Source organism: Miscanthus floridulus, chromosome 1, assembly GCF_019320115.1.
Source record: "Miscanthus floridulus cultivar M001 chromosome 1, ASM1932011v1, whole genome shotgun sequence".
NCBI classification, from domain to species: Eukaryota; Viridiplantae; Streptophyta; class Magnoliopsida; order Poales; family Poaceae; genus Miscanthus; species Miscanthus floridulus.
Window position 1 is genome coordinate 37,512,429 of NC_089580.1, and position 60,948 is coordinate 37,573,376.

The following is a 60,948-nucleotide window of genomic DNA, read 5'->3' on the forward strand; positions in this document are numbered from 1 at the left end:
ATGGTATTCCTTGGTGGAAGGCATCGAGCCCTCGAGACCGGTCGGACGGCCCCGGGAACTATATGAATCGGCCATTGGGAAGTTGGAGTGCATCACCAGCTTGACCACTAGCCGGCGCCCAATGGATGGGTCCGAGGCTCCACTCAAACCTACCCGCTAATAGCTCATTGAGCGCCATGGTTCGTCCATCGAGGATACCATGATCTGGCTCACCCCCTTCGTTCTGCGGAGGAACGCGCGAGGGGCTGAACCAAAGACGAGAGGCCTCCCGATCGGACCCCTACAACGAGCAGGGGCTCGGGGGCTACGCTCGCACCACGACCCGACGAACGGTCACACATCATTAAAAACACACGGTAACTCACGCTAACAAAAGGCACAATTCGTTAAGAGATGATAGGTCTTTTTTACAATATTTCTGCTGATGCAAAATACGAGAGTCTATCCTAGGCAGGGATCAAGGTGGCCTTGGCATCGACGTCCTTGGGGCTAGGCAAAGGAGCACCGGTCAGCAGGGCTCAACCTTGATGTTGGCGTCCGCTCAAGGCCCCAGGCCCCTGGTGGCCTCCTCGACGATCCCCTCGGCGAGAACCAGATCGACGACGGCGTCCGCTGCCTCCTCAAAGTCCTCCCGAGACCCGTCATGGTTGGCTAGCTCCTGGCCCTCCGGGAGCCCCACCAGGTGGTGGAGCACGTGCCCCGACCACACATGCGCCACCGTCAGGGCCACCGCTGCCCCACGGTGGACACCAAACTCCACCGCGTCCCGCACGCGGTTGGGGATGTCAAGGAGGTGCTCCTCCCGGCTCCCGCCGCGGGCATGAACGTACCCCGCTGCGGCATCCGTGGCCTCCTGGATCCCCAGTAGCTCTACCTCCAGCTCTACCCAACACACAAACGGGACAAGTAAGAAAATGAAAAGAAGCAGTCGAATTAGAACAACGGGCGGAGAACTCACCAGCCACCCGGCCGTCCGTGGCAACCTGTTGGTCGCGAACGGCCTACATCTCCCGTTCCACCGCCTCGAGCATGGCCTGGGAAACCTCCAGGTACCCCCTAAGTCTTTCCAGCTCCGTCTCCGTCGCCGCCACCGGCGCAGCGTCCAGCGGTTGCGCCGGTTCCGAAGACACGGCCAGAGGCAGGCGCCCCCACGCCCGGCATGGGATGACGCTCCCTGTCAATGTTTTCAACTAATTCCAATAGGCCTATACCAAAAAAAAGAAACAAAGGATATGTTTTTGAAAATCACTATAATGCTAAACTGAGCCTAAGAGTTCCACTGATAGAAGATATGTTGCTAGCAGAAAAGATCTATTGAAAGAAGCAGATTACTGCAAGCAGGAAAAACATTGCCCACCCTACATGTGAGTTTGACTTCCCAGCAGTAAACTTTGAGGCCATAGTGACATTATCACGTAGAGAACGATAATCATCAAGAACATAAATAAATTTATAGACAGAACAGTTTGGGAAATTACCTACTGCTTGCCCGAAACGGGGTCTATCATGAGGCGGTATGCTGGAGCATGCAAGTCCGAGACGAATTACTAAACAAGGCTGAAGCATCGTGTCAAATCCATGCCAAAAGACTAAGTGAGACCATTTATCAAGTTCTTGCAATGTAAGTACGTGAAACGTCTCCCTCCAACGAATTGTCTTCTTAACCGAAGAGAGTAAACTTGAAAAGTCACCATTTGCAGCGACATAAAATCTGCGTAACTCATCTTCAGTAAACCTGAAACATCCATCTAGATTCTCAGACCCTGTTTAGTTCCAAAAACTTTTCGCGAAAAACTACAGTAACGAATCTTACGGCACATGCATGGAGTATTAAATATATACGCAATAAAAAACTAATTGCACAGTTTGCGTGTAAATTGCGAGACGAACGTTTTGAGCCTAATTAGTCAGTGATTCGACACTAAAGTGCTACAGTAACAAATGTGCTAATGACGGATTAATTAGGCTTAATAAATTCGTCTCGTAGTTTCCAGGCGAGTTATGTAATTAGTTTTTTAATTAGTATCCGAAAATCCCTTCCGACATCCCATAAAACATTCGGTGTGACACCTAAAAACTTTTCGCGTTGTGTGGAACTAGATGCTCATTTCAGACATGTGCTACCTTCCTAATAAAGGCAGCTTGATTAAAAGACTACTGTGTACTGTGGCAATAGCATTCATAAATGAAATGATATTATATGTCTTCTTTATTTTTAGATAATAGCATTGCAAGCAAGATCAAAAGATTACCAACATAATATAACAACTAGTGTGTAGAATTCATTAAATTGAGAACTTAGAAGCTGTGTCTATCCTCACACAGATAACATAGACAGTAACATATTTCTGCACTTCTATCAAAGTTCTCTTCTTAAGGATAAACTGATGTCCCCATATTCAGAAGTACAGTAAAAAAGCGCTGCAAAATGTACAATGAACTTGTTTGCCTGCTGCATAGTGTTTTAGATCCTAACTCAAGGACAAATACTCCAATAGTTCCAAATATGATGCACATGAATAGCAAAGAACATAGCAGAAAGTTTGTGAAAAGAAAATTTTTAGGTGTCACATCGGATGTTTTATGGGGTGTCGGAAGGGGTTTTCGGATACTAATAAAAAAACTAATTACATAGCTCGTCTGAAAACTGCGAGGCGAATTTATTAAGCCTAATTAATTTGTCATTAGCGCACGTGGGTTACTGTAGCACTTAAGGCTAATCATGAACTAATTAGGCTTAAAAGATTCATCTCGCGATTTCCAACCAAACTATGCAATTAGTTTTTTTTATTTACATTTAATGCTCCATGCATACGTCAAACATTCGATGGGATGGATGAAAAGTTTTTGGTTGGAAACTAAATAGGGCCCTCTCGGGCAAAGCGATTCCTTGCTTGTCAAGCTCCCTGAAAAGTAACACAAGCCAGTTCTCTTGCACGATTTCCTTTGTGCCGTCAGCAGCATCGCTAAAACAAGTCAAACCCACTGTGTTATTAAACAAGGCAGGCTTTTGTTAAGAGTATATTTGGTAGTTAGGATTGTAAATGAGGTATCGACGTAAGTATCCAGGGAGGTGTCTTGCCCCCCAAGTCTATGTACTCTATATATACTGCCCGAGAGGGCCCATCCACGTATTGGCCCCGTTCGCTTGGAGGAATTTGTGAGAGAAAAACATTGTTCTGGATGAAAAAAGATGCGGATCAAGTCGGGTTTAAGGCCATTATTCGCAATCCTTCCGGCTTCACTTTTCATACCACTATCTAATTGCTGTGATAGGATGCCAGAAGAACTAGAATAGTATGATATCATAATTCAATGACAACAAACCAGCAAAGTACTGTATAAACTAACAGATATTTATTGGCTTATTTCTCAAGTTTTAACCAACCTTGTGCCACTTCATTTGTTTCAGAAGGTGTCTCAGAATGTTCTGTATTGTTATCTGGTTCATCGTCACGCTTGGAAGATAGCTCACTTACTGTTGTTATGACTGACAGAACAACAGTGGCATGGATAGTTTCTGCAGTAGAGAACAAATCATCAGTTACTTGGAGCTCTTTTTTTTTGGGGGGGGGGGGGGGGGGGGGGGGATAAAATGCTGTTTTGGAATGTGTTATGCAACCCATTCAAGTATCCAACAATGTATTGAATAAGGGAAAAGATACAAATGAGATTTGATTGACATCTACAGCGCATTCATCACATGAATTTACTTGGGATGTTCCACAGTAAGTATAGGTTATCTTGTGAAGTGCTGCAATGTACATTAAATAAGACATGTCCATTTTTTGTCACTGTCATAAACGTTAGCTGCATCCGAGCCACCTCGCGTAGCGCTCACCACATTTTAGGAAAATGTTTTTGATTTCATAATCTGTCTAGAAGCCCAGATGATGTTGCAAGAAGCCCATTGTGCAAAACACCCAATGCCCCAAACCAAACTTCTAGTCTTATGCCATTGCGAGCTATAAGCTGAGTAGAATTCTTCATATATTAAAGGGTTAATTGCATAGGTGCCATTGCAACTGTCACAATTTAGAAAAAATACCATTACTATTCATGATATTGGATGAGTGCCGTTACAATTCGTTGTGCATCTGAGATACGCCATTCTGTACACTCTAGACAGCATTGGACCCATATGCAGGATGGTCCAAAATGTCCCTGCCACTCCCCAACTCTCTATCTCAATGATTGAGGACTGTACCTCCCTTCTCCTTCCTCCAGCTCTGCCTAATCTCCGCAAGGCAATGGCCGCCGAGGGGTGCAGGACCGGTGGCTGGCTCGCGCGGCACCAGAGAGATATGCCTCACGCCCCTCCCGTGCGCTGGCTCGTGCGACGCGAGAGATATGGACAGCTGCGGCTGCAAGCACTGGAAGCACAAGTGCCGGTGATCCAATCTCTGTTCCTCGTGCTCTCCGCTCTCGTGTCAGGATAGGACTGTACAGTCCGCAATCAAGTGGGCAAAATCAAGTAGCAGCAGGTGCAGGTCCAGAATTCGTGGAGTAGCAACCAGATGTCTCCGATGTTGGTAATGGCCATGCTTCGGGGCCGGCGAGCAGAGCGCCGCCGCACTGTGCACCCTCCTGCGCTTGCCGGTGCAGCAGCTGTACGTTCCCTCTCGCAGCTAGCGCTCGTCGGCAACGAATAGCCTGCTCGAGCTGCCCCTCCTCTTCACCTTCCAAGACCTCGCCGCACCATCCCGTACGACCCGCAGCTCACCAGCCAGCCAGGCAGCCACCATGGCCGCGCCAGAGCGCCGACCCGCACCAGCCTGCTCGCCGGCCCGCCCACCATGTCCTCTGCTCTCGCTGCTATCCATGTCCGTTGGGTACCTCGCCGCACCGCCGCTCGTCGGGCCCCTCGCCGGCTTTTGGCCCGGTGGAGGTTTGGCCGAGCTGGTGGAAGGAGAAGAGAGGAAGGGGATGACGTGTAGGGCCCTCGTGTCATTGAGATAGAGAGTGGGGAGTAGCAGAGATATTATGGACCATACAAAAACACGGACATATGCATGTGGGTCCGATGCTGTCCAGAGCGTATAGAATGGCGTACGTCAGATGCACAAACAATTGTAATGGCATCAATCCAATATGATGAATAGTAATGGCAGTTTTTCAATCCGCGATAGTCATAATGACACATATCCAATTAACCCATTATTAAACAAGAGGGTGAAACATTTCACTACAGATTAACTCTGGACCAGTCATGGTTTGACTCGGCATGGGCTCAAAGGACGTATAAAAATGTTTGTCAAGGCTAAAAAAAGTAAAACATGCAATTGAGCAAACGCCTAAAACAGTGCTCTTGTTGCTGTAGTGTTGAAACTAAAAAAAGGCTGCTAAAAAATATGCCAGAATGGAAAGAAAATTTGAGCATCCTAAGAACCTATTGACAAGATAATGCTGCTGGATCTATGTTAATTTCTAGAGAAAATTGTTCCAGGTCACCATGTTCGAAACACAAATAAACTATATAACTTACATCAGAACCGAACATGTTATTAAGATTGTGAGTAAATGAGACAATGTTGATGTACTACAGTACTATGATCAACTCAGTAGAAAGAAGGTTGTAATGTATAATAAAACTAGCCGGAACCCCGCGCATTGCCGCGGTCACAAATCAAGCTGAAAAGGGATATGGCATAATTGCAAATTAGGACACATAGGCTAACAAAAATTCGATTGAAATGACGACAGTGATGTCCAAAAGGTATTTATAAAAAAGCAAGATTGGCCATTACATACTGAAATGGAGCCTATAAGTTTTGAACCAAAAAAATATTTCTGAAAGTTCAGACCATTTCAAGGAGTGTCCTGAAAGCATGCACAGAGAGAGTGAGCTCGAGAGTAGTCTATTAAACTAAACACTGTAACCTGAGCGACAAATGACATTAAGCTACCAGGTAATTCTCTCATGTTTTTTGGCTACCTGTTATTAGTAAAAAAAATTTCTCGAAAATGCAGAAGAGCTACACTTCATTGTATTAAGAAGAAGAAAGTTGGGCAAGAGCCCTGTTACAACTCTTATTAGTAATTTCATTTAAAAAAAGGTAGCATGGGTCATTAAGTTTTAGATTTATACAATTAGGATAGATCTAATAACTTGGATTCGACAGAAGACATTAAGCTATCAGATTGAAAAGGAACGCCATGATATTTATGTGGACCTTTCTCTATATCATCTAGTTGACAAAGTTTGCCAAGTGAACTAACACCATGTAGGATCTATATCTGTATAACAAAATGATGATAAGAATTGATAGTGCGCTCTTAGCCTGACCAACATCGGCTAAATATTAAAGAAAAATTACTGAAAATTTCGAACAATAAATGTTGCATATTCTATCAGTCAATCTTTTAAAATTCTTTAGAAAAATATTGTACCTTCTACAGAAGGTTGGCAGATGTTTGGAATGTGCTCGTGCTGCTGCCTTCTTTTCTGCAAAAAGAATGACAGTAAGCAATAAATGTTAGATATTTAGAAACAATCCTTGTGCACAGATAAATGTTCTACTACAGTGAAGCAAAACAAACCCAAAGGCAATGCTTGTTCTTTGCTCGGCAAGCATTCAGCATTGTGAGTTACCATAAGAAAGTATCGTTGACCAATTACTAAGGCTATTTCTTTTTTGCACTATCCTCCGAGATTATATATTTACATCGCTGAATCTGAATCGCTTGTAAGAACTCTATTTGCTGAGGGTAAGTCCTCTAATAAGGCTATCCTGTAAGCACATACATTGACTATTAAAAACACAGTTGTAAACCTGGTGCCCACACATTTTTGTGGTATGATATGATCATGTAAGAGAACAACTAAGTACACTCAACGCATTGGCATAATTAAGAAACTACGGATTGACATTGCACATCGGGCTCTCAGTTTCAATATACTAACAGGCTATCAGAAGAGTAAACAGGAGCCATAAAGCTAACATGTGAATTCTGTATACAAACTTAAATGAATAAGCTCTAATTTTTAGTGTAAGCTAATTACTTGACATTGCACAGAATCGTTGTTTGATGAACCTAGTAAGGAGGTCCAAAGATTTGCACATACCACCATTTCTTCTTATTAAGGCCCTGTTTAGTTCCAAAAACTTTTCGCGAAAAACTACAGTAACGAATCTTACGGCACATGCATGTAGTATTAAATATAGATGAAATAAAAAACTAATTGCACAGTTTGCGTGTAAATTGCGAGACAGACGTTTTGAACCTAACTAGTCCGTGATTTGACACTAAAGTGCTACAGTAACAATATGCTAATGACGGATTAATTAGGCTTAATAAATTCGTCTCGTAGTTTCCAGACGAGTTATGTAATTAGTTTTTTAATTAGTATCCAAAAATCCTTCCGACATCCCATAAAACATCCGATATGACACCGACTTTTCGGGAGAGAACTAACGGGGCCTAAGACCGCAAGGATCGGCAGCCGCTCAGCCCATCCACGACAGTAAAATTAATTTACTCCGTCAGATCTTCTTTCTATGGTCTGAGTTAACCCCACTTTTTGTCACCGTACATGGCCCGTGTGTCATCATTTAGGCCCTATTCAGTTTCAAAAAAATTTCACGAAAAACTACGGTAAGAAATCTTACGGCATATGCATAAAGTATTAAATATAGACGAAATAAAAAACTAATTGCACAGTTTAGATGTAAATTGCGAGACGAACGTTCTTGTCCATCAGCAGCTTGCTGCTCTGTTGCGTTGTTCCCTGCAGCAACGCCGATTTTACTGAACGAAACAGCATCATGATCGATTCTATTTCTTTTTCTGCATCTTCAGGCCACAAGTACGTACAGCTAGCTATCCGCCATGATTTCTTCCAACACGGAATAAAAAGTACAGTGAGCTCCACGAATAGTTCACCTAATCTGCACGACCTATGGACAAATGCAACAGCACTACGGCATGTGAAATCGGAATTGCGTACTCCAGCTCTTTTTTTTCTTTTTTATTTGTAGCAAAGTGAGCGAGGAAGCCCGTCAAAAGAAAAAAATACTAGGAACCGAGGATAAGGTCTAAACTAGAGACGCAATAACACGCAAGGGGCTAAAATTCAGAAAAGCAAACTAAAAGCAAACTAAATTTTAAAAAGTAGTAGTCGCACAACGGGTGATAGCACAGAAAAAAACAGATTAACATAAAAATAGCAGTCGCACAACGGATGAAGATTAACACAAACACTTGGAACATGCATTTCCAGTATATCCAAGGAAGCTACTCAACTTAAACCATCAAATAAACACTGGATCCCTTTTAGGGTTTAGCACAGATCAACATCAAAGGCCAGATCAACATCAAAGGCCCACCCTTCCTTTGCTATCATCTCCTGACCTCCCTGATTTTTGCAGTGGCGGCCTCCATACTGTTCCGTCAGGTAGAGCCTAAAAGTAGAGTTATACAGGCTATGTTAGAATCCCCCGGGTAGTCTGGTCTTGTTGAATAATAAGCATGTAATCTGACATGATTCTTAACAAAATTTACATACTTGTGTGGGGGCTGGAGCGTATCAAACCCATTTTGTCTGCAATATCCAACTTGTTTTTGGCATATTCATAATAGGTCTTGAGCCTTAGAACCTGCAAATGAATTTAGCTTCCAGATAAGCGAAGTCAAGCAAATATTTGGAACACATTAAAAACCAGAATAAAGGTACATCTAAAATCTCAAAAGAAAAAAAGAATCAACTAACAAGTTTTCTGACAGCCTCGAAGATCAACCAATAAGCTTCACCTTCTTCAAGCTACATACAGACAAGAATTGCTTTAGTGCAAAGAAAATTTCCAGTTGGACACTGATCTCCAAGAAAAAAATAGCTTACATTTTTATCTATGCCATCCACACATGTTTTATACTGGAGAGAAAAATATGAAAGAATTAGGCACTGGGGATAGGACAGAGAATAAATTTCAATATATAAGCGAATGACGCCTGTGAACAAGGGCGACTTAGACTTACATTATCACTTTCTAGCTCAGCATTCACTTCAGGCCACTGGAAGGGCCACATGGCTTTGTCCTTCACTTCATCCAAAGCATCTTTGAAATTCATCTAAACAATGTTCAAGGGGAAAAAATGACCCTGTGATTAATAAACATATAAAGCCAGAACAAATTGAAAAAAAAAAAGCACTGTAAATTTCTTAGTTCTGCATATTCAGACAAAAATCCAAACCTTCTGCTTAGCAACCCGTTTCCAGATCTCAAAATAGAGACGAGCATAAAAATGATCACTCCTAACACTATCCAAAAATTCCTGAAAAGAAAAGAGATATGTAATTGTCGAATACTATCACTTGCAATATCCAACACATTAATATGTTGAGGAGCTAGGATCGTTACCAATAAGAAAGGACCAAGTAACCTCGAATAAATTTGGGGGTAATCTGCTTTAATCTTCGCTGCGTGATAGTAGGTCACACGGCCCATTTTCCTCCGCTAAACAAAAAATAAATGAAACCACTTTAGGGTGTGAAGACTGAGATAGCATCGAACACATTCAACAAGCCTATTAACCACAAGAGAATTTTAGGGGCTGTGTACCTCTTGCGGTGTGAGTTTGTGGTAATGTTGAAGCCACTGCATGTGACAAAAAGGTTATCAAAACAAAATTGGCATATGACCAGAAGTGCATAATCAATAACATCGCTTATACCTTGGTTTTATCTAATAGCTTTTCCCACAAGCGGACAAATTGTTGATCACTCTCAAGTGTACTAAAGGCATTGTAATAATAAGACCAGTCTTGGTAACGCTGCACGAAGAAAAAAAAATAACAATTACACATTTTGTTTCGTCACTACTGATAGCACAAGTGGTGGGCACCAAAGACATGGGGAAAAGAAGTAAATCCGGTGCCAACTTATAACTGCTGGGTGTAATTTATTTATGGATGTCCCACTCCCACTGCATTAGCTCTGTCAATTCTGCATTGACAGGGAGACAACTTACGACAACAGCCCTTGCAAAGAGCCACATAGACAAGGCACCACTCCATTTCAAAGCCTTGAGCGAATATAGATGATCCAGAGCAACACAGACTGTTTAATGTGGCTCAAAACAGAATGCATCTCGAACTAAAAATGCGATGACGTGGGCTTAGCAGCAAGAATGGATCTGAGAAATAGTAGTGCCTAAGTGTTACATACATGATCATTAAGGAGAATGAGACGCTGGTAGTCCTGGAATCCAGCAATCTTGGAGCGTTCGACGTCGAAGGTCCACTTGGGATAACGCTCGTAAGGTCGGAAAGGCCCATCTTGTTCGAGTATGGACAACAACTGTGCATCGTTCAGCCCAGCACCCTTTGATATATCGGCAAAAGCAAAAGCAAGGCAAGGCATAAGGGGTATATTAAACAGATGCAAGTGCGGAAAGCAGAATTGTACACATCCGATGTACTATATGGTTACCTTGTGAGCTCTGATGTGAGCTATGGCGAGGCGTTTTTGGACTTGTTCAGTCTGTTGGTCATCGTTTAAAACCCAAAAGTCATCATCTAAGTCAGGAAGGCCGAAGTAATTAAAAAAGGAATCGACTTCCACATTGACATCAGCATCGGTCCAATCATAGCCTTCGACCTGCTTCCAATCAAAGCCTTCAACTCGCCCCGCTCCTTGTTCTGGTCCGGGTTCAGTGCTGATCATAGGAGCAGTCATGTCGACACCCTCAGAAGTAGGTGCGCTTTGGACCTTTGCCTTCTTCTTACCCGTCCATGCGCTTGTTTTCTCACCCACCATGGCATCTCCTGTTTTCTCCCCCACCATGGCATCTCCCCCGATGGTCAGAGGGCGAACGCGGAGTCGAACGCTCTGTCGCCTCTCTCCATCAGCCTCACCACCAGCAGCTCCGGATCCGGATTCACGCAAGCCGCTAGCTCCGCGCGCAGGACCCCGTGCCGACATCAGATCCTAATCCAAGTAGAATCAGGAAACCCTAACCTCGGGACTTCTCCGCGCTTCGAGTAAAAGCGTGGACGGGTAAGGGATTGGCTTGGAGGAGAGCGTGGGGAGAGTCGGCGGGCCGGGAGGCGGCGTCTGGTTTGGCCGGCGAGGATGTCGGGATTGATTTTGGGGATCCGCCGGGCAGGATGAGAAAACAAAAGAGGCCGCCGCCGCCGCCGCAATGTGACTCGCAAACTCCGACTTCCCCCTTATATGTATGGGCTGATGAGGCGGTGCGCTCACCCAACGGGCCACTCACATAGCCCGCGTTCCTCTCAACTGGCTGGGATCGTGGGCCGCTCTTCTTTTCTATTTTGTTGGCCCATCTCTTGTTGTTTCTTTTTTTTCTTAACAAACCTGCGTGTCATCGTTCAGTTGGCTTGGAAAGAAATATCTCCCCACGTCCCTCAATAAAAAAAAGAAATATCTCCCCACGCAAAATTAATGTGCACCGTATGATCTACATTTTACGGTCTGGGTTAACCCACCGTTTATTTCTGTAGATGTTCCACTTGTCATCATCCAATTGGCTCGGGAAGAAATATCTCTCCCGCATGATGGACCCCCCCCCCTGTCGATGCCACCCCATACACACCTCTGCCACTAAGGACACCCTTCACGCTCCCATCATCGCCGACGCCCCTTTGCCTCTCCCTCGCCATTAAGCTTGATGTCGGTGGTCCCGCCATCAAGCTCGTCGTTGTAGACGCCCTCCATGCTCCCACATCTCTTCCTAGCCCATGACTTGAACATCATACTAGTGCTTCATCGCATCTCGCTAGAGTACGACCCGCTCTTCACCTTTCGCTTGCTCTCCATGGCTTTCGGCGTTGTGTTCACTAGCGGCCACCTACACTTGGTGTAAGGTAGGAGTGGAAATGGCACGGGAAAGGTGGTGGTAAGCTGGGAGTGGAAAAGGAAGGGAAAGGCAAAAGCAAAGCAGGGCGCCAAGCTTCCCACATGGAAGGAAAGGGCAACCATGGTTTTGGATGATGAGGTTGGCGAGGGAGGAGGAAAAGTTGGTCTAGCCTCTAGAACTCTAGATGGGGAGGGGCCGGCGCAGAGAGCACTCCGCTCTCTCGAGAAAAATGCTAGTCGGTGCGCCCAATGCAAAGGATTATCATAGCGCAACGTATGAACTATGTAAGGAGCTGAAACCATTCAAGTCAGTGTGTTGTGGCCTTGTGGTTGACAACTTTAACTTACACTAATGAGAAATCACATTGCCCTACTACAGCAAACCAGTTAAGAAAGACATCGAAGGGGCTCAAATTGAACTGTGAACCAACATTGCCACACACAAGATTATTGTCGGGTACCGATAGTAGCCATACCCAACTAAAGGCATTAATAGCCTATGATCCATCAAATCGCCTAAGGTTTAGGGCCGGTTTCTGTGGCAGAACCGACCAATTCATACAGGCTTAAGTAAGAAAATCACCTACCGACACAGATAAATTAACATACTTAAGTCCATATGAACCCGGTAGTCCGTGAAATCACGAAGGATTTCAAACCATCCAACATACAAGCCAAGATCGTACAAGTTTAGCAGCACTATTCATATGTTACATAAAGTTCGCAACTTCATTCGAATATATCAGAGTTTAGAACATAAAGTTATTACAAACCAAGTTCATCATAAGTAGCGGAAGCAATTAGTTCTCGAACCACACAAGCACACTTAGTTCAGATACAGTGTCATATAGTGATCAAGTCCCACAAAAGCAGTAGATAAGACGTAAGGAATGAGCACGCCCTTGGTCCTAGTTGTCGTCCATAGCTAGGTAGAGACAGTGGATGCAGTAACCATAGTACATTTGACCATCTGCAACAACAATGGAAACAAAGCCCTGAGTACGAGAATATACTCAGCCAGACTTACTCGACTTAAACAGAAATAAAGCGACACCAAGGAGTATGCAAGGCTTTCTTTTGGTGGGCTAGCTTGACTCATTTGCGGAAAGCATAAGTTATCATGAATAAACCATTTTAAGTACTTTTGCAGCATCTTTATTATAACCTATTAGTCTAGGTAAGCACCTATGCTAAAGCAATCACTTGATTAACCATTAACATCCAAGTTACCATCTCAGATTTAGCACTTCCAACTTAATCCACATAACCATCCATGTTCCATCATCATTACTATGATGCCCTAGCTCGAGTCAAGTGCTCACTGTCCAGGAGCAATGACGATTCGAATCGATTCCTAACCAGCTGGCGATTTATTCCATACACAAACCACGCTTCCCTCGTCAGGGTCGCTTAGATCACAAATGGCACTATTCCGATAAAGTCATGGGACAAATAGGGACCACAATACCCAGGGACCGCCTGACTGCTAGGAATCAGGACACACCTACCCTTGGGCTCACTCTTCGTACCCCTGTCGTCCCCTATCCAGCTCCAATACGCGTGCCCATCAGGTCGATCTTGGCTCGAATAGTGCCACTAGCTTCGCGGTCAGAATGACTTATCCGGCCAGCTAAGTGTGAGGCATGTGTTCAACATGACAAGAGGGACGAGCAATGATCGGTCCTTAACCGACACAGGCAGAAACTACGAACACCCTAGAACCCTGTCTGGTTGCCCACTACACATTCTGCTCAGTCTCTATTTATCCATCAACACTTGGTTATTTCCATGATAGTATCCATAGTTGAGTATCTAGGTAACCACCTATAATTGTCGGTGACCAGAAATCACCGACTGCTACCGGTCTAGGCAGGGCTAAGCAATTAATGCGGTCCTAGACCTAACAGGGTAAGATATATTAAGGTAGACAAGGATAGGGCGGGCAGATTCTAGCTGCCTCGGGGGCTCACCTACCCCCACTAGATCCCTCGCTTCCTTCGCCTCAGGGCGGGCCAACCCTGACTACCTCGGGGGCTCACCTCCCCCAAAATGCTCCTTTTCCTCCTCCTCCTTGGCCAGGGAGTCCAGCCAGTCATAGGACTGGGCCCCCTCCTCTTCTTCACCCTCCTCATCATCGTCGTCATCCTCCTCCGCCTCGTCGGTGGCCCACTGCCTCCTTCGGTGCTGGTCGCGCTCCATCTTCTTCTTGGCCTTGATGTTTCTCTTTCGCGTCTTCTTATCCTTTTGCTTCTTCACCCCCTCAGCATGGGTCCAGTTCGCCGCATGTCGGGCCACGTCCTTAGGAAGAGGAGGGTGGCTGTTAGGGACAATGCAGAGGTTCCCCTACAATTCCCAAATTGCAGGTCAGGGGAAGAAGAAGAAGAAGGAGCAATGCCAATCCAAGGAGAGGAAAAAGGGGGAAAGCACTCACCAATTCGATAAAGTCCTCATCGGGCTGTATCGGTGGATGGACATCAAACATGGTGTCGTCGAGGGCGCTCCCGAGCGCCAACCTGATGCACTTCTTGATCTCCTTGCGGCTGACCTCCCCCGATCAGACACCGTCCCTTCAAGGGATACACCAAGAACCATCTCGTCCAAGCTGCGCGCCCACCGCATCAGCGGCAGCACCCTCCGAGTGTGGAACACGGCGATGACTCCAGCCCCGGTGACCCCCACATTCACCAAGCGCTTGACCGCCTAGAGAAGAGAGGCAATCTTCTTCCACTCCTCAGCGGGGAGGGGGTGAAAGGTCCTAATATGGTTAGAGGGGGGTGAATAGCCTATTTAAAAATCTACAAACCAACTAGAGCAAATTGATTAGTATGACAAATAGCGAAATGCAAAGTTGCTCTAGCTCTACAAGGGTTGCAAGCTACCTATCCAATAATTCTAGTTGCAATGATTGCTAGTCACACAACTTGCTATGATACTACTCACTAAGAGCTCTCAACCTTGTTACTCTAAAGAGCTCCACTAGATGAACTTAATTAGCAAAGCAAGCTCTCAATTCTAATTACACTAAAGAGCTTGCCATAACTAGTTTGCAAGAATATAAATGAGTGAGTAGGATGATTATGCCATCACGTAGAGTAGTGAACCAATCACAAGATGAATACTTAATCAATCACTGAGAGAATACAAAAGAGCAAGAGACAACCGATTTTCTCCCGAGGTCCACGTGCTTGCCAACACGCTACGTCCCTGTTGTGTCGACCAACACTTGGTGGTTCGGTGGCTAAGAGGTGTTGCATGAACCTCATCCACACAATTGGACATCGGAAGAATCTACCCACAAGTGAGGTAACTCAATGACACGAGCAATCCACTAGAGTTACCTTTTGGCGCTCCACTGGGGAAGGTACAAATCCCCTCACAATCATCGGAGATGGCCACGAACAATCAACAACTCATGCCAATCCTCCTCCGCTGCACTAAGCTGTCTAGGTGGTGGCAACCACCAAGAGCAACAAGTAAATCCCGCAGCGAAACACGAATACCAAGTGCCTCTAGATGCAATCACTCAAACAATACACTTGAATTCTCTCCCAATCTCACAATGATGATGGATCAATGATGGAGATGAGTGAGAGGACTTTAGCTAAGCTCATAAGGTTGCTATGTTAATGAAAATGGCCAAGTGAGTGAGCTTGAGTCGACCATGAGGCTTAAATAGAAGCCCCTACGAAATAGAGCCGTTGTACCCCTTCACTGGGTACAACACGGGGTGACTGAATGCTCCGGTCATATTGACCGGACGCTGGACCTCAGCGTCCGGTCGTGCGATGCATGCCACGTGTCCCCTCTCTTCAAATGTCGATCGCCCGATCTCAATGGTCAAGTGATGATTGGACGGTCCGCTAGAAAGTGACCGGACGCTGGACTCCAGCGTCCGGTCATTTCTAGTAAGGTTCCAAACGCGAGAATTCATGACCGGACGCGTCCGGTCATGCTCGACCGGACTCTCCCAGCGTTCAGTCACTCAATGTCTCCTCTGTGCGCCCCACGTCAGCGTACGTCAGCATTGACCGGACGCACCCTGCCAGTGTCCGGTCACTTTTAGCACCAGCGTCCAGTCAAAGACCGAGACCACGCGCTCACTGCTGCTACTGACCGGACGCGCTGGTCCAACAGAGACCAGCGTCCAGTCACTTACAGTGACCTTCGTCTTTTCTGTCTTGGGCGCCGGTGGCACCGTCGAACTATCCGCACTACACTTCGCCGGTGAAGTATCATACCCTTGCTCAAATGTGCCAACCACCAAGTGTATCACTTTTTGCACATATGTTAGCTTATTTTCACAAATATTTTCAAGGGTGTAAGCATTCCACTAGATCCTAAATGCATATGCAATGAATTAGAGCATCTAGTGGCACTTTGATAACCACATTTCAATACGAGTTTCACCCCTCTTAATAGTACGGCTATCGATCCTAAATGTGATCACACTCGCTAAGTGTCTCGATCACTAAAACAAAATGGCTCCTATAATTTATACCTTTGCTTTGAGCATTTTGTTTTTCTCTTTCTTCTTTTCCAAGTTTAAGCATTTGATCATCACCATCATCATGGTCGTCACCATTTCTTCATCACTTGGAGTAGTGCTACCTATCTCATAATCACTTTGATAAACTAGGTTAGTACTAAGGGTTTCATCAATTCACCAAAACCAAACTAGAGCTTTCAGGGGGCCCTAACCCTAGTGCTCCGGCGTGACCATGAAAGAACGGCCGGTGAACGCCGGCAGGGGCGCCTCGGCGTCATTCCTAAGGTAGAACCATTTGTGGTGCCACCCCTTATTAGATGACATGCCCTTCATGGCGATGTACCCATCTTGCCGGCTCTAGCGCACCTAGATTGAGCAGCTGCCAATGGGCACCGGTACCATCTCCCCCTTCTTCATCGTCTTGAGGAAGACGGAGGCAGAGAAAAAGTGTCTCCACAAGGCAAAGTTGGGCTTGATACCCAAGTAGCCCTCGCACAGCACCATGAAGACCGCCATCTGTAGAACTGAGTTGGGGTTCAGGTTCTACAGCTCGATCTTGTAATGGTGAAGGAGGCCGCGGAAGAAGTTGCTCGCCAGCGACCCGAGGCCCTGCTTGTGGAAAAGCACGAAGCTCACAACATAGCCGGTGGGACACTTCGACACATCTTCTTTGCCAGGGATGGCCCACGCCGACTGCGCGCCACCATCTAGCCAAGGGCGGAGGAACCCCTCCTCGACGAGCCGCAACGCTTCCCTCTTGGTGAAGGAAGAACGCGGCCACGGTTCCATCGACAGGGATGGGGGAGATCACTCCAGCAACTGTGGCGGCGGCAGCAGAGTTTGGGTGAGCCCTTCTCTCTTTCTCTCCTGCTCTAGCAGATGAAAAACTCGAGCGTGACGAAGGCTGCTTAAAAACGGGGACGCGCAGCAACCGAACCACCCGCATTAATTGCGACACCCGGTATGCTCCCCACGATTCCCAAACTCTTCGGTAACCGCACACGCATTTCCTGCAAAACTATCCCATCACACCGTGTCGCTCGCCTCGCTCTCCACGCCTACCGTTATTCCATTACTATGCAGGTCTCGGGCGCATTCCACCTACACAAGCCAGACGTGGGCCTCGACAGGTAAGTACGAGATACAGGGCTATAGACACCCCTACGGCCCATCTTACGATCCAGGGGTTCGAAGGCTGGCCCACTAGGGGTTCGACAACCGCCTTAGGATGACTTAGAGTCAGGGGTGGCAAGGGATGGGCACACTAGCGGCCAGTACCCTAGCGCAGGCACCGAGGGCATTCTGACCCATGTTTGAGTTCTGATGGATAATAGATTCATGGTATTCCTTGGTGGAAGGCATCGAGCCCTCGAGACCGGTCAGACGGCCCCGGGAACTATATGAATCGGCCATCGGGAAGTTGGAGTGCATCACCAGCTTGACCACTAGCCGGCGCCCAACGGATGGGACCGGGGCTCCACTCAAACCTACCTACTAATAGCTCACTGAGCACCATGGTTCGTCCATCGAGGATAGCATGATCTGGCTCACCCCCTTCGTTATGCGAAGGAACGTGCGAGGGGCTGAACCAAAGACGAGAGGCCTCCCGATCGGACCCCTACAACGAGCAGGGGCTCAAGGGCTTGAAAGGTCCTTGTTTGGTTTTGGTAATTGAGTGACAACATAGGTGGACTAATTATGTTTATGTGAGATACACAGGTGATTAGTCCACAGGTACATATGTGTGAGCAACATATGCCATGAAGGTAAAAATGGCTTGGAGATGTTGCAAAGCTCACACATGTGATGATGAAGGAGCTTATTGCACATGAGACATGACATTGAGTCATGTGATCAAGGTGGAGAAGATCAAGACAAGACTTGGCTTGATGGACCGGTTGCAAGCGTGAAGGGCAAGTTGAAGGCTTTGGAGTGATGGACCGCGTGGCGGTGAAGCTTGAGCAAGACTTGGCGCCGATGGACGATGGCAACGGTGAAGAGCAAGTAGAGTCAAGATCGATGAACCAATATGATCATGTGATGATATGAAGTGGATCATATCATTGTTGATCGTGTTGGTGCATGTGTTGCATCGACATTGGAGGAGATGGAATGGAATGCACAAGGCAAAGGTATAACCTAGGGCATTTCATTTCACCAGTCATAGGTGTGTAGAGAAGTTTATGACCGGGTTTAGGATAGATGGCCGTACTATCAAGAGGGGCAAACTTGTTTGCATATCGATCATCTAGTGCCACTCGAGTGATCTAACTTTGCATTTGTCGCTAGGATCGAGTGGCGTGGCAAGTTGAGTGGCTAACATCCTTTGGGAAATGATTGTGAAAATGCTAACACACATACACATGGTGGTGTACACTTGGTGGTGTTGGCACATTTACAAAGGCGGTGGTGTTTGCAGGGTTGAGATGGATTCAGTGCTTTCGGGAAAATGGAATGTCTATTTTCTATTGTGCCGGATGCAAATTCTGGTGGTTAGCACATTAGTGCAAGGGTGAAGAAGTTAGAAGTAAAAATGAGTTGGTCGTGAAAATGCCGACGTCGGTCAACTGACCGGATGCTGGATCTGAATGCACCGGACGCTGGAAGGCTGCGTCTGGTCAGGCTAACGTACGATGACGCAGTAGTTGGAGTGTGACCGGACGCTGGCTGCGTCCGATCACGTTCGACCGGACGCGTCCGGTCATGCTCGGGAGCTTACTAGAAATGACCGGACGCTGGGGGTTCAGCGTCCGGTCAGTTGTGTGCTGCTGCGTCCGATCAAGTCAAGTGACCATTGGAACCGGGACACGTGGTCGTCTACGAGCGACCGGACGCTGAGGTCCAGCGTCCGGTCAACACGACCGGAGCGTCCGGTCGGCCCGACCGTTGCCCAGTGAAGGGGTAACGGCTAGTTTAGCCCTTGGGGCTATAAATAGAAGTGGCCCTCGGCCATGGCAGATGCTGAGCACCTTGGGGGACTTTGTGTCCATGCTTGAGAGTGCTTAGGAGCCCTCCATCACACATATACTTGATAGTGATCATTCGATTGTGTGAGTGAGCGATTCTAGTGCGATTGCATCGTGAGGTTGCATCGAGTGGCACTAGGTGATCAAGTTGCAAGCCGGTGGTGCTTGTTACTCTTGGAGGTTGCCACCTCCTAGACGGCTTGGTGGTGGTCTCCGTCGAAGCGCGCAAGAAGGTTATGCGGCGCTCCAGAGAAGTGCTTGTGAGGGGCATTGTGCTCGCCCCGCGGGAGCCGCGAAGAGCAACTCTAGTAAAGTGTGTCATTGAGCTACCCTCACTCAAGGGGTAGGTTCTTGCGGCGCCCGATGTGCGGGCTTAGCGGGTGATGCTAATTAGCCGTCGAACCACCAAGTGAGCGGTCAACACAACAGGGACTAGCGTGTTGGCAAACACATGAACCTCGGGAGAAAAATCATCGTGTCAACCTTGTTCTTCCTGTTGGTTTGCATCCCCATTACACAAGCTTGCAATTACTTTTATACATATTAATCTTGTGTAGTTGCTCTTGTAATTAGATAGCTTGTGTAGCTTGCTAATTACCTTCTTGCTTGTGTAGCATAGAAGTAGCTCCCTTGCGTGGCTAATTTGGTTTTAGTAACCTTGTTAGTCACATTGCTTAGTTTGTGTAGCTAAGTATTTGCGCTCTCTAATTAGGCATTGGTTGCCTTGTTATTGAGCACTGCTAGTGAGCTTAGTTAGCTTTGTGCTTTTGCTTACTAGCATGTGTAGGAGCTCCCTTGTTGCTTAAAGTACTAGAGGCATAGGTTTGTGTGACCTTGCTCCTAGCATTGGTTAGGTGAGCTCTAGCTAGCCCGGCACCTTTGTTGCTTGATTAGTATCTTTGGAAGGTGCTAGAGAACATATATAAAGGGGTGTAGTCTTGGCTAGACTGATTGTTTTAATTCCGCATTTATATTGGTTAGCCGACGCGATTAATTTTAGAAAAAGACTATTCACCCTCCCTCTAGTCCGCCATCTCAACCCTTCAGGGCTACGCTCGCACCATGACCCGACGAACGGTCACACATCATTAAAAACACACGGTAACTCACGCTAACAAAAGGCACAATTCGTTAAGAGATGATAGATCTTTTTTACAATATTTCTGCTGATGCAAAATACGAGAGTCTATCCTAGGCAGGGATCAAGGTGGCCTCGACGTCGACGTCCTTGGGGCTGGGCAAAGGAGCACCGGTCAGCAGGGCTCAACCTTGATGTTGGCGGCCGCTCAAGGCCCCAGGCCGCCGGTGGCCTCCTCGACGATCCCCTCGGCGGGAACCAGATCGACAACGGCGTCCGATGCCTCCTCAAAGTCCTCCCGAGACCCGTCATGGTTGGCTAGCTCCTGGCCCTCTGGGAGCCCCACCAGGTGGTGGAGCACGTGCCCCGACCGCACATGCGCCACCGTCAGGGCCACCGCTGCCCCACGGTGGACACCAAACTCCACCGCGTCCCGCAAGCGGTTGGGGATGTCAAGGAGGTGCTCCTCCTGGCTCCCGCCGCGGACATGAACGTACCCCGCTGCGGCATACGTGGCCTCCTGGATCCCCAGTAGCTCTACCTCCAGCTCTGCCCAACACACAAATGGGACAAGTAAGAAAATGAAAAGAAGCAGTCGAATTAGAACAACGGGCGGAGAACTCACCAGCCACCCGGCCGTCTGTGGCAACCTGTTGGTCGTGAACGGCCTACATCTCCCGTTCCACCGCCTCGAGCATGGCCTGGGAAACCTCCAGGTACCCCCTAAGTCTTTCCAGCTCCGTCTCCGTCGCCGCCACCGGCACAGCGTCCGGCGGTTGCGCCAGTTCCAAAGACATGGCCAGAGGCAGGCGCCCCCACGCCCGGCATGGGATGACGCTCCCTGTCAATGTTTTCAACTAATTCCAATAGGCCTATACCAAAAAAAAAGAAACAAAGGATATGTTTTTGAAAATCACTATAATGCTAAACTGAGCCTAAGAGTTCCACTCATAGAAGATATGTTGCTAGCAGAAAAGATCTATTGAAAGAAGCAGATTACTGCAAGCAGGAAAAACATTGCCCACCCTACATGTGAGTTTGACTTCCCAGCAGTAAACTTTGAGGCCATAGTGACATTATCACGTAGAGAACGATAATCATCAAGAACATAAATAAATTTATAGACAGAACAGTTTGGGAAATTACCTACTGCTTGCCCGAAACGGGGTCTATCATGAGGCGGTATGCTGGAGCATGCAAGTCCGAGACGAATTACTAAACAAGGCTGCAGCATCGTGTCAAATCCATTCCAAAAGACTAAGTGAGACCATTTATCAAGTTCTTGCAATGTAAGTATGTGAAACGTCTCCCTCCAACGAATTGTCTTCTTAACCGAAGAGAGTAAACTTGAAAAGTCACCATTTGCAGCGACATAAAATCTGCGTAACTCATCTTCAGTAAACCTGAAACATCGCCCTGTTTAGTTCCAAAAACTTTGTAACACCTCGGTGTTAAGCATGCATTAACATTCCATCTCATGAGCATAATCATCATTTCATTATGCATAAGCAGCATCTATGCATTCCATTCTAAAGAAAGGAAGTGTCATTTCATGTGGTACTGAAATTAAATTGAAATTCATCATGTTTAAACTATTTGAAATGCCATGCTCATGTTTGGGTGATATGATTTTTTGGTTTGATCACTAAGATAGCTTATAAATATTTAGGATACAATTTGGAGCAAAGTTTATATTTAAATTTTTGCCAAATTTTTCTTTTAAAAATAATCTTCCAAAATAGGGTTTTGAAATTTAATTGACTTTAATTTTATAATTCAAAATCTAGCAAGAATTTGACTTTGGTCATTAAAGCAAAGTTATAGAGTACATTTTTTTGAGCAACTTCTATTTTGGGTCCAACTTTTGAAACTGCTTTGAAAAGGTTCAAAATTTTATATGAATGGATTTGGTGAAGAAAATAAAAAGGGAAAATCACATTTTCATCCTTAATGGGCCGCCGCCTCCCTTTCTGCCCAGCAGCACAGGCCGGCCCGGCCTGCCTCCGCGCTCGATCGCCCGCTCGCCCGTGCCGCGCGCCTGCGTCCGACCGCGCCAGGAAGCGCAAGCCGCGTGGCTGCCATGCGCCGGCGAGCTCGCCACGCGGCACCACCGACCTGGCCGTCCCGGTGGCCCCCGCGAGCGCCCACGCGCTCGCCTTCACCTGCCCGACCGCGCCGCGCTCCCCACTCGCCCCTCCACTTCGCCCTCTCTTTCGCCAGTGCAAGCAGCAGCCGCAGCACACTCGCTCCGCCACGCGCCATCGCCGGAGTAGCCGTCCCGGCCATGCCTGACCACCAGAGCTCGCTACATCTTCGCCACACCTTCGCCCCGGCATCGCGCAGCTTTTGCTCGTCTCCTTTCGACGTGGTAAGGCTCGAGCCGGCCGCTATTGCTCGCCGGAGCAGCACGGCTCCATGGACCTCCCCCTTTTCGCTCCCTTTCTCCTTCCGATTTCGCGCGCGTTAGCACCGCCTTGCCCTTGTGAACCTCGTGCGCGCCTCCCCATGCGCGCCGGCGAGCTCGCTTCCGAGCTCCTCCAGTGCCCGCTCTTGGCGCATCGGGTCCGCCTCGTAGCGGGAAGCCGCTGGTGGTGACCTCACCGCCAGCGAGCTCACCGACGGCGAAAGCCGGCCGGTCAACGACGACCCCTGCCTCGGCTCCGGCTGACGCGTGGGCCCGGCTTGACCGTGGGTCCCACGTGGCAGCACCTCTGGGTGCACTGCACCGTGTGCACCTAGCAGATTAGGGTTCGGTAGAATTTCAGTTTTAAAGAAAAGGATTTCTAAAATGATTTCAAAAATTGATTAAAAAGCTTGTAAAATGTATATCTCGAGTTATATTGCTCCAAAATTGATGAAATAAATTTTGCTAGGTTTCTTGTAACTAGATCTATCTGTTAAAAATATTACATGTGGTTTTTGTGATACTTTTGTATAGGGTTTTATTTAATTCTTGTATTTGCTGTTTCTTGGAAAATGCTTAATAAATAGAATATACATCAGAAAAATATGATTCCAATTTGGTTGATCTATTCTTGAGATGTACTTTCTGTGAAAAATATATGCCATGCATGTTCTGTAGAGAAATATTGAGGTGTAGTTCAAGTGCCTTTAATTGATGATTTTTGTTATTTTAATAGAGAGCAAAAATTGTATAAAACATGTGTATGATAATTTTTGTGCAGTGATTGTTTACTGTGTAGAACATAGGAAAAATACCAAATCTGTTGTTTAACACTTTTCATAGTACTATTCGAGATAATTGTTTATTTAACTGTACCTCGCATTGATGAGGATTCCTGCAAATAATCAGAAAGCTTCAGAAAATTGATGGTTGTAAATGAAATGCATGTGTTCTTCCACTGATCTTCGAAACCTTGATGAGTTCATCATGGGGAAACGATCTTAATGTTGTCCATTCATCTATCTAGACAGATACAGAAGGAAGATTAGTATCAGATTATACGGGTGAAGCCCCAATAGGCTACTGCTTTTCAAGGGCATTATTGATAGGCGTAGGCAAAGAGGGTATCAAGATGTTCATTCGCTTGTGAGGTACTACCATAGTAGGCATGACCTGTTACTTAGATTATGCGATTTATGAGAGTAACTCATTTCTGATCATGCCTTCAAGCTCCAAGTTCATGAACAAATGATGCTGGCCAAATTACCGAGACCTCTAAAATGCTCTAATGTTTTTTTAATCAATTTATTTTCCCTCTAAACACATTCCACTGTTTGCTATCTAAACACATTTCGCTGTTTGCAATCTAAACACATGCTCATTATATGCTGATGGTGTGGGTGTGCTGTGTATCACTAAAATTACGCTGAAAGCCTCTTTGCTTATGAAAGGCTGTTCTAGGCATATGCCAATTCATGTGATGCATTCCTACTTATGAAAGGTTTTGCTAATATACATTGTTGTTAAGCAGTTTCTGTTTCTTTTTTTTTGCTCTGCAGCGTCGGCTCATATGCGTGTCTTTTTTTGTTAGGTCTATATTCCCTACATCTGGGGTGCTTCTCATTTGTTTCAAAGATCCAATAGACACTTTTGTTGCTCCTACAAATCGCAGGTTGCTGTTGTTCAGACTGGTGGGCTAAACTCCTATTTTTCTTTCTATTTTCCTCATCTACGTTGCACTTTCCACCTATAGTCATAGTGTTGCTTGCTGAATTTGTAACTTCTGGTTATTCATATGCACGTTCACGTGCCGGACTGCCGGTTCTATTCTATTCTACTATTATTATTCAGATTGATTGGGTTACAACATCCATTTTTTCTTTTCAAACATACAATGCTTGATTAAGATAATGAAAAAGGCATCATAGCTTATTGACTTTTCTGATAACCATTGTTTCCTTCTTTGCCAAAGTAATTGTTGTTCTTCGAGTCATATGTATGACATAAATAGTACGGTAAAGGCATCAATAATTGTTGTTCTTCGAGTGAGATGACATATATAGTATGGTAAATGCATCCAAAAATTGTTTTCATTCGTTGCTGTAGCTAAATCCTTAACTATACCCTCCTATGATTATGTCTGATGGATGCCTGTGATTTGAGATTTTAAGATATTGGTTGCTCAGGTAAATTTGTTAGGGTTTTTTACTGCAATATATACTTACTGCTTCAGTAACTTCACACAGATTTTTTGCACTCTTATTATCTTTAAAGCTTCTCACTTATTCATATATTGTAGGATTAGATTGATCTGAAAAATGGGAAAAGAAGTGAACAACCGTAATCCTATATCACAAAGCAACTGCTGATATATGATGAATGGAATATGATTTGTGAATGTTAGCTTGTCTTAGAAGGGGAGCCTTGGCGCAGTGGTAAAGCTGCTGCCTTGTGACCATGAGGTCATGGGTTCAAGTTCTGGAAACAGCCTCTTGCAGAAATGCATGGAAAGGCTGCGTACAAAAGACCCAAGTGGTCGGACCCTTCCCCTGACCCTGCGCAAGCAGGAGCTACGTGCACTGGACAAATGACAGTTCTGGTACTCTAATTAGTTTCAACTAATATTAATGCCTTTCGAAATCCAAGTCACCGATGTGCTTAATGAACACTTCTGGTTCATTTAAACCTTAAACGTTCAAAATCTGACTTTTTTTTACATAGTGCATAACCTGCTAGAAATTAAAGCAAATGCTCCCATCAGCTATTTTTATTTTCTGAGGAAATTTCCGCTTCACTAAATAAGATAGCAAATGAGGTCAATCAAAATTATTTTGTCTTATCATAGAATGAATCCATGTCTCAGTACTGTATTCAAGCAAATCACTCTTGACAGTACTGAGACAAATGCATCGTCTACTGCATGTATCTCCGATCATATCTTCATGCATAGTTTGAGGTGGCCACATACTTCTACAGTTAAGATATAGTATTTCCCTTTCCTTAAAGAAAAGGCTTCCCTTCTTGCTAATAACACACCTAATTACTATAGTTCTAGAACATAGGTTGAAACACAATAGTGTCTTGCTGCCAGATAGGTGAACCATTAGCATTGTACCCCAAAAAATATGATCTTTTTTTACTGACATGTCATCTATTGACATATTCATATAATATCTAATGCATATTACAGGCTTCAGCCACACCTGTTCAAAGCACGGTACATCCATCGGTCCTCTGTGGAAGCACCACAAAACAGCAAAGGTACTACGTCACCATCGTATGCCAATTATCTGTACCCAATACAAAGGGTACATTATGAATTACCATCACCATTAACCAATTTCAGATACACATCAACAATACATAGCCATTGGAAGACTAAACGCATACAGCATGCACCCAGATGAAATTGCAAAAGAAATTGCAGTACCATTTAACTTATATGTCACCATTTTCAAGGTAACATATATACCACCAAAGCTTTATCATCCATTTAAGCAAAGCGAATCTACAAGCAAATCTACTTTCACAGCAGACGCTCCATGCAGCGAGCTTTGACTTGAAGATGTTACCGTGATGCAAAGAACATGAATTGGCTTATCTACCGTGGATGGCAGGTACATTCACCATGCCATAAACTGACACGGCTAACAGTCATCATGCTCTACATTTATCTGCAAAACTGTGACTTTTTCTGCTATAATTTGGAGTGTTTTTTAAACAAGTATTTTTTTAACAGTAGGTAGATCCAAACTTAATGTTTCAGCAACCATTTTCCCTGTTGATTTCAGATTGATTGACATTTTGTTTCCACATCCTAGGCGCCTGTGTGGCTCCAGCCTTCATCTGTGCCACTTCAATAGGTATGTTTCTCTTACACACAAACAGAAGGCGTGAGCCTGTCTCTTCAGCATTCCACTTCATTTGGTCCTCTGAACCCCCATTCTCTGCTTTTGTTTCCTACCAGAATATGTGCTCCTTATAGTGAACAGTGCATACAAACAACCAAACGCCAAGATCTACAACCCGTTTTGTTGGTCTGGATTTGTATGGGATTAAACTCTAAGGACTCTTTGGATCATGAATCTAGCACATGATAATTGTACATGAATGTGTAACTTTGAAATTAGTTGAGACACCTGCATTTGTTACCTTAGGTTCACATAATGACCACATTTACTTTGCTTTGTTTCGAAGCTGTAGTTGGGCCTTAATGAATTGTGAAATATCGATCTGATGATTCATGTTGTCTTTGAGGTTGTATGGAGAGAAGATAAGACAGTTGTAAACATTGCCAAGACATGTTTTCTATTTACAGCACATACACTTACCCGACGCGCGCAGGGGCACGCGCATTCCACTAGTGTGCTCGCAATCACATGCACAAGAACATAGGGACACAACGTGAGAAGGGGAACGAGAATTATTTCTGTATTTCTCTTTCTTTCTCATGTATACAAAAGATGAAAAGCACCTCCTATTTATAGAGGATGGAGGTTGGATGGATGTGTGAACTCCTTGACTTTCTTCCCTCTCTTCGGCCCCGTTCGCTGGTCTGAAACTTGGCTGAAAAATACTGTTCCGGCTGAATTGTTGTGAGAGAAAAACACTGTTGGCTGGTTTGGTGAACAGTGAAATGGGAGGGGGTTCAGCTGGCTGGCTGGTTCAGACCAGACCAGCGAACAGCCCCTTCATTTAATTTGGCCACACTCAAAGTCTCCCTTTCTTATACTGTTTTTGGACTTTGATTTACAACACTCCCCTTGCCAAATTTATGCTATGTGTATGGCTCGTTAAAAACTCCCAAAACCCAGTGGGACATCACAGCCACCATTGGATTTGCACAAATTCGCATTGATCCAAAGCGACGCAGTGCGTAGGGGGTATGCCCTTAATGGCACATTAATACTTTTTTTCGTGTACGCATTTTTTTCTCCTCAAGGACATATGTTATCCTTTTCCTAGTTTATGCACAATTTTTAGAGTTGTGAAGAGCAATTGAAAAGAAAAAACTTTTTGAAAAAGCAGGTTTTAAATGCTGCCTATTTATTTATTACATTGTCCAACTTGAAGCCTTAATAAATTATATTTTTTTATCGCTTCATGTTTAAATAAGTTGAGTTTTCTCTTAAGTTAAATTGCTAGCTACTACAAGTTGTTTGAGAATCCAGCAACTTGTATTTTCCACAACCAGGGGGGGGCGCACACCACTTATCCAACGGCTCAGTTTGTTCCGAGATTCGTGCAAGCCAACCCACTCTTACCCCACTCCAAAAAAAAAAGCACTGGCGCATGGAATTTTTTTTACCAAAAAAGCACTGAGGCACGAATCTTGAAGCAAATTGGACGTTGGGAGATAAGGGGTGGGCGCATACCCCATTGTGGTTTGTATTTAACCATTCTAAAATCTCAAGCGCCATATACCCTTAAAATATCAGTAGCTGATGTTGCTGATCTTTCTATAAAATACATACATTATACATGGGTGTTTTTTTTGAAGGAAATTATACATGGGTGTTACATGAACCAAATCACAAATACAGCACAACGAATTGCAGGTTTCTATAGTTACCACGAACTCAACGAGTGTGAAGACAACAGGAACTCCAACAGGTGTCCAAATGTGCCATTGTGTTTGGACGTGCACGGCTGTGGAACAACCTTTCCGGATTTTCTCCATTTTGCATTCTGGCATGTACTTTCTGTGTGGTCCTTACCGCCCTGCATTTTCAGGTCAATGTTCTGCAGTGTAATGCCTTGACATGGAACATTCTCGCTACAGCTCATCTTGATGGCATCCTTAGTAACAGTTGTCCCTCTGACGTTCTTGAAGACAACATTGCTGATCTGCACTGCTGACCTCTGTTCCTTGCATGGCCTAGCCTTGTCGCAGTAGTTCTGGTCAATTGCTGATCTGTACATGATCATGTTTTGGAATGTGATGTCCTTGGCATATCCACTTCCTCCATGCGCCGCGAGTCGCGGGCCAAGAGATGCCTGAGCAAGCTGCTGCGCAGCTTTGGGCTCCGGTGCAAGCTGTGACAACGGGTGACACTTGTATGCTAAGCTACTGGATGCACATGCTGACATGCGAGCGACACAATTGGTCAAAAGCTCCGTTGCACGCATTCTTCCGTCTTCGTCTCGTGCGTTTCAGACTGTCAGTGAACTAGTAGGTTCATCGAGTTTCCTTTTTTTTCTTTTTCTTTTCCTTTTTCCTGATGAACCAAAGATCGACCTTCACCTATGTGACTACGTGAGGATGGCCAATTCTTTTTTTGGTATGAAAAGTCTCGAAACATAGTTGTTGACAACTTCTATGTTGCAGGTGACTTTTCCACCGCTGGTGAGGTTACCGGAAAAACGTTTTTGGATTTGGCGGATCCAATGGTTTACTTTTTGTTTTCGTGTACGCATTTTTTTTCTCCTCAAGGACATATGCTATCCATTTCCTCGTTTATGCATGATCTTTAGAGTTGCAATTGAACTTTTTTTTTGAAAAAGTAGTTTTTAAATGCTGCCTATTTATTTATTTATTAATTACATTGTCCAACTTGAAGCCCTAATAAGATATAAATTGGCCATAAAAGCGGCCGATGCTAATACTGATGCTAATCCTGATGTTGATGCTAATTTGTTGTGAGAGAAAAACACTATAGCTGATAAGTTCGAGCGAACACGGCTATGCTTCCAATCCGAGCTAAGAAAAATGACGTGAAATGTTGTAGCCAGATCACCACCAAGCTGGATTCTCAAATCTCAAGCCGAATGTACTCCCTAAAATATCAGCAGCTATAGAATAAATATTGATGCTAATTTGCTGCGCCTTCTCACTACTGGATTAAGGCGCGGCAAAGGCTACTTTGCACTCGGCAAAGCCATTGCCGGGTGCAGCACTCGGCAAAGAGCCTCCGGCAAAAAATTAGTCGGCAAAGATTTCTTTGCCGGGTGCTTTTTATCGGACACTCGGCAAAGACTTTGCCGAGTGCAATCCCGGCACCCGGCAAAGAAAAGTGGTCGTTACGGCGCCGGCTCCGTCATCCCTTGCTTTACCGGGTGCCATGTCAGAGGCACCCGGCAAAGATTTTTTTAATTTTTTTTTCAAATTTTCTTTGCCGGGTGCCGTGCCGGGAGGCACCCGGCAAAGAATTTTTTATTTTTTTTTATAATTTCTTTGCCGGGTGTCGCACCGCGGGGGCACCCGGCAAATAGTTTTTTTTTTTTCGTAATTTCTTTGCCGGGTGTCAGGTCATGGGGCACCCGGCAAAGAATTTTTTTTTGAAAAAACTTTGCCGGGTGCCCTGACCCTGGCACTCGGCAAAGCTGGGAATTCCTTTCAGAGAATTCCCAGCTTTGCCGAGTGCCAGGGCCAGGGCACCCGGCAAAGCCTCAAAAATTAATTTTTTTATTTTGTTTTTTGATTCTATAATCACAAACACAGCATATAAAAGATATATATCACATCTGAAGCATCACAAAGACAATATAGCATATATATATCACATCCATCTCATCACAAACTCAATCCCACACATATATATCACATCGCGAATACAATACCTCACATACACGACATCACAAACATAATAGGTCCAATTACCATCGAAACAAGTCGATAGTGGATCACAGTGCATCACATGTCCATCAAGCGGTGAAAAAGAGATACAAACTAAAGGTGGGGAGGAAACTGAGTGCCTGGTGAAGGAAACTCGGCACCGCCTGCTTGCGCCTGAGATGGGTCATTCGAACCCGCCGACGGAGGCTGCATAAAGGACAAGATATTCAGGCGCTTAGAGTGGGTCATCTAATGAAAGCACTAGTCGAAGCAATATGGATTCATACTCACTGGACTAGCTACAACTGGCGGCGGCGCTGGAGCGAACATCGGCACAGGTACACCGTTCACTTGCCTAAAGTTCTGTAGGAACATCGTAATCTCCGCCAGCTGCTTGGCCTGTCTCTCCCGCTCGGCCCGCTCGGCTTGTCTTTCCTGCTCGGCCACCTCGGTCCTCGCCGCCAGGTCCCGCAGCTCCTGAGCCATCCTTTCGTTATCGGCCTGCAACATTTCAATTGAATGTTTTAGTAATGTAAAGGTAACTAAGTTATGTAAAGATCAATGTACGAAGAGTTAAACTGGACTAACCTGGAGTGCGTCGACCCGCTGCTGTGAAGGGGACGGCCGTTGGTGTATGGCCGGGCCTCCGCTCGGGGTACTTGCTCGGATCTGGGAGAGGGAGGGAACAGAGCCGGACTCGAGGGTGCCATCACCAAGCCAGTACCGCCCATGCTTCTTGCCCTGTCCGATCCTCATGACAGTCGTGCCATCAATGTCGTCGGTGCTCGGATCCCAGTCTGGCCCCTGGACTGACCTTGCGTCCGACGCATAGGAGCTGATGCGGGTGTGGGCGCTCGGGTTGCTGTACGACTCGGGTGGGTCATCCGGGCTGAAGGTGATAGCGGAAGTCGCCTTTCCCTTGCGGGCCAGTCCATACGCCATGAACGTGGACAAAGGCTGGCCACCATACGACGCCGACTGCGAGAAAGACAACAAGATGATTAGAAGTAACATGCAGAATGTAGCGTCAGAATACTAAAAATGAATTCACGTACCCAAGCTTGCTTGTACGCGCCGAGGCTGCGGCTGCCTTGGTGGTGTGTGGGGCCTGTCGCCTACAAAGCCCGCTCCCGGTGGGCTTCGTGTTCCTGGATATAACCCTCTGTGAACCACCTGTCCACGATCATCTCCCAGCAGTCGGCAAAGGACTCGCACCACCATGGAATCATCTACATGTCATAAAGAATTTGAGATGTAAGACGACCAAATGAAAGCTACTTAATCTCAAAACAAATTAGTATTATTCTTCTTCATTTACCTCAATGTACTGTTCCTGGGTCAGAGGCATCTGTCTTGCCTGTGTCTTGCTGACTTTCTGACCAAGTCGCGTGGCGTAGTACTTGATGATGCAAGTGAGGCGCTCCTCGTAGTGCATGTCGCTGATGCGTTTCCTGGCACTTTTCACCAAGTTCTTCTCCGCCCTCTCCTCCTGTCCCTCTTCACACCTGAAAAAAGTCTACAGATAGACACAATGTATCAATTCATTATGTCAAAAAGTGTCAAATGAATGCGATGTATTGATCAAAGTTGTGCGAACGAGACTTACCCAGAACTCTCTCCTGACCCACTCCTGCTTGTCTTCATAATCTGCGTCGGGGGCAGATTTGTAGTGGTCCCACGATTTGGCCGGCCCCATAGTCCCCTTGTGCGTGACAATGCCAGGGTAATAGTGCCTGCACAGAAGCCCCAAGATGTGGTTGGGGTTGCGTGAGTCACCAGGCGACACAACCTCCCAGTGCCTGCACAAGTCATTAACAAACATTATTAGTTTCTCTGACAATTTTCAACAGGTTATATGAAGTAGCTGTGATTAAATCTAAAGTTAGTTACCTGTCCCCCTGGGGGCGGATCACTGGGCGTAGGGGAGGAAGCGGAGGCCTAGGGAGTTTTGAGGGACCTCGCAAGTAGGGGCTAGCCGCAGCAGAGGCAGTGGAACTACTTCTGGCCTCGCCGCCCTCCTGTGCCTCTCCCTCGCTGTTCGTCGCCCGAACCTCGTCCGTCACCAGAACCTGCTCGTCCTCCGAGGAGTCCGTGGTACGGCGCTCCTCCGTCACGTCACGTGGCCTGACTAGAGGAGGCCGGCCCCCTCCTGCTGCTGCTCCCGCTGCCGCTGCTCCTGGCCCTCTGCCTCCTCCCGTCCGATGCGTTCTCTCCGGCATCTGCGTCCTGACGTGCTCTCTGGTACCTCGAGTTCACGTTCCTTGGCCCACTGCCGCCCGCCATCTTTGTTCAATCACCTGCAATTAAAAAGAAACAAACAAGACATCATTACATGTATTAGAAATAGATGCTAAGTAAATAAACAAAACACGATTACAAAATAACATAGTATTACATGTATTAGAAGTAATCATCATTATTGGGATTATCTGGATCATATGTCTCGTCATCACTATCAAAATTGTCCAAATAAACAAGACTGTCCGAAGGTTCAATGTTGCCTTCATCGTCATCATCTAAATGTAATCGCTCAAGCATTTCTATGTCCTTGGTATTTTGCACCTCATCTCCTTCTTCCTCGTCATCAACCCTTTCATTGTCTACTTCCATTCCAATCGCCTCGGTTAAGTCTATCACCAACCTCTCTTGTAACCCATCTTCTTGATAGAACTCTCCATCATATGTGTTTGGGTTGAAGTTGTAATCTTCATCGTTTAGGACAGCTAGTCTACCATGTGGTGATACCTGGTGCACAATAGACCAACCCTGAAGAGCCTTGTTGCCTTGGCATGCGTATGACAAATAATAAACCTGCACGGCCTGATCCGCCACAATAAAGTCATCTTTTCCTTGATAGATGGAATCGTGTCGAATCTCGACTTGACCAATATTAGGGCTCCGTTTCGTTATTCGAGGATTGAACCAGTGGCATTTGAACATGACGAGACGAAGAGGTTTCGAACCATAAAATTCAAGTTCATAGATATCTTCAATTATGCCATGATACTCGAGGCCATCAGTGCCGGGAGTACAAACTCCGCTGTTTGTGGTTTTTCGATGGGGCCGAGCTCGCTCGTAGCTTCTTGTGTGAAAGCGATATCCATTCACATCATAACCTGAATAAGCTTTCACCTTACTGTCGAAGCCATTTGCAACCTGTCTCAACTCCTTACTCATAGTTGCATCAGTTTGGGCCTGCAAGCGCAAGAAGGAAAGATTGCCGGACTAAGTACGCGAAACTCAGAATCTCAAACTAGGTACGAGGTAAATTGGACAATACCTTTGTTTTGAACCAAGAAATGAAATCGGGCCTCCCTGCTCCCGGACCCCGTGAAAGAAGGGTGTCGGTTTGCCATGGGGTAGGATCCCTTGGTTGATGCCAGGATACACGAATAAATTCCCTGTGCAAACGAGAAAGAATCAGTTGGATGCAGAATAGTGACAGCGTATTTAAATAAGTTCTTTGAGAACTTACTCAATGAACGACTTCACCTCGGGTAAGTTGTGGAACACATATAGCATGATCATGCGCCACTCTTCATTTTCCAACCTCTTATTGGTCGATCCACTTGACCTGCCGAGTTGCCCTTGGAAAAGGCTAAGGTTGGATTCATTCTCGTCAACATTGTAGCGAGGGAGTGGATTATGCACGCTAGGAAGGTTCTCTGTGTAGTATAGCTGTGTGAAGTTTGTCACCTCCTCCAGAATGGAAGCCTCTGCAATGGAAGCCTCAATTTTGGCTTTATTTCTACATTTTTTCCGAACGGCCTTCAGACATCTCTCGATTGGGTAGCACCAACGGGCCTGCACGGGCCCCCCCATACGTGCCTCATACGGGAGGTGCACAATCAAATGCTGCATCGACAAGAAGAAGCCAGGTGGAAAGATCTTCTCCAACTTACAAAGCAACTCAGGTGCCACTTTCTCCAAGTTTGCAACCACGGTCCGAGATAGCTCCTTGGCACAAAGCTGACGGAAGAAATAGCTCAACTCTGCCAGCACTAGCCAGAGATGCTCAGGAACGTAGCCTCGTACCATCGCCGGAAGAAGCCGCTCAATCCATACGTGGTAGTCATGACTCTTCATGCCGTTGACTCGCATAGTGCCTAAGTTCACTCCCCTGCTCAGGTTCGCTGCATACCCATCAGGGAACATTAACGCCTTGATCCATCGTAGTACTTCCCTCCTTTGTTTGGGTTTCAAGATGAAATCGGCCTTAGGCCTTTTCCAGTTCTTGCCGTTTGTAGGAGGCCGCATCACTTGCTGTGGTCTATCGCACAACGTCGCCAGGTCCACTCTAGCCTTAGGGTTGTCCTTAGACTTATCAGTGTCCATGAGTGTTGCCCAAAGTGCCTCAGCGATATTCTTTTTAGTGTGCATTACATCAATGTTATGGGGCAGTAGAAGGTCATCGAAATAGGGGAGCCTCGTCAAGCCGGACTTATGAGTCCACATGTGTTGCTCACCATATCCCACAAAACCACCTTCTTCATTGGGCAAGAGAGCATCTATCTGAGCATGAACCTCGGCACCAGTCTTCAAGTGCGGTCTAGGGTCCGTGACTGCGACACCTTTCCTGAAGTTCTTGGTGTCCTGTCGGAATGGATGGTTGGAATCTAGGAATTGACGATGTTGATCGAACGATGAATACTTACCACCCTTCTTCAACCAAATGAACCTCACAGCTTCCTGGCATATTGGGCACGGGAACTTCCCGTGAACACACCAGGCGCTGAATAACCCATACGCCAGGAAGTCATGCATGGAGTACTGGTACCAGACGTACATTTTGAAGCTTTCCTTTGTAGCTCGGTCGTATGTCCATACCCCTTCATTCTAAGCTTTGATCAACTCATCAATCATAGGCTCCATGAACACACCCATCTTACTCCCTGGGGTACCTAGGAATTATCAACGTCAAGATCACGTTATGTCGTTGAAAGGCGACGCTAGGGGGGAGATTGAGGGGGATAACAAACACGGGCCAACATGTGTAAGGGGCAGACATCATGCCATAAGGATTGAACCCATCTGTTGCCAGCGCGACACATACATTACGAGCCTCATCGGATTTCAAACGATGCTTGTCATTAAAGCTGGTCCATGCTTCACCATCAGATGGATGCACCATCTTGTCAGGATGGTAGCGTTTGCCATTCTTGTGCCACGTCATCTGTTTCGCGGTTTCCTCGGTCATGAATAGCCTTTGAATCCTTAGCACGAAGGGAAGGTGTCGTAGGACTCGGGCGGGTATCTTAAGCTGGGTCTTCTAGCCACCACTGTCACCAGACTCTACCTCTAGGAACCTGGAGGCTTTACACTTTGGACAGTACTTTGCCTCCTTGAGTTCTTCCCGAAATAGGACACACCCGTTCGGACAAGCATGTATCTGCTCATATGGCATCTTTAGTGCTTTAAGGAGCTTGTGTGCCTCGTACATGGTCTTCGGCAACACGTGGTTTTTTGGAAGCAGGGTGCCAACCATGGCCAACACCTTATCGAAGCCTTCTCGACTCTAGTTTAAATCGGACTTCAACCCCATCAAGCGACTTATGGCATCCAGCTAGGAGACCTCAGAATGAGCGTGAAGGGGTTTCTGTGCCGAGTCCATCATGTACTTGAACGCATCTACGGCTGCCTGCATCTCCGCCTCCTCACGTCCTTCAGCAAACTGTGCTTGGTGAACGTCATCTACCATGTCTGCTACCCCAGCATCAGCATCAAAAGCCTCGACATGTTGTCTCACCACCTCCTCTCTCATACGATCGGCTTCACCATGGTGGACCCACCGGGTGTAGTTCGGCGTAAACCCATTCTTGTGTAGATGTGTACCCATGAGTTCCTTGTCTAGCATTCTCCTGTTACCACACTTGTTGCAGGGACACAAAGCCATTTTTGGGAATTTTGCGGCCTTGCCAAATGCACGATTCAAGAAACGATCGGTCTTCTATATCCATTCATAGCTGGCATCACCCTGACTTGTCCAGCCCGTGTACATCCACTGACGGTCCTCCATCCTCTAGCATATATAACATCACCACAGGTGACCATCAATTGCATCTACGCGGTGTCCCTACTCTCTAATAGGTGAGGATAGGTCCTAATCCCACCCGCGGATGCGTAGATGAGGTTAGTTTCCATGCTCCGCTCCTTTCCGAGACGGAATTTCGGCAGCACCTCCCCGCCGTTCTCCTGATACACATCCTGCAAGGGAGAGTGTGTATCCGGAGAACAACGGAGAGGTGATGCCGAAACACCGTCTCGAACCGGAGCGGAGCATGAAAACTAACCTCAACTACACATTCGCGGGCTGTCTAAAAAGCGTGGAGAATCCGAAATAGATACGGTCGCAGATATGCAAAGGTCCACATATCTCCAACCGTATCTCTTTCGAACGAGAGACACCTAACTAGGTTACGCGACCAAAAACCACATACGGATAGAGGGGTTATACCTAGGGTGGCGGTGAGGTCCGGGTAGCGGGGCGGTGGAGAGTCGGTGCAGTGGCGAGTCGACGCGGTGCAGGAAAACCCGCAGCGCCGATGAAGACGATCGGGGTCGCCGAGTCCCTCCCACAGGTCCTCCTACAAAAAAGGGCAAAAATGGTTAGTGTCGACTCAAAATTTTGGCAGCAACTCCCCTTCACGGGGAGGTTCCCAAAACCTACAAAAAACATGACACGAAGGCCAACAACCACATATATACCAAACATGGCACGAAGGCCAACAACCACATATATACCAAACATGGACACGGAGGCCAACAACCACCAATATATCAAGAGGAGCCCTGTACTTTAGTTCTTTTTCCATGCACATGAAAGTATTGAAGTAGTACAACAACAATTACTACTAACCCTACAACTACTACTAACACTACTACTAACAACTACTTAACTACTAACAATGCTAATAGTAAGAACTACTTAACTATTAACAACTACTACTACTAACCACTACTACTTACTAACTACTACTATTTACTAACCCTACAACTAACACTACTAACTACTACAACTAACACTACAACTACTAACACTACAACTAACTACTACTAACACTACTAACTACTACTACTACTAACACTATAAGGGTAGGGCTTACCTTGGTGGCAAGAACGGCAAGAGCGAGGGCCGGCGACGATGGCGGGGATGACCGCAGCAGCGCGAGGATCAACGGCCGGTCCGAACGGCGCGGGGATCGACGGGCGGTCGAGTTGGCACCTTCCTCTTCTTCCTCCTCCCCCTTCTCTTTCTTCCTCTTCTTCCTCCTCCCCTTCTCTTTTTTCCTCTTCCTCCTCCCCTTTTTTTTTCTTCTTCTTCCTTCCTCCTCCCTTCTTCCACCTACCTCCTCTACTGCTGGCCGACGGCGGGAGGAGCCCGGCGGCCAGACCACGGGCAGCCGGCCTCGTCGGGGATGGCTGGCGAGGTGGGGTCGCGTGGCCGCCGCGGCCGGCGAGGCTGGGGCACCGGGGCCAGGCAGGAGCGCCGGCCGGGCCGAGCGCCGCCGGGGTCGTCGGGGCGGGGCCACTGGATCTGGGCTGGAGCGCCGGTCGGCCGCCGGGGCGAGCGCCGCCGGGCGTGGGCGCGGCTCGCGCGGGCGCTGGGCCGCCGGTGCCGGCGCCGCGTGGTCGCCGGGACTGGGTGGCAGAGCAGCGAGGCGCGGGAGAGGCGCGGGCGCGGCGGGCGCGGCGGAGCGCGAGGGCGGCGGCGGCTGCGGACCGCAGGCGCGGGGTCGATCTGCTGAAATAGAATAGGGTTGGGACGGGCCGGCCTTTTTAGTCATGCGCCTTTGCCGGGTGCCAGGTGACGACGGCACCCGGCAAAGAATTTTTTTAATTTTTTTTTAAATTTCTTTGCCGGGTGCCCCATGACCTGGCACCCGTCAAATTTTTTTTGTTTTTTTGACCCCATTTTTTTTGTGGGGACTTGCTACAGTAAATATATCCCTGTTTTAAAATTTGGGACAATTATGAGTTCTTTAACAATATTTCCTTAATTTTTTCCGTTGCATTGAATTTTTCCGACTATTCCAAATTTGAACCGCAGGTACATGAAATAATGGAATTTCGTCATTCAAAAAATAGTATTCATGATATTTAGGCTATGTCGAGGCCGTATGCTGGAGGTGGCATGAAATGTCGCGCATCATGTTGTCGTAACATGACGATGTACTCGCGGGGGAAGTTTATTTAAATTATATAAAATCCAAACGATGTCCGAAAATCACGAAACTTGTCGATGTGTCTTGTTATCACATGTGGAGGCCCTGGTAAAAAATTGAGAAAGTTTCGAGCAAGTTGCGACGTCGGCTGCCTAAAACCCAGACATCATCACATGTGGAGATGTCTGGGTTTTAGGCAGCCGACGTCGCAACTTGCTCGAAACTTTCTCAATTTTTTACCAAGGCCTCCACATGTGATAACAAGACACATCGACAAGTTTCGTGATTTTCGGACATCGTTTGGATTTTATATAATTTAAATAAACTTCCCCCGTGAGTACATCGTCATGTTACGACAACATGATGCGCGACATTTCATGCCACCTCCAGCATACAGCCTCGACATAGCCTAAATATCATGAATACTATTTTTTGAATGACGAAATTCCATTATTTCATGTACCTGCGGTTCAAATTTGGAATAGTCGAAAAAATTCAATGCAACGGAAAAAATTAAGGAAATATTGTTAAAGAACTCATAATTGTCCTAAATTTTGAAACAGGGATATATTTACTGTAGCAAGTCCCCACAAAAAAAATGAGGTAAAAAAAAAATTTGCCGGGTGATACCCAGGGCACCCGGCAAAGAAGCCTTTGCCGGGTGCCAGGTCATGGGGCACCCGACAAAGAAATTTAAAAAGAAATTTAAAAAAAATTAAAAAAATTCTTTGCCGGGTGCCTAACGGCGTGGCACCCGGCAAAGGCTGACGGCCGCTGGCCGCCGTCAAGCCGGCCACCTTTGCCGGCGGCCATATTTTGCCGAGTGGCCGGCACCCGGCAAAGACCAATTTTTGCCGAAGGCTGGAATTTGCCGAGTGCCCGGCACCCGGCAAAGGCTGCTTTGCCGGAGGCCTTTCTTTGCCGGGTGTCGCCAGGCCTGGCACCCGGCAAAGAATTCCTTTGCCGGGTGCCCGATAAAAAGCACCCGGTAAATTTTTTTTTGCTCCCGGCAAATCAGCCGTTTCCTGTTGTGTCTATAAAATAAAATACATTATACATGGGTGTTTCTTTGAGGAAATTATACATGGGTGTTACGTGAACCAAATCACAAATACACTGACCAGCACAACGAATTGCAAGTTTCTATAGTTACCACGAACCATGGGCGGATACAGAGGGTATTCCCCGTATTCCCAGGAATACCCAACTATTTTAGCACACTTCTATGTATATATATGTGTATATACCTGTATATGTATATGTATAATGCCATATTTTGTAGTATTTTCACTCATTGAAGCCCAAAACAGTAAAAAAAAACAGCCTCTCAAATTGGCTCATATTTTGTAGTATTTTCACTCATTGCAGTTAAAAACAACTGATTTTTTTATTGACGTGAAAATAGGAATACCCAAGTTTGGAATCCTGGCTCCGCCACTGCCACGAACTCAACGAGTGTGAAGACAACAGGAACTCCAACAGGTGTCCAAATGTGCCCATGTTTTTGGAGGTGCACGGCTGCGGAACCACCTTTCCGTATTTTCTCCATTTTGCATTCTGGCAGGTGCTTTCTGTGTGGCCCTTGCCGCCCTGCATTTTCAAGTCAATGTTCTGCAGGATAATGCCTTGGCATGGGACATGCTTGCTGCAGCTCATCTTGATGGCATCCTTGGTAACGGTTGTCCCTCTAATGTTCTTGAAGACAACATTGCTAATCTGCACTGCCGACCTTTGTTCCTTGCATGGCCTAGCCTTGTCACAGTAGTTCTGGTCGATGATGATCGGGTTCTTGACATTGTTCATGATCATGTTTTGGAATGTGATGTCCTTGGCATATCCACTTCCTCCCTGGTACGTCTTGATGCGTGCTCCATTGGTGGTGCCATGTAATTGTACTGAATCTATGGTAATATCAGAGACTTTGGCTCGTGAGTTGTCATCTCCTAAGCTTCCGATGCTGATCCCGTGCCCAGGTCCACAAACAACATTGGAGACATGAAGTTTATGAGTCCCGTCCTCAATTGATATGCAATCATCCCCTGCGAAGTTTATATAACATGAAAAAAGTTCTAAGATAGTGAAAGTTTGAAGACATAGTGTCATATATGATGCGAAGAATCCTGAACATTTTACTTACCAGTCTTGATCTTGCAATTTGTGACCCGCACATCTTTGCTCCGAGTGATGTGAATGCCGTCAGTGTTAGGGCTCGTGCCAGGTGCTGTGATGGACAACTTCGCCAGTTGCACATTGGCGCAGTCCTCGACCGACATGTGGATCTGTTGGCTATTCACAATTTTCAGATTGACCACCTTCAGATTGATGCAGTAGTGGAATGACAAAGCTGTTGGAGCCTCCTTGCAAGGCTGCAGAAAACAGAAGCCAATTCAGCTAGGTCAGGTTAGGAGTCCGGACACTTTTTTTCTGGAACACACACGCGCCCGTCAAAAAATTACTGAAATGAGCCGGAGCATGGGCGCCACACTTTACCAGAGCCTTGTTGACCTTGCACGAGAACGGCCACCACTTGTGTCCGTTACCGTCGATGGCGCCACCGCCGTCGAGAGTGAGCTTGTTGACGCTCCGGAACACGATCCAGAGCCTCCTGTCCTTGTCGCTCCAGTCCGCTCTGTTCGGCGACGCCACCAGCGTGCCCTTCACGGTGACCGTGACGGTGGACTTGCACGGGCCGCCGAGGGTGACGACCTTGAGCAGGTAGCGCCTGCCATTGGGGACGAGCACGACGGCCGGCTGTGGCGAGGCGCACGCCGCCTTCCACGCCCTGGCGAGCGCGCGCGTGTCGTCGTGCCTGCCATCGCCACGGGCGCCGTAGCGGTCGAGGCTGAACACGCTCTGGTGGGACGACGGCGACGCCAGGGACCCGCGGCTGCCAGATGAGCTGCACGTGTAGCCCGCACCGTCAGCTGAGGTGTCGTTGCTCGCGCCTACTACAGCCTCGAGAGCGCCGGACAAGAAGAGGAGCGCGAAGAGGGGTAGGGGCGCCATGAACGCCGCAAGCTTCGTCGGATTCCTGCTGGATGCCATTGGCAGCGCTAAGCACGATGGACAGGCAGCAGCAGCCCGGACTCCGAACTGAAGTTGAAGGCAATTGTGCAGCTTGAACTTAAACTCTGATCGCAGGGGACTAGAGACAACGCAGTTGCTCAGCTTGGCGTTGGGATTGTGATGCACGCGCGGGACGAACTAGATTCTATTCTATCTGGGGTTGCGTTGCCGTTGAAGAATCACACACACGGACGGCAGAGTTAGGCTGGTTTGTAGTGTGCATGCATGCGGCCATGCTTGCAGGCAGACGGAAACCCGTAGATTCTTGATTCAGGTATGGCACCAGAGGGATAAAATGAATAATGTGACTGAATCTGAATCTGAGCCTTCTGTTGCTTCCTCGTGACAAAACTTCTCAAATTTGCATCCCTCCACCCTGCAGTTGGCACGTGTACGTCAGCACACATGTACTTTGGTTCAGGTCAAGTAGTCCAGATGATGTTACAGAACTTTCAGAAAACAACTGAACAAGCGGCTTGTTCGGGAGGCCGTAAACGATCGTGGATTATTTACTGTTGGCTAGTTTGGTGTGAGAGAAAAACACTGTTGCTGGCTGGAAATTTACGATCGTTTACGAGCAAGCGAACTGACATTAGCAAGCTCCTGGCAAAGCATATTCGTGACACTAAAATTAAACTGACAGGGAAGCATGTAGCTTTACTGAAGGAATAATCACATGACACTATAACCAGCTAAAAGCTAGACGATCATGACAAAATCTATAAATAAAGATCTCTAAACTTGGTGATGATGATAGCTACAGTGCCCCTTCGTCTCACAAACTCATAATCCTGTTCATCCACGGTAACCATCCCTGGCCGTCCGATCCTTTCTTCTTCTTTTATAGGTGAAGGGGGAGGCGCAGGTTACTGAAAGAGAACAGGAGAAAAAGCGAGGGAAAAGAAGGCCTCCAGGGCCGCCGTGTCCTTCTTCTTCATGCGGGTCCCGATGACGCTGTAGATGGTGACGGGGACGGCTCCACATCGGTCTCCTATTCACCACTGGTGCCATGCCTCGACGTCATCGGCAGGTCGTGGCGTCCCATCCTGTCCTGGCGGACGGCGTGGTGAACTGACGTGCCTGTCAGTGGCCATACGGGGAGTAGGCAGCACAGCGACCACGCACCCGTCACTATTGGCGATGCGAACCCCCGGGCGTGGCCTGACGTGGCCACGGGTCACATCGAGACGTGTCTGCTTCCCTCTCGGTGTCAGAAGTTTGACCCTGGGGTCGTACCCTTAGACCCGTAGTGGTTGGAGACGGTATGGATCCCTGTCGGGCGAGACGGAGCCCGCGCCCTCGGGGTCTGGTGGGACGGAGCCCGTGCCCTCAGGGTCGGGCGGGACGGCTCCCGTACCCTCGGGGTCGGGGGACACGGGGACGTGCCCGAGGGGTCGGGCGAGACGGAACCCGTGCCCTCAGGGTCGGGCGACACAGGGCCCATGCCCGAGGGATCTGGCGAGGCGGAAACCGTCCATTCGGGGTCGGTCGAGACTGAAATACGTCCTCGATTATCTAGACGAGTTTGTCGTCCACGGTCCTCAGATCCCTTCTTCGGGTATCCCTAATACTGATACCCGACAATAACATCAAACATGTCTGGTGCACTGAGACACACACACATAAGGCTCTGTTCTTCAGCACTACTTCAGCAGTATTTTTCAGCGAAGGAATAACATTTTTCTCTCATAAGAAATCAGCAGCGGCCAAATTTCAGCGAAACAAACAGGGCCATAACAATAACACGTGTTGGGTTCAAAACCGCCAGACACAACATTGACCGACATGACACAACACCCCTTGTGACTCGACAGGACTTGAAACGCTTGCATATGCATGCACATATAACAAATCACAAAAGTAACAATTTACTTGTACTAGTTGGTAATACAAGAGTGTCGTATGAAATCATCTTCGAATTCCAACACCTAGAATATAGAAGAAGTGCAAAAAATTTGGTTAACCGATTTTTTTTTAGTTTAATCGGTTCGAACCAATTTGGGTGAATTTTTCCCCACCCCTACCAAGATCCCTCGAGCCATGAGTGGCCTCCGGAGCAAGGGCTTGACCCATCCAACTAATGCCTTAGTTGAAGTCGTCATGAGCTACTATGTTTGGCTCATCCCTTCCTCAAACGACACTTAGGGCCTATTGGTTGGTGTCCTGGGATTGCTGCTTGGGTCAGGCAACAACATCCAGCCCTAGGCCATTTGGGCTGGGCAAATTTCCTAGGTGAGATACATGAACGTGTTTTCAGCATTTAGGGAGCTTAAAAAAAGCAGTTTGACGAGAATATGGGACAATTGTGGTAAAATTAGCAAATTTAGTATAAAAATTAACTTTTTAGACTTTTAGGGAGCTAAAAATATAGTTTGACAAATATAAATGATAATAACATGGTACAATTGTGGAAAAATTAGCAAGTTTAGTATAAACCACATTTTTTAGACCATCACAAACTTGGGACAAAATAAAATTTAAAAAATAAAAATGCTTTGTGCTAATTTCTAGCACCTTGTATATCCGCTATGTACCGTGTATGCATGTACATACCATACATGTGTATTATGCATACATACATGTGCGTATATACTTTTTATTTTATTTTATTTTATTATACAAATGCATCCCCATTTTGCTAATAGATTAGTACATCTTTCTTTGAACATGATGCACGAAATATGTTTCCACGGTACGGTACTATATGGCCTACAGAAACCTTCGCGGAACGGAAATAACCTACTGCGGCTGCTGGGCCTAGGGCGACGTGTCGGCCTGCTAGCCCGCGGTTGTTCACCTATTAGCTGGGCCTAGGCCCCTACGCCTCACCGCCGCCGTCGTTTGCCGGAGGTCTCTCGCGGAGGCGCTGGCTCGGCGGTTACATCGCCTCCAATCTGACGGTGATTGAGGGGTAGTTGTTGGATCAAACCGAAATCCTTCACGAGTTCACAGCAATGGAGAGCGACAGAGCGTGGCCTACTAGCCTGCTTGCCTTATGTAGTTCTGTTCTCACCTCCACCTCCGCCACCAGCGTCGCCCGAGCGGGTGTCTGCACCTGAGACCGTCTCCAACGACGAAACGCAAACACAAAATGCGTCATCAATAGTGGTCTGCATCGTCGAAAATGCTGTTCAATGGAAGACCCAGACAGCCGACCGATTTTGTGTAGCAGCCGAAGGGAAAGGCAAATAAGCGTCTTCGGCAGCGGACGACGCAAATCTCTGCCGCAAGACGACGCAAGAGCTCGAGCGCGACCTCCGCCGAGGCGTGGGCGCGAGCTCCGCCGGATCCGGGAGAGGGAGGGCCGGGGAAGAAGAAGGGGAGGGAGGGGGGCCGGATCCGGGTCGCGGGGGTGAGCTCCGCCGAGGCGCGGGCGCGAGCTCCGCCGGGCCACGGGCGCGAGCTCCGCCGGATCCGGCAGAGGGAGGGTCGGGGAAGAAGAAGGGGAGGGAGGGGGGCCGGATCCGGGCTGCGGGGGCGAGCTCCGCCGGGCGCGAGCTCCGTCGAGGCGCGAGCTCTGCCGGATCCGGGAGAGGGAGGGTCGGGGAAGAAGAAGGGGAGGGAGAGGGGCCAGATCCGGGCCGCGGGGGCGAGCTCCGTCGAGGCGCGAGTTCAGCCGGGCCGCGGGCGCGAGCTCCGCCGGATCCGGGAGAGGGAGGGTCAGGGAAGAAGAAGGGGAGGGAGGGGGGCCAGATCCGGGCCGCGGGGGCGAGCTCCGAGCCAGCGCCAGCGAGCGCCGTCGCCATGTGCCGCGTGGGAGAGAGAGGAAGAGAGAAAGGCAGCCGCGTGGGAGAGAAGATTTGCCTTCGCTGTTGGAGACGGAAGAATTTGGATAGCTCCCTTGTTTTCTGTACGTGACCCAAACGGTGAAATTTGGGTCCGCTCGGTTGGAGATAGCCTGACGTTCATTATCTTTCTGAATGTTCAAACGCAACCTGACTGTGGAATCTTTGTCGCTTGCTTGAGGTGAAAGCAGTGTAGGGTTGTAGTGTTACATAGCGTGAGAAATGCTCTGCAACCAAGTGGATTCATGTGAAAAAAAAACATCAAGCACGGCGCCACACAGGAAATCAGCAGCAGCAGCAGCTAAATTTCAGCGAAACAAACGGGGCCATAATAATAACGTGCACCAGTCCAAAACCATCAGACACAACATTAACCGACACGACATGACACCCATGTGACTCAACAGAACTTGAAATGCTTGCGTATGCATGCACCTCCTGCCCTCGCCCGCACACACGGGCCCTGTTCGGCTTACCCCATATTCGACTTGTTCGGCTTCTTTTTCAGCCGGAACAGTGTTTTCCTCTCACAACAATTTAACCAGAATAGTGTTTTCAGCCAGTTTCAGCCAAGTTTCAGACCAGCGAACGGGGCCACGATGCTGTTGTGCCTGGGCGCACGCTGATGCTGCCGCACCTGTCCGCGCGTCACTGCTGTCGCGCCTGCCGGGTCAGCCTTCCTGTTGCTGCTGCACCTACACGTGGGGGCCGCCACGCACGCTAGGACCGCTGCGCTTGAGGGCATGACCACCTCCTCCGTCTGCGCCCACTCCCGCTCATAGAGCACTTGCAACATAAAGCATTTGTTGCAATATACGTCTTAAAAAGGATAAAACATTTAGAATATACGCTTGCAACATATATGTATGGCCAATGCAACATATGCAACATCCAGATAAAATACTTACAACATATGTTTAAAACAACTGAAACATTTAAAAATATACACTTACAACATACGTGTATGGCCACTACAACATATGCAATATTTATATAAAACACTTGCAACATACGTCTAAAATAGCTAAAACATTTGAAACATACACTTGCAGCGTACGTGTATAGCCAGTGCAACACATGCAACATATAGATAAATCACTTGCAACATGCGTTTAAAAACAACAGAAACATTTGAAAGATACACTTGCAATATACGTGTATAGACATTGCAACATATGTAACACCAGATCTACTGTTGCAACATCCAAATAAAACATATGCAACATACATCTGGAATGCATAAAACATACTGTCATAACGTGTGTACTTATCTACTTGCTGCTATTCAATGTAGGCTCGTTGACGCGGAGCTCGACGCCAGCGCGGAGTTCAATGCCACGGCGTGGAGGTCGCCCACGGTGCACGAACCTCGACTGTGCGCAGCGCGAGTCCGGACGGAAGGCACGAGCAGTGTGCGGCGCGAGGCACAAGGCACTGATGAGGCGTACTAGGCGCGAGGTGCGGGGGCAGGCGGATGTGTCCCGTTGGCAAGACGGACGCTCGGTAAAGAGCATTAACATTTTATTTTAGGCGAGTCCGACGAGAGGACACATGTCGTTTCTCGTGTAGTAGTGTGCACTGTGTGCCTGCCACGCACGCTTCTCGTCCGACGATCAGGAGGATGCTCCCACCGACTCCTAGGCTGCCCTTCCTTCCCTTTAATTTCTTCCCCCATCCGTCAAATAAAAAGCCTCCCGGTGCACATCCGTAGTTACGCTTCCGAGCGCCCAAACCCCCTCCTCGCCTAAGAGCGCCACGCAGCACTCACTGGTACAGAACAAAGCTTTACTCCCGGTGGGGAACCCCCTCTAGTCCCGGTTCCCCACCCGGGAGCAAGCATCCAGGACTAAAGGGGGTCCTTTAGTCCCGGGTCAAGAACCGGGACTAAAGGGGGACCTTTAGTCCCGGTGGGTAACACCAACCGGGACTAAAGGTCCTCCCAGCTTTAAAAAAAATAATGCCTCCCACCGCTGCGTTCCGTGAGATTCAAACCCAAGACCTCATGCATTGCCTCGCGCGTAGCTTACCACCCCACCTACACAACACATCTGACAAAGGATAGGATGCTTTTGTTTTGAACTAACCCATCGGGGGACCTTTACCAACCGGGACTAAAGGGTCTACCTTTACTCCCGGTTGGTGTTACCAACCGGGACTAAAGATTGAGGACTTTTAGTCCCGGTTGGTGGCTCCAACCGGGAGTAAAGGTCCACCTTTAGTCCCGGTTGGTGTCTCCAACCGGGACTAAAGGTCCCCTGCCACTGTGCCGAGCGCAGTAGCTGTTGGGCAGGGACCTTTAGTCCCGGTTGGAGACACCAACCGGGACTAAAGGTCTCTCTAGTCCCGGGCGCAAAAAATGCCGGGACTAGAGTCCATTTTGACCTCGGATGAAAGGTCTGTTCTCTACCGGTGACTCAGATCCCATCGAGAGACCTCCGCACGTCCACCAATCCCTAGCTCACATGGAGGGCCTCGAGAAGTACTACGAGTTCCGCCCTAGCGATCAGAGGCTCATCAACGCCTACCTTCGCCCCAAGATCGCCGGCAAGGATGTGGGCGGCGGCTCCATCCACGACGCCGACGTGACCTCCAACCTACGATCTCGTGCGGAAGCACGCGCCCGCGCCCGCGCCAGGCAGTGTCACCGGCGGCGGAGACAAGGGAGTCTGGTTCTTCTTCAGCCCGGTGCGCTACGTCGGCAGCGGCGCGAAGGCGAGCGGGCGCAGCGGATCTCGGCTCCGGAACCGGGCGCGAACCGTGCTCGGCGCCGACGGCAGGAAGAAGGGGGCGTGGCACACGGAGGGTAGGAAGAAGACAGTGGGCGGAAGCGCTGGCGGGTACTTTCAAAAGCTGTCGTACGAGGAGGTGACGCCGTCGGGGTCGGTCGTCAAACCGGGATGGCTGATGATCGAGTACGCCATCGAGGAAGAGCACGGCGTTGGCGGCGCCATGGTCCTGTGCAAGGTGTACAAGTCACCACGAGCCCCTGGATCGGACGTATCGTTGTCGCGGCAGAAGAGGAAGGCGGACGAACAGCCCGTCGTCGAACAGTTGCAGCGGCCAGGGAAGCGAACGCATGAGGAGCACATGTTTTTGCTTGGCAACCTGCTGCGCGAGGACCTGACAGCGACAAACTACTACGCGGCGGCGCCGGCGTACCAAGAAACAGGGCACATGTTGGGAACCGGCGAGTCTGCGGCGTCGGCAGACCAATGCACACGGAAGAAAGATCAGGAGGCTGATGAAGGCCAACCGCGGATCCAAGAAGACGCCAGGGACGAGCTTACGCGATTTTGGGAGTCGTTGGCGACTGGTCACGACGAGATGGCCCTAGACTACCTTCTCCAAGAAGACCATTCGCCGGTTCCTCCATGCGCTTCTCGGAGGGAGGACGAAGACGACGTAATGGAGATAAGCTTCGAGGAGTTCAGGGGTTCCTCGTCGTTCACTGGTGCCGTGCCGCCGCCATGCGCTGCTCAGCCAGAAGAGACTGCCATCTCATGCGTCCAGATCTTAGAACAGAAAGTTAACGGCAGACGACAGCGACGAGATCGAGTTCACCCTTGAAGAGTTGATGATGGGCTCTTCAACGCCCGGTGGTTATAGCAGCATGCCAAGCCCACGGACACTCACTGACGACGAGGACGACGACGATATGCGCGGCTGTCGTGTCCGCCGATGGATTACGCTATCTTGGACGCCCTCGTGGAGCTTGGTCCTGCTATCATGGAAGAGGAAGAGGAGGACTTCATCTGCGATGTCTAGACGCCAGTTTTGATGATAATAACAGGTTAGGATTAGCTCAAGACAAGAAGTTGTAAACGTGGCACTATTTTTTTTTCAACGCGAGACATCTCATTCCCATTATGACATAACGGAAATACAGCATTCGATATTACAGATAGACAGAACCAAGAAGAGAACCCATGACATATAAGAACCTGCATAACGAGGCTAAGGCCAAACCAACCCAAACAGTCCTGACGCTGATTAACGCGCCAACCACCACCACCAGCGACCACCAAACGTGGCACTATTTGCCTTTGATTCATTATTTTCTTTTGTAATTCATGATCATTAGAACGCATGGTCTACTAATAAAGCATGCACTGCTGCTGTTTTGTTGTTAAGAATAAAGTACATAGATATTTCACTACATAAATGCTCAAATTGCCCGTCTAAGTGGCCAACAATGTTCTTTTTCTACACTCATGAATCATGAATTTCATGACAGACATCGATTGAAATGCCATTGTTTAAACACTTGAGCCGAGCCCATCATATTAGCAGGGAGAGGCCCAACAATCACAGCCCAGCTTGAATTTGTCTAGACTTGAGTCTTCTTAACCCAGCTTTGCACGGGCCTGATCGACTGCACTTTCGGTCCTTTTTTAAGGTTCCACACAAAGATTATTAGGAGGATTCCTTGCAAACTCGAGGATCAAGTGCATGCTTGGTTAGCATCCAAAACATACCAAGTCATGGTTTTGGCTGTTATTTGGTTTTCTACAAAGATTTGTAACCTCTCACATTTGGTTTGTCAAATTTTTATAGCAATTCTTTTTCCAACTTTTGCTTGCCAATCTTTAGCCTAACAAATTTTGGCCACAAACCAAACAGCCCCAAATACGCAAACTCTAATCCATTAAACCTATCTATACCATGAATTTGTGATGGAAGTAAAATAGTAGTAGGCCCATATCCAGTCGTTCCCGAAAGCTTTCCACCACTGTGGCCCTAATTGCACTAGAAAAAATTTAGTGGAGACAGTCCCATAAAGCAACCATAAACGCCTGTCGCAAACTTGTGACACGTGTCCATGTTAAAGCATCTAACGCATGTGAGGAAAGATAAGGCACTGGAGGCCTCGCAAGAGGACGGATAAGACATGACAGATAAGAAAGCAGAAAAAAGAAAGTAAATGGAAAAAATATAAAAGACAAAAAAACATAAAGGTATTATAGATATTTTCTCTTTTTATGTAACACGAGGACTTATTTTACCCGACCAGCTTCATCTTCACCCGCGAAGCTGTTTCTCAGGCTCAAGTCGAAAAAACCTGCTCTACTAGTAAAGTAGAGTCATACCAAACACAACCTTAGCTCGCGATGTGTAATCTAAAATCTTTTTTCTACTTTAATACTGTACAAAAGAAGCGCAGAGAAAAGAAAGATGGATCGGACAAAGTAATGACGTGTATGTTGACGCTTATAAGTCAAACCAGCCCAAACGAACAAGGCGCTGGCCAATTAATCCAGTATCGGAATGAATACGGATTCTGGTGAATTCTATTTGTCGTCCGTAATAACGTGTGTCTGCCGGAGACGGACGGGATCTCTCGCTAGGTTCTAGCAAGAGAGACAAGAGTACGCAGTAATGCTGGAGATGAATACTCGTACACACCAAGAGACGAGAATCTGGTGGCGCGGCCCCCTCCAGCCGACGGCGTGGCATCATGCAGATCGATCGGCAATCTAGCAGTAAGCACAGTCATCTATCATGGCCGTGATGATGATGAGTTGATGACGAGGTGCAGTACAGTGTATGCTTGTCAGCATCGAGGTTACTGATTGCTGATGGGACGTTTTCACTATCCACGGTTAAGGCCCTGTTTAGCCCTTGTTTAGTTCTACCCCAACTTCCAAAAAGTTGCTACAGTATCTGTCACATCGAATATTTGCGGTCTGTACATGGAGTATTAAATGTAGACGAAAAGAAAAACTAATTGCACAGTTTGGTGGAAAATTGCGAGACGAACATTTTGAGCCTAATTAGTCCATGTTTGAACACTATTTACCAAATAAAAACGAACGTGCTACAGTAGCCCCAAAATCCAAATTCATGGAACTAAACAAGGCCTTAGATCCCACCCAAAAACAAAAAATTTTCAAGATTCCCCGTCACATCAAATCTTGCGGCACATGCATGGAGCATTAAATATAGGTAAAAAGAATAACTAATTACACAGTTTGCCTGTAATTGGCATGACGAATCTTTTAAGCCTAAATAGTCCATAATTGGATAATTTTTGCCAAATACAAACGAAAGTGCTACAGTAGCCAAAAACCAAAAATTTCCGGAACTAAACGCGGCCTAAACGTCATGTTCGTTTGGCTTATAAGCCGTACTTTTTTAGTCAACAAACAATATTTTTCTCTAACAATAAATCATTCAACGGTACTTTCAGTCATGGCTTACCCCCTGATAACTTTCATCGTTAATCCCGGCCCACTACAAGTTGTTAATACCTTGGATTCTGCCATATACTTTTATGTTTTCACAGTGTTAATTAACTACTAAGGGTCCGATTCCATGATCCTAAGTACGTACTAGAGTATGCGTCTCTATGCTTTTTATATTTATTATTACGATCTTACAATTACGATTTCTCCTAAAACCCCGCGATTTAATTATGTTTTGTTTTAATCTACGATTTTGACAGCCGTTGCAATAATATAATTCTGCAAAGGCCACGGGCACATATTGGTCGAGACTCACTTAATTCTGCAAATCCACCCCCATTTTCTTTTCTCTCTGGCTAGTCATTTGCCTCGCGCTAGCTAGCTGGGCCGCTAGGGTTCCCGTTCCCGTTCCCGTTCCGGTTCCGCCCGCCTCCGCTGCGTGCATCTGCAATTCTGCATGCATGCCAGGCGGCCACTCATTTCCGGCCATCGTGCGGCGCTTAACTTAACCATTGCTTTTGGTAGGTAAAGCCTCATTTATTTTCTTATTATGAAATCCGGAAAGGAGGAAAAAACAAAGGCAAAGAGATCGACGATGGCCTACTACTACTGGCGGGCTTAGCACTAACGTGGGTCATGATTTGTCATCCGAGCGCACTTGTTCTCGCCATCACCGTACCTTTTTCTTTTTTTATTTTGCAGTTTCTTCTCAGTGGTGTTCCCTAATCCGTCGGCCGCCATCATGTGCTGAGTCACCCACCAATCTCAAGTGAACAATCCCTCAACATGCGTTCCAGCCTCTAGAAAAAAAAATATAAGCAAAATTAATAAGAGAAAAAAAGAAGTGTATAGTATTTAGACGTCAAGCCGGTACAATGATTGGTTAGGTGGTAAAGATAGCAGCTAGCTAAGCTCCAAAGCCTCCAAGCAAGGCATTGGCATGATTCGTGGAATCACTTTTTTTTTTAAAAAAAACATTTTACTTATGCGCGCACACATCGTGCAACCTCTATGAGCACTTGTATTGAGTCGGACACGTGGACTTTAACCGGCTGCACACTTTGCTTTGCACAAAGTTTTCGATTCGCGTGGCTAGCCTCCTCCATTCGCTCATGACCAGGGGTGAACAATGAGCGAATTGTATTTTTTTTTCGAGTTTTCTTCAGATTTGACATATTTAACTAATGAGCAGCGGCAAAATAATTGGATTTTATTCAGAATTTGCTACTTTTGATTTTGGATGGATGAAAACAAATACAAATGCAATTGGATTATTGTTTGTTTTTTGATAGGTGGATTATTGTTTTTTGGAACGAGCCACTGGGTGAGTTCATTCGACAGTAGTTTTGCCCGGTCCTATTCATGATGTACCGTGACACGGATGATGACTCGGAATGCGCGCAGGGTGCGAACAAACAGTGGTGGATGCACGATGCGGGATAAGGGGGGCTAAAACAATGGAGATATTGATTTGCATGAATATTTAAGAGTGAAATCAAGCTTTTGCTACAGTGATTAAGCTTGAAATCAAGAAATTAGGGGGGTTGGAGCCCCCCAGCCCCCCCTGTGGATCCGCCGCTGCGAACAAAGGCAGTGTTCGGCTAGTACGAATCCGATACCGTTCATGATGGAATTTACTCTTTACGCTGAAATTTTATAACAGAAAAACACTACACCAACTTAAAAAAAGAAGTCAACCAGCCAGCCCAACAATGCCGAAGCTTGAAACCGAGAGCTAACCTACCGGCACCCGTAAACCCTCAGTTTATAGTAGTAGTTACAGAAAAATACAAAACGTACGACTAGTTTCTTGGTGTGGTGCTTTACGTTTGCCAAGCTGTTACCAGCTAATTAAGCAAACAGACAGCATGCATACATGGCAGCACCTGAGCGATCCAAGGTCGCTCTCTGCGACTGCAACGTCTCTGCGAAATCAATCCATTTGTTTTATGGCCCTATTCGTTTATCTTATAATCCGTAGTTTTTAGTTTGTTTTTTTAACAACGTTTTTCTCTTACACCAAATCATCTGGAACGGGGCCTATCTGTTGTTGTACCCAAAGGCCAGAGGCCAAGCCGAGCGTGCCAAACGACGTCCTCGCGCAGGAATGTCGCACGCACGCACAATATTTTAGCCCGCACATCTGTGCCTCTAGCCACCGTAAACCAGCCAGCTGGCACTGGCGCACTGCACCCATCCGTGCTGCGTCAGCCCGCGCGGCGACTGACTCGGCGCAGCGCGGCAACGAGCGGGCGAGCGCGACAACCGGTGGCCCACGTCACCCGCCGTGTACACGTCCCGCGGCCGTCGCGCACAAGCAACCCCGCTGGACGGGCGCGAGGGCGGAGGTGCAAACGGCGAAACCCCCCTCGGCGCGCTCGCGGACGACAGAGACGTCGCGTCGCGTCCCGGGCTCGGCTGCGCTGCGTCCGCCGGCGACGATGGACGAAGGAAGAAGGAGGGAGGAAAGCGACGCGGCCCTCGCGACAGCGGCGGGCGAGCGACGCGCGGGCCGCCCCCGCACGTAGAAAAACAAGAGCGAGAGCGACGGCCCGCCACGACCTGGGCCTGTGCCTAGCCTGCCTGCCTGCCTGGCTGTACCGCCCTATCATCCTCATCCATCCATCCCAATCGCGCGCGGAGCAGAGCATACTTGCCCGCGAATTAAACTAGTGTCGTGATGAGCTGCTGCTGAATACTGATGATGATTTTGGGCGATGACTAGTACTGCTAATACTATTTATTTATTAGCATGATAAACAACCGTGAATTAGTAGAGTAATCCCGTTGGCTTTTGGTCGCTGTTGTTTGTCCATAGTACGTACTACAAGATTATGCTTTCAAAAGACGTGCGTGGATTGGGCTTTCTGATATCTTTTCTCTTCTCTAGTGCCCCGTCTCGATTGCGATCGATAATAATGCAGATAATAAAGCAACAACACTAGTAGCTAATCGACACATCACACCACACCAGCACCTACCTACTTTCGCTAGGTGGTTTAGTAGTAGCAGTAGTATACAAATTTATTTACAAAGCTCCGTGCACGCTGGAACGTGATGGCACAGTACAGCAGCGTGTGTGTTTTTCGTTATGCTATGTGTCGGGTATCATAGAACGGAGTACCCGAGCGTACACCAAAAGGATAACTTAAATCCCATAAAAAACAAAGCTAGAGGGTAAGTCATGGGCTCATCCCCAGCCACGTCCGAGCCCACCAGGCTTTCCGCCTCGCCTCGAGCCTCGCGCAGGAGGTCTCGGCATCCTGGCGCAATCTCCGCCTCGCGCGAGGCTTCTCTCGTGCAAGGCCTCGGCAAGGAGCCCAATCTCCGTCTCGCCCGAGGCCCCGTGCGAACAGCCTCGAATAAGAAAGCTATTTTCCGTATCGCTCGAGGCCGGCTTGTTAACAACCCGTCGCTTCCGCCTCGACCGATCTTCCCAACAGCATGTCATGTCCCATTAATACGTCAACCACTCCCGCGATCTCAGCCGGACGACGACTTGACACCGCAGAGTGGCAGACGGGACATAAGGTCGCATCAGCACCATACCGGCTGAGAAAGAGCACGGCGGGGATTACCGGCAACTGTATTCTGACGCTGTGCCCACGATCGGCGCCCGCACTACACTGTGCCCCGCGATCCCCGCCTCGAAAACAACACGACATAGGCAGCCTGACCTGGGTCATCATCGCCTCCGAACTGGCACACCAGATCAACCGCTCCCTCCGGGCCTCGGCACTCTGCACCAGGGTCTCGGCTATCTCGGGATTCACGTCTGTCGAGACCCCCACCGTGATTCGGCCTCGGCATCGACCGAGCCTCGGCCTCGCGCACAGTCAATCCACAGCAACCCGCACGCTGACCGCCGCGCCCGCTTCGAGGTAGCCCTGGAGCTCCCATGATGCACAGGATCGGACGTGACTGGCACGCCGCCCCAGCGCTTCAAGGACAGACCACTCCAACGACCACGCCGCCACAGGAACAGGCTACAGGGCTCGGACACGCCGCCTCCGTTCGCACGACGCCGTATAGTTAGCGCACGTACTACCCTGGTCCTCCCTTCAACTATAAAAGGAGAGGATTTGGGCCGATTCAGGGGGGAGACAGACACACACAAAAACAACACCCTGTAACACGCATACTCACTCGCTGTCTGAGAGCAACGTCTCAAGCAGCCCCCATCACTCCGTGCCGAGACCTGGGATTAGCTTCCTCTCTCACCCAGCTTGTAACCCCCTACTACAAGCACCGCGGTGCAAGGAATACAAGATCAATCTCTCAGACTGGATGTAGGGCACCGATCGCTTGAACCAGTATAAGCCTTGTGTCTCTTTGCATCACCATCCAGGATTGGGAACACGCAGTAGAAATTTACTAGTTGGTTGAGGACCCCCCGGTCCAAAACACCGACAGTTGGTGTGCTAGGTAGGGGCCTCTGCGTGTCAGTTTCATCGTCCCAACAAGTTCCAGATGGCAGATCCCGTACGACCGCTGCGTCTCGGCACGGTGATCTGGTTCGGGAGCCTAGAGTTCATGTCTCTGGGGCATGAGCACGACATGGTACTCCTCACGACCCGGGCCCCACCAACCGACGACGATGTCACGCACCGGCAGCCCAGGCGCAGGCGGCGCCCAGGCGGCCGCTCTCGCCGCGCTCACCAAGCACGACACGAGCAGGATCACCCCGACGCCACGCGAACCCAGGGCGGCAAGCCGCTCTCCGTCGGAATCCTACGACCAGCTGTTGGCGTAGGGTCCCTGGTTGGGGACCTATCTAGCCTGAGCCTGGACAAGGGAAAAACGCCGGTGGCCTGCGGCGACGCCCCATCATCAAGCTCCGCTCCACCACTCCCAGAGGAGCCAACTCCGGCGGAGCAGAGCCCGGTGACGGCGCCATCCCCATACCCCTTCGAGTTGAGAAATGCTGCCGCCTCCTATGCTCACGCCTACGCTTTCGCTCATACGAATCCCTCGAGACGCCGCCAACGCTTTGCCCTTGACTTCGACACCACCGCGCCAACCCACACCCACGCCGATTCCTCGGAGGAGGACGAGGCGTGGGCCAAAGCGGATTTCTCCGGCCTCCACGACCCTGGAGCCATGCGTCGTTTCTTGTCCGCAAGCGACTACTGCTTCGGCTACTCCGACTCCGACGACGAGGGCACCTACGACCCCACTCGCGAGTGTTTTCACGTCGGGCTCGGGATGCCGAGGGCGGGCGAGGAGGACGAGGGGGCGGGTAGCCGTTCCCCGCTTCGCCCGGGTACAGGCGCCGCCACACCTCCGTGCATTGTCTTGCCGGTAGCACGGAACAAGAACCCCACCCTTACGCGACCTCAATGCCCAGACCTAGAACAGCTCCGTGAGCTCCAGGCCAAGGTCGAACAAGACCGACTTCTTCTACAGCAGCTTTGAGACTCTCTCGAACAGGAGCAGCGAGGTCACGGTGAAGGCGGAGGAGCCCGACGGAGGGCCTGCGATGTGCATCACCGCATCCACGACGACGAAGGGAGCGAGCAACCCCCAGTCTTCAATCGCGCTAGCCAGAACGTCGCGGCTGTGGCAATGCTGGTCCGTGCGATGCCCGAGCCTTCTACCACGGAGGGGCGGCGGGTCCGAGGCGAGCTCCGAGAGCTCCTAGAGACCACCGCGGTGCAGCAGGCCGAGAGTTCCGCCTCTCGACGGCACGGGGGCACCTCAAACCTACCCGCAGCACCGCCTCGGCAGGATAGGGAAGCCTCGGTTCGTCCTGAGCCCGCTCAGGCACCGATAGCCCACAGGGTCCCCCTACTGCTTGACCGCCTCGGCAATCGACGCGAGGCGTAGGGAGACCATGAGGTAGTCAGCAGGCGACGACGTCACGACAACAAGGGGCTCACCTAGGGCTACCACCCACACCGAGGTGGCCGCTATGACAGCGAGGAGGACCGCAGTCCTTCTCCTGAACCGCTAGGCCCTTGGGTCTTCAGCAAGGCCATCCGCGCTGCTCATTTCCCGGCTCGGTTTCAGCAACCAGCCAATCTCGCGAAGTATAGCGACGAGACCAACCCCAAACTCTGGCTTGCCGATTACCGCCTGGCCTGCCAGCTAGGTGGCGCAGATGATGACCTGCTCATCATCCGCAACCTCCCCTTGCTCTTATCAGACTCGGCGCGAGCCTGGCTTGAGCACCTTCCTCCCTCACAAATCCATGACTGGCGCGACTTGGTTAGGATCTTCGTCGGGAACTTTCAGGTCACATACGTGCGCCCTAGGAACTCCTGGGATCTTAAGAGCTATCGCTAGAAACTGGACGAGTCTCTTCGAGACTTCATCCGGCGCTTCTCCAAACAATGCACCGAGTTGCCCAGCGTCGGCGACTCGAAGATCGTCCAGGCTTTCCTCTCCGGCACCACCTGCCGAGACTTGGTTCGAGAGTTAGGTCGGAACATGCCACGCTCAGCTGCCGCGCTTCTCGACATCGCCACCAACTTCACCTCAGGTGAAGAGGCTGTTGGAGCCATCTTCCCCGACAGCGACGCCAAGGGGAAGCGGAGGGACGAGGCCCCCGAGGCCTCAGCCTCCCACCTCCCCAAGAGAAAGAAAAAGGGCCGCCTAGGGAAGCAGGAGGTCCTGGAGGCCGATCTGGTCGCGGCCGCAGAATGCAAGAATCCCCGAGGCCCCAAGGGCCCTAGGCCTTTCGATGACATGCTTAAGAAACCCTGCCCTTACCACCAAGGCCCGGTCAAGCACGCCCTCGAGGATTGCTCCATGCTACGGCGTTACTATGCCAGGCTAGGGCTCCCCGACGACGATGCCAAGCAGAAGGGCGCCGGCAACCGGGACGATGACAAGGACGACGGGTTCCCCGAGGTACACAACGCCTTCATGATCTTCGGCAGACCCTCGGCGTGCCTTACGGCACGGCAGCGAAAGAGGGAACGCCGAGAGGTGTTCTCGGTCAAGGTGGCCACTCCCCGGTACCTTGACTGGTCTCGGGAGGCGATCACCTTTGATCGAGACGACCACCCAACCGTGTTCCGAATCCCGGGCAGTACCCACTTGTTGTCGACCCGATCATCGGCAACACCCGACTCTCCAAGGTGTTGATGGACGGAGGCAGTGGCCTCAATATCCTATACGTCAACACCTTCGAGCTCTTGGAGATCGACCGATCGAGGCTCCAAGGCGACGCCGCAGCCTTCCACGGCATCGTGCTAGGGAAATGCACGTGACCCCTCGGGCGCATCGACCTTCCCGTCTGCTTCGGCACCCCCTCCAACTACCGCAAGGAAGTCCTTACCTTCGAGGTGGTCGGGTTCGGGGGAACCTACCATGCCATCCTGGGGTGGCCGTGCTACGCCAAGTTCATGGCAGTCTCCAACTATACCTACCTCAAGCTCAAGATGCCAGGCCCCAGCGGTATCATCACGATTGAGTCCACATACGAACATGCATACGACTACGACATCGAGTGCATCGAGTACGCCGAGGCTCTTGCAGAGACCGAGACCCTTATCGCCCACCTTGACCAACTCAGCGGCGAGGCGCCTGACTCCAAGCATCGCGCAGGGGCGTTCGAGCCCACGGAGGCCATCAAGCTCGTCCCGGTCGACCCTGCCTGCCCCGACGATCGGGCGCTGAGGATCAGCGCCGCCCTCGACATCAAATAGGAAGCCGTGCTCGTCGACTTCCTCTGTGCGAACGCCGACATATTCACATGGAGTCCCTTGGACATGCCGGGCATACCGAGGGAGGTCGCCGAGCACGCCTTGGACATCTAGGCCGGCTCTAGACCGGTGAGGCAACGCCTGCGCCGCTTCGACGAGAAAAAGCGTAGGGCCATCGGTGAGGAGGTGCAGAAACTCTTAGCGGCCGGGTTCATCAAGGAAGTGCCCCACCCAGAGTGGTTGGCTAACCCCGTGTTAGTTAAGAAGAAAAATGGGAAATGGAGGATGTGCGTAGACTACACCGGTTTGAACAAAGCCTGTCCAAAAGTCCCCTTCCCATTACCCCAAATCGATCAGATCGTTGACTCCACTGTGGGGTGTGAGACCCTGTCTTTCCTTGATGCGTATTCTGGTTACCATCAAATCAAGATGAAAGAGTCCGACCAGCTTACGACTTCTTTCATCACCCCATTTGGCATGTACTGCTAAGTGACTATGCCTTTCGGCCTCAGAAACGCAGGGGCCACATACCAGCGGTGCATGACCCAGGTCTTTGGCGACCACATTGGGCGGACCGTCGAGGCCTATGTGGACGACATCGTGGTCAAGACCAGAAAGGCCGAGGATCTCGTCGACGACTTGAGGATAGCCTTCAAATGCCTTAGAGAGAAGGGCATCAAGCTCAATCCCGAGAAGTGTGTGTTCGGGGTCCCCCGAGGCATGCTCTTAGGATTCATAGTCTCGGAACACGGCATCGAAGCCAACCCAGAGAAGGTCTCAGCCATAACCAGCATGGGACCAATCAGAGACCTCAAGGGAGTACAGAGGGTCATGGGATGCCTTGCGGCCCTGAGCCGCTTCATCTCATGCCTCGACAAAAAAGGCTTGCCTCTGTACTGACTCTTGAGAAAATCCGAGCGTTTCTCTTGGACCCCCGAGGTCGAAGAAGCCCTCGACAGACTCAAAGCGCTGCTCACAAATCCTCCCGTCCTGGTACCCCTGGCCAGGGACGAGGCCCTCTTACTCTATGTCGCCGCAACGACCCAAGTGGTCAGCGCTGCCGTAGTAGTAGAAAGGCAGGAAGAGGGGCACGCTCTACCCACCCAACGACCTGTTTACTTCATCAGCGAGGTGCTCTCCGAGACCAAAACACGCTACCCCCACATCCAAAAGCTGGTCTACGCCATAGTCCTGGCCCGGTGCAAACTACGTCACTACTTCGAGTCTCACCCAGTAACTTTGGTATCGTCTTTCCCCTTGGGAGAGATAGTTCATAACCGAGAGGCCTCAGGCAGGATAGCCAAGTGGGCCGTCGAGCTTATGGGGGAAACCTTGACTTTTGCGCCTCAGAAAGCGATCAAGTCTCAGGTCTTGGCCGATTTCATGGCTGAGTGGACCGACACCCAATTACCACCTGCTCAAATTCAGACGGAGTGCTGGACCATGTACTTCGACGGATCCCTGATGAAGACTGGGGCAGGCACGGGTCTGCTCTTCATCTCGCCCCTCGGAGTACACATGCGCTACATGGTGCGGCTCCACTTCGCCGCCTCCAACAACGTGGCCGAGTACGAGGCCCTCATCAACGGCTTGCAAGTCGCCATCGAACTTGGGGTACGGAGTCTCGACGTCCGGGGCGACTCGCAGCTCGTCGTCGATCAAGTCATGAAGGAGTCTAATTGCCTCGACCCCAAAATGAGGCTTACTGCAAGATGGTTCGTTGCCTAGAAGACAAGTTCGACGGTCTCGAACTAAACCACATCGTGCGGAAGTACAACGAGGCCGCCGACGAACTGG

At 48.7% G+C, this 60,948-nt stretch overlaps 2 protein-coding genes and 2 long non-coding RNA genes across 4 annotated transcripts; all 4 read right to left on the minus strand.

The window, feature by feature from the left end:
• Window positions 1–1,527: 1,527 nt before the first annotated feature.
• Window positions 1,528–6,787, minus strand: LOC136485145 (uncharacterized). The gene is made up of 3 exons (XR_010766344.1): window positions 6,391–6,787; window positions 3,389–3,520; window positions 1,528–1,735 (listed from the first exon to the last, which is right to left on the minus strand). It is a non-coding gene; the product is annotated as an uncharacterized lncRNA (long non-coding RNA).
• Window positions 6,788–8,134: 1,347 nt separating this feature from the next.
• On the minus strand, window positions 8,135–11,152 carry LOC136484810 (uncharacterized). The gene is made up of 11 exons (XM_066481797.1): window positions 10,430–11,152; window positions 10,166–10,321; window positions 9,673–9,771; window positions 9,561–9,596; window positions 9,360–9,455; window positions 9,193–9,273; window positions 8,977–9,069; window positions 8,840–8,872; window positions 8,711–8,761; window positions 8,507–8,597; window positions 8,135–8,402 (listed from the first exon to the last, which is right to left on the minus strand). The coding sequence occupies exons 1-11, from the start codon at window positions 10,919–10,921 to the stop codon at window positions 8,392–8,394; spliced, it is 1,239 nt and encodes a 412-aa protein (XP_066337894.1). The 5' UTR covers window positions 10,922–11,152; the 3' UTR covers window positions 8,135–8,391.
• A 21,312-nt stretch (window positions 11,153–32,464) lies between these two features.
• LOC136485078 (uncharacterized) lies at window positions 32,465–37,559 on the minus strand. The gene is made up of 3 exons (XR_010766324.1): window positions 37,411–37,559; window positions 36,762–36,891; window positions 32,465–32,604 (listed from the first exon to the last, which is right to left on the minus strand). It is a non-coding gene; the product is annotated as an uncharacterized lncRNA (long non-coding RNA).
• A 2,045-nt stretch (window positions 37,560–39,604) lies between these two features.
• On the minus strand, window positions 39,605–41,548 carry LOC136484729 (polygalacturonase ADPG2-like). Its single transcript, XM_066481705.1, has 3 exons — window positions 40,960–41,548; window positions 40,607–40,835; window positions 39,605–40,508 (listed from the first exon to the last, which is right to left on the minus strand). The coding sequence occupies exons 1-3, from the start codon at window positions 41,512–41,514 to the stop codon at window positions 39,838–39,840; spliced, it is 1,455 nt and encodes a 484-aa protein (XP_066337802.1). The 5' UTR covers window positions 41,515–41,548; the 3' UTR covers window positions 39,605–39,837.
• Between the last annotated feature and the right edge of the window lie 19,400 nt (window positions 41,549–60,948).

Bases quoted from the DNA above. Each gene is read 5' to 3' on its own strand.
- LOC136484729 (XM_066481705.1), bottom strand. From the start codon at position 41,514: ATGGCATCCAGCAGGAATCCGACGAAGCTTGCGGCGTTCATGGCGCCC. The intron at 40,836-40,959 runs GTAAAGTGTGGC...TGTTTTCTGCAG, and splicing joins GCAAGGTCAACAAGGCTCTG to CCTTGCAAGGAGGCTCCAAC. The intron at 40,509-40,606 runs GTAAGTAAAATG...TAAACTTCGCAG, and splicing joins AAATTGCAAGATCAAGACTG to GGGATGATTGCATATCAATT.
- LOC136484810 (XM_066481797.1), bottom strand. From the start codon at position 10,921: ATGTCGGCACGGGGTCCTGCGCGCGGAGCTAGCGGCTTGCGTGAATCC. The intron at 9,070-9,192 runs GTTTGGATTTTT...AACATTGTTTAG, and splicing joins AACGGGTTGCTAAGCAGAAG to ATGAATTTCAAAGATGCTTT. The intron at 8,762-8,839 runs GTAAGCTATTTT...GTCTGTATGTAG, and splicing joins TGGATGGCATAGATAAAAAT to CTTGAAGAAGGTGAAGCTTA.